The 72089-nt window shown below is 44.5% G+C and overlaps 1 protein-coding gene across 1 annotated transcript; it reads left to right on the top strand.

The window, feature by feature from the left end:
- The first annotated feature begins 12294 nt into the window (after positions 1-12294).
- On the top strand, positions 12295-69058 carry EEPD1 (endonuclease/exonuclease/phosphatase family domain containing 1). The gene is made up of 7 exons (XM_033165487.1): positions 12295-13502; positions 49338-49389; positions 58334-58444; positions 59231-59365; positions 60276-60408; positions 67495-67689; positions 68578-69058. The coding sequence occupies exons 1-7, from the start codon at positions 12652-12654 to the stop codon at positions 68778-68780; spliced, it is 1680 nt and encodes a 559-aa protein (XP_033021378.1). The 5' UTR covers positions 12295-12651; the 3' UTR covers positions 68781-69058.
- The last annotated feature ends 3031 nt before the right edge of the window (positions 69059-72089 follow it).

Raw genomic sequence — 72089 nt, 5'->3', positions numbered from 1 at the left:
AGGCAGTTTCTGCAGGTGCTGTAGAGGGAAGTGAGGGGCAGATGGGGCTTGTCAATCTGGGAAGGGAGCCCATCTAGAAGAAAACTCTGGTCCTAAAAATCTGCTGCCTTGCAAGGCATCTTTGGGAGAAGAAAAAGCTCAGGAGTAAACCCTACACAAATCTGGAGTGGAGTCCCTAAAATGGTTTGGATGCAGAGCCGTAGCTAGGTGATCTTGCGCCCCTGGCAGAACTGTCCAGATTATGCCCCCAGCCACTGACAAATTAGCTCTTCTTTCCGCCTCTCCTGCAACAATTCAATTCACCCTCTTTTTTCTTTTATTCTTTTTTAGCATTTATTATTATTAAAGATTTTCGTGATTTACAAAGGTATGTGCAATGTCTCTCTCGTATTTTTTCCATGTAACATTTTTACAAATCAGTTTATTGAGACATTAGGAAGAAAAGGGGGAAAGGGATGGGCGGGGTGGAGAGATGGGTGGGGTGACAATGTTTCTATTTTACTTAATATATATAGGGTTTGGTGTCAGCATTGAATTCACCCTCTATTTAAAACCTTTTCTTATGAGGCAATCATCAATATTTTTATTTATAGACATCTTTATGGACATATTGTTTTGCCAATTTTGTGCATGCCCCCTCACTTGTGCCCCTGGCGGGAGCCCACCTCACCACCCCTTAGCTGCGGCCCTGGTTGGATGGCACCTTGCACACCTCCTTCTAGCAACTCCTGCAGCCAAGCTGGTGCCAAACATATTGCTCTGTTTTCCTTTGGTCCACATCAGTGAGGCTGAGATGGGGCAGCCCAGGGCCTCCATGCACACTGCTCAGGCTTATGCCCCGAGGAGATTGCTTCACAAAAGACAGATCGGCTGCAAACAAAGTTGTACCTCGGCCCAGTATACCTGAAGGAGCGTCTCCACCCCCAGCCCGGACACTGAGGTCCAGCTCCGATGGCCTTCTGGTGGTTCCCACCCTGCGAGAAGTGGGGTTACAGGGAACCAGGCACAGGGCCTTCTCGGTAGTGGCGCCCTCCCTGTGGAATTCCCTCCCATCAGATGTCAAGGAAATAAACAACTATCTGACTTTTAGAAGACATCTGAAGGCAGCCCTGTTTAGGGAAGTTTTTAATGACTGATGTTTTGATAAAATAAAATAAAAAAATTCCTTCCAGTAGCACCTTAGAGACCAACTTAGTTTGTTCTTGGTTTGAGCTTTCGTGTGCATGCACACTTTATCAGATATTTTATTTTGACTATAGCAGACCAACACGGCTACCTACCTGTAACTGATGTTTTGATGTATTTTTAATCTTTTGTTGGAAGCCGCCCAGAGTGGCTGGGGAAACCCAGCCAGATGGGCAGAGTAGAAATTAATTGTTGTTGTTGTTGTTGTTGTTGTTGTTGTTGTTGTTATGGCATGACCGTGTTTGGCCAACTCCTGCACAATTCTGGTTTTAATTTTTTCACACATGCTCTTTCTCCAAACAGTAGAACGCAGAGACAAAACAAGGTGTGCCATAAAATTAGCAAACAGTTGAATGATGCTTCAAGTACAACATGATGAGACAACTCAGGAAGCCACCGCAGAGATCTATCATGAGTTGTAACAATGCAGTTCATAGGCATAACATGTGCATAAGCAACGAACACAATTAGCCTGCTGTTTGAATGACCGAGCAGGCATAAAGCAATGATTTGTGGTTGTGCTTCCCCTACGATATCATCTGTGCAATTATCAGTACGGTACTACGATAGAATTCTTTTGATACAATCATAAGATTAATCATTGCCTTAATTAAACTTCAGCAATTTTAAGCATTTCCTCACAAACAGCAGGGCTTCTGGTGGAGTGCTTTTCTTCTTTCCCAGCCGGGATTACCTTTGAGCTGCATTTTGAGATCACCTTTTCACAATTAAGCACTTAAAAATGAACCACCGTGAACTCCATCGCAGTTTTACCTGTGGATCAGTAGCACAGCACATGGTGTCTGTAAATGCCCCAACATGCATCTGTAGCACCTCTAGGCACGGCTAGGCAGAATCCATGTCCAAAACTCTGGAGTGCTGCTACCCATGCGCAGACCACTGGCCATCTATGTGTAAGCCACAATAAAAACAAGTGATTTTCAAGTGGTCTTGAAAAAACCGGTGCTGTATACTACTAACAAAGCAGGTCGCTTTCATCTGTGGTTTCGGACAGAAGCTTACTCCCCCAGTGAGAACCAGACCTATGTTAACAAGATGAATCACAGGGAAATACTGCAATCGAGTAATACCTGTTCTCTCAGTCAACTCAGCTGACTGATTTACCTGTTAGAAAGGTTATCCTTTTATCACCCTTCCCAGCATGCTAGGAATGATGAGCCAATCAAAGTCTGTGCAAGAAACATTGCGAAGGCGTGTTGCTCTAGCAGAGAAACAGCAGCTGCCGAAAAGACGTCAACAATCCCTTCTGCTGGGTTCCTCTCCAACTTCTGACAGACAGAATAATATTATTCTGATGATATTATTATTATTATTATTATTATTATTATTATTATTATTCACCACCTCATCTTTTTCCCTGATGGGACTCAAGACAGCTTGCAGATAAAATAAAGGTAAAGGTAAAGGGACCTTTACCGTTGAGGACTTCTTGGATCATTCTTTGTCTAGCTCCTCCCCTTTGACCTTACCGCCTGGGAGTACAAGATTCCCAACGGCTTCGCTCACAAGGGTCATAGAAATGTGCAAGCCCACTCACCACAACAAGGTGATGATCCAGCAAGTGGGTAACACACACACACACACACACACACACACACATCATGGACTGGTTGGACCCAGAGGAATGGTGGGAGGAACCAGCTGGGGAACCACCAAGGGAAGAAAGCTCAGAGCCCAAGGAGTGGTGGTGAGAAGACAATGAGTGGTCATAGGGAGAAGTTTGGGAAGAAGATGTAACAGGGTTTAGTGAGCTGGGAGAGTCTGTGGCAGAGAGAAGTCCAGAATCAGAGGCAGAAGCCAAAAAAGGATAATGGCATGAGGGAGGATAAGACCTGAGTATGGCTGGTGAAGAGTCACAGGTGTCTCCCCCTCCTGCTGCAACCAGCTCCCCCACCCCACCCCAGTCCCTCAGAACCAGTAGAGGCCTAAAAGGAGAGGAGGAAAGATTGGTGATGCACAGACACAGTCTCCGATTGCTTGGAAAATGCCCTGGAGAGGAGGGGTCTTAGGCAGCTGTGGGGAGGTGAGAACCTTCAGTCTCAGCAACTGTTTCATGGGGGAAGACCTACCAGGGAGCTGCTGCTGTGCTCATTAGGCCTGGCACTCTGCCAAGGCTGTGCTGATCAGGTTCTTGCTAATAAAGAGTTAACTGCAATATGCATCGTGCAACCTACTGCTGGCTTGCTCCTCTCACACACAAACGCACAACCACCAATGAAAGCAAGAGGCACTTCTGCAGTTCAAGGACACATTCCAGCCTGGCAAAAGCCCTTGAGAATGTAGAACAGAGACAGTGAGAGGCGTGGCTTACAGGGTGTCCTGGCTCAGGTGTCCTCGGCACTAGACAGAGATGCCTGAGGGCTGCATGTGGCCCCTAGATTCCGTGCTCTTGCCTTAGGGATTTTATCGAATTCATTTTTCAGCACAGCAATATGCAATGATGTGCGGTGCAACTCTACATTTACTGAGGAAGTCCCAAGATGTTTAATGGGGCATATTTCTATGTGTCTGCAGCCTTTGCTGCAGAAGCAGCAGTGAGAAGAAATTCAATTTTGGAGAAGCAATTCCCCCTTCATTCCGGCTCCAAAAGAGCACCTATTATTCAAAGCACTCTCCTTGGGTTTTTATTAATGCTAATGTTACTTACACCCAGAAGCTTCTGCTGCTGAGATCTATGCATTAAAATTGCTCCGGTCTTTACCACAGTTTGGAAATCTAAATGGCTCTGGAAAGTCTTAACCACTTGGATGAGCACCCCTGCTCCGGAATGACAGACTGAGAACTATTACAGCTGTGCAGAGAGCGTTTATGTCTGCAGGATGAGTTCTCTGCATATCTTTGTCAGCTGCCCAAAACTGAGCTCAAAACTGAGGTCATAAGAGGCGCAATGCGGCAAAGAGACAGTGCACGTACTTTTGTAAACCAAGAAAATATTTAATAAAAATTATTTTTTTAAAAAAAATCTGTTGCAAGAGGCTCAAGCTATGGGCTTCATGCATGGACAAAATAAGGGGCCGTATCTCTCACTCTGCCCATTTTTTCCCTCTGGACCCCAAGGCAGTGGCAGAGGAAGGGAGGTGCGGTGGGGGGGGCGGTCCACCCCGGGTGTCATCCCTGAGGGGGGTGACATCGCTGTGCCCCCCCAGGACGTTCGCCGTTCTGCCTCTGCCCCAAGGAGGTTGCCCCCAGGCTCATGCAGCTCTTCAGCTGAAAAAGTTCCCCCACTGCTGCCACAGAAACTCAGTTCTGTTAGCTGAATGTGAATCTCCCACCAGAACCGGTGTGCCTAAAGCAGGCATCCCCAAACTCAGCTGTTTTGGGACTACAACTCCCATCATCCATAGCTAACAGGACCAGTGGTCAGAGGTGATGGGAACTGTAGTCCCAAAACAGCTGGAGGGCCAAGTTTGGGGATGCCTGGCCTAAAGGGCTGTCTCAGTATTCCTACTCCTTTAACTTAGACCAGTGGTTCTCTTTTTTTTTTCTCCAGGCCACACTTTCAGAATAAAAATTTGCTCGCAACACACCAAATGTTTTTTATTGATAAGAAATACACTGGAAAGCAAAAAGGAACAACTTTTGGCAGCAATTAATTTAAGACACAGAAAACAACTACTTTCATAATATGATCAATGGACACCCAGAAAGTATAAAACAGTGCAGCGACACTCCCAAAATATCATCATAAACAAGCTACTTACATATGTACTTTTAGCATCTATACAAGCTCAATGAACGGTGTGAGCTTGCTTTTACCAGGTAATCTCATTTACGTTAGGTCTAATTTGAGAAAAACTCTCATTTCCTCATCAGCACGAAGAAGGCCTTTCTCTTTTCTGATCTTTCATATTTGTCAGAGTTGAAAATCCCTTTTAACAACAATGTGTCATGAAGAACTGTAGAAGAACCCCCAATGCTCTGAAAGAGAGGTGTGGATACAGTTTCTGTTTGTATATCCCCCCAAATTATTTTGAAACTAGACTAGACGGAAATGTTTAAATGTTTTCTTTGATTGTCCTTGAATCTCCCTGCCATTCTCTCCTGCCACGCCAGGGTGGCACATCACACCCTTTGAGAACCATGGCTTAGATACTCCCAAGCTGTTAAGGTCATTTTGAAGTGTGATCCTGTCCTCAGGGGTGGCTAATACCCCAGAGGACAGGATCACACTTCAAAATGACCTTAACAGATTAGACAACTGGGCCAAAGCAAACAAGATGAATTTTAACAGGGAGAAATGCAAAGTAGTACACTTGGGCAAAAAAAATGAAAGGCACAAATACAGGATGGGTGACACCTGGCTTTAGAGCAGTACATGTGAAAAGGATCTAGGAGTCTTGGTAGACCATCAACTTGACATGAGTCAACAGTGTGATGCAGCAGCTAAAAAAGCCAATGCAATTCTGGGCTGCATCAATAGGAGTATAGCATCTAGATCAAGGGAAGTAATAGTACCACTGTATTCCGTTCTGGTCAGACCTCACCTGGAATACTGTGTCCAGTTCTGGGCACCACAGTTCAAGAAGGATACTGACAAGCTGGAACGTGTCCAGAGGAGGGCAACAAAAATGGTCAAAGGCCTGGAAACGATGCCTTATGAGGAACGGCTTAGGGAGCTGGGTATGTTTAGCCTGGAGAAGAGAAGCTTAAGGGGTGATAGGATAGCCATGTTCAAATATATAAAAGGATGTCATATAGAGGAGGGAGAAAGGTTGTTTTCTGCTGCTCCAGAGAAGCGGACACGGGGCAATGGATTCAAACTACAAGAAAGAAGATTCCACCTAAACATTAGGAAGAACTTCCTGATAGTAAGAGCTGTTCGACAGTGGAATTTGCTGCCAAGGAGTGTGGTGGAGTCTCCTTCTTTGGAGGTCTCTAAGCAGAGGCTTGACAGCCATCTCTCAGGAATGCTTTGATGGTGTTTCCTGCTTGGCAGGGGGTTGGACTGGATGGCTCTTGTGGTCTCTTCCAACTCTATGATTCTATGATTCTAAGCTGCCATTGCAATGCAACTCCAGTCATGAGGAGGTCTGAAGAACCTGGTCCTTATGTCAAACTTCAGGGCAACATGGGAACATAAGAAAAGCCTGCTGGATCAGGCCAAAGGCCCATCTAGTCCAGCATCCTGTTCTCACAGTGGCTGACCTGTGGGAAATTCTCAAGAGGACCTGAGCGCAAGAGTCCTCTCCCCACCCCAAAGGTTCCAGCAGCGGCCATTCAGAAGCATTAAACTGCAAAGCCATTGTGCTTAGTAGTCACTGATGAGGAGACAAATATGATTAACCATAATAAATTGAAACAAAATAAAAAAATTCCTTGCAGTAGCATCACCTTAGAGACCAACTAAGTTTGTTATTGGTATGAGCTTTCGTGTGCATGCACATGCCTTCACATATCTGGATATCAGGTATCAGGTATCTGAAGAAGTGTGCCTGCACATGAAAGCTCACACCAATAACAAACTTAGTTGGTCTCTAAGGTGCTACTGGAAGGAATTTTTTTATTTTGTTTCGACTACGGCAGACCAAGACGGCTACCTACCTGTAACCATCATAATTTGGTTAGTCTTTAAGGTGCCACAAGGCTCTTCATTGGTTTTTCAGCCTAACTGTGATCTTCAGATGAAGGGTGGTATAAATAAGTAAAAATAATAATAACTCATCTCTAAACAACTTTTGTTGGTATCTTCACAGTATAGCTGGGAGATAAGCTAACCGCACATAGTACCAAGCATGAAATTCAAGTGTGGATTTGAACCGAATGGGTACGTTGTGGGCACATCATTGTGGAATAATACCTGAAGGCTCCTTTAACTTCCTTTTCTTTTATGTAACATTGTGAACGACTGGGAAAAGACTTAAGTAAGAAATGCATCAGTTTCTGAGAACTGGCTGATCGGCTGATAGGCCAGATCAACAGAAGATACGAACGTTCTTATGGATGTTGCTGCATTTGAGCTGTCTTCTCAAGCGAGTCAGTTACGATGCAATATTTCAGGAGCTTTGCCCAGTAAAGGTGATTTCTCAACTGCCTTGCATCACTGGTTGTGTTAGTGGAGTATTGCATTCACAGAACGTCTGTTTTGCAGAGATGCTTCTGCAACTAAAGCTGGAAGAAGGGGGTGGAGTCTTCCTTTCAGTGTTTATGTTAAGTGATGACTCATCCTGGGAGTCTGCGTCTCTCTCAGAAGCTGCCACTATATTGAACAAGCAACTTGGCTTATCTGAATCTCTTTCTGGGACCAGAGAAAGAATAGTCCTTGGACTATATTAACAAGTAAGGAACTTAACAACAACAACAACAACAACAAAACACTGGACTGCAGCGCTAGCTGTTTAAGAGCAATGTGTTGATTTGTACTGTATATTCTGGCGTATAAGACTACGTTTTAATCCGGGAAAATCTTCTCAAAAGTCGGGGGTCGTCTTATACACCGGGTGGAGAATCTGCGGTCGAGTATATCTCAAACTCTATATTTTAACTGGAAAAGTTGGGGGTCGTCTTATACGCCCAGTCGTCTTATACGCTGGAAAATACGGTACTTACAACTTTTTTGGGTAACAAGTTTAAAGACAGTTTGCAGTAAAACTTTGAACTTTCTGGGTGTGGAGAGCTTATGGGTTTCATACTCTGCACAAGGTCCAGATCAAGGAATTCCGCTCACATAACTAACAACAGGGGAACATTTAAAGTTCTCTTGGTTGAAGGTATCTGTCAAATGTGAAACCAACAATAGTTAAGAATGTAGAGATGTGCCTTATTACTTTGCTATGTTTCGTTATGCTTTGTTATTGCACAATTTTCAGACTTACTGTTAAATTGTTCTAATAGCCCAGGGATGGGCAACCTTGGGAGGCGGGGGGGGGGGGGTCCCCACACGTATTTGGTGGGCAGGAACAGAGGCAGAAGCAAGAAATGTAAATTTTACTTTTTTTACAATAAGTTAGTTTCTACAAAATAATAAAATAAAAAATTCTTTCCAGTAGCACCTTAGAGACCAACCAAGTTTGTTCTTGGTATGAGCTTTCGTGTGCGTGCACACACACTTAGTTTCTACACACACACTCGCCCCCCCCCCCATCCTCTACCCACAGAAGCAAGAAGCGTTATCGCAGTTCAAGAACACATTTTACTCAGGCAAGAAGACTCCAAGAGGGTGCTAGCAGTGGCAGACTTGGGTGCTATGGCATCTTGTACAAGGTCAAAATTTGATGTCTCCCTAGCCCTCACCAGGCTTGGGGAAGGAGGTACAAGGGCTCTGGCAGGGTCCTAGAGTTCACGCCTCCTTCCCAAATATTCCCATGTGTTAAGTCTGGTGATTGTGCTTATATTACAGCCTTGATTCCATACCCAGCCCCAAGCACAATAAGGTGCAGATCCTGCACAGACACATCAAGATATAGGTCATGGGTAGGCAAACTAAGGCCCGGGGGCGGGATCCGGCCCAATCGTCTTCTAAATCTGGCCCTTGGACAGTCCGGGAATCAGAGAGTTTTTACATGAGTAGAATGTGCCCTTTTATTTAAAATGCATCTTTGGGTTATTTGTAGGAATTTGTTCATATTTTTTTTCAAAATATAGTCCGGTCTGAGGGACAGTGGACCGGCCCCTTGCTAAAAAAGTTTGCTGACCCCTGGAGCATTCAAAATTATATTTGTTCTGAGATCGGGAAGCTCCCTTCTCTATCCCAGGTTACCGGAAAACATGTTGATTTCTAAATCATGGTATTAGCTCTCTATCTTCAAATTGCTGATGAATGCCAATAAACCAGTCCAAAGACTGCTATTCAAATGCTGAAACTATATAAAACACAAACCGCCGCCCCCCCCCCCAGTGATTAAGAGCAATTCCCTTGTGGAAGGACTACTAAATTCAATTAGCATAGCTAAAGAATGCTATTAATTAGCTTGCAGCTACTCAATGCTTTGAAAAGGCAGAACATTACATAACAAATGTGAAGTATTATAACTCATTTTCCCACTCACATTTTTCTTTCCTTCTGCACCGCATTTTCTGACGGAATGCCAAGAATATATATATATATATATATATATATATATATATATATATATATATATATATTTTCTTGGCATTCTCTCTCTCTCTCTCTCTCTCAATATATATATATATATATATATATATATATATATATATATATACACACACGACTTGTTGTTGTTGTTGCTTCCGCTTGTCAGGGGACCTGAAAAGGAAATGCATAATGAAAATTATACTCTTCATCTTTGGCCATATAGAGAACAAAGATAAGCACTCCGGAGTCCTACTGCAGTTCTTAACAAACAGGAAACCTCACCAGGAATTTTTTTGTAAGGTGTAACGGGAACCAGAGGGAGTCAGCTGCAACCTCACAACTTCTTTGCAATGTGACACCGTATGCACATGGGTGATCATTCCCATTCCAAAAATTCACCCTGGAATGACTTCACCGCACAGGATGTTAATCTGAATGTGCCTATTGATAATGATTACAAATCACATCTGCACTCTCCTCTTTGTCCAAGGAGCTCAGGGCATCATAGGTGAGGGTATTCCATTTTACCCTTTCGACGAACAGGTGGGGGCAGGTTAGGCTGGTGCAGAACTGCTTCCCCAGAGCTGCTCAGTGATATTCAGATCCGAATCCAGACATGAAGACATTATATCCGTAGAGCATTCTGGGGCTGATTTGGAAACAACCCCTTGTGGCATTGAGTTCCAATGTCTCTCTCTTTTTCGGGGCTTTCCAGCTCTAAAAACAAATAAATGCATAAAATGGTTCAGTTAATTTACACCACAAGCCAGCACAAGGCTGGAGTCTTTGATATCGGTAAGAAACCACACCACTGTCTCCAAAACAGATTTGCATTCTGCCCGTTTCAAAATCCATCATAGGACTTAGAAATAGCTAAGTGTACCTGCCACTGCAGTACCAATTCAGAGTTTGTCGTTAAGTTTTTGGATGGGGGTAAATTTTATTCAGCCAGTGTGGTGTAGTGGTTAAGAGCGGTAGACTCGTAATCTGGTGAACCGGGTTCGCTTCCCCGCTCCTCCACATGCAGCTGCTGGGTGACCTTGGGCTAGTCACACTTCTCTGAAGTCTCTCAGCCCCACTCACCTCACAGAGTGTTTGTTGTGGGGGAGGAAGGGAAATGAGATTGTTAGCCACTTTGAGACTCCTTAGGGTAGTGATAAAGTGGGATATCAAATCCAAACTCTCCTTCTTAACCGTTAACAAACAAATACCCTGTTATTTTATTTGCACTTGTCGCTTCCTTTTTATGCTTGAATAAATACAGTGGTACCCCGTGTTACGTACACGATCCGTTCCGGGTCGCACCACATAACCCGGGCGTACATAACAGGAACGAACAAAAAAAAGAAAAAACCCGGAAGTTTGCGGGGTTTTGCGCTTCTGCACACCCGCGCGCTCCATGGAGGACTTCCGGGTCGCGGAAGTGCATAACTCGAACGTACACAACACGAGGTATGACTGTACTGATTATTTATTTCTTCTATTGTTGTGGTTGTTGATTTAAATTTCTATAATGCCCTTCATCCGAAGATCACAGAGCAGTTTACAATACAAAAACACAAAAATACATACCATAATAATGAAGAAAACCAATACCCCCTCCCGCCCGGTTTTAAAGGCCATAGATTATTTAATTAGCCAAAGGCCTGTGAGAATGGGAATGTTTTTGCGTGGCCCCTAAAGATAGGTAATGAAGGCGCTAGACAAGCCTCCCTGGGAAGAGCATGCCACAAGAAGGGAGCCACCACAGAAAAGGCCCTTTCTTGTGTCGCCACCTTCTGCACTTCTTTGTGGAGGAGGCACACAAAGAAGGGCCTCAGATGATGGTTGCGGGGGTCTGGTTCAGTTCATACTGTATGGGGAGAGGCTGTCCTGGAGGTATTGTGGTCCTGAGCCGTTTAAGGCGTTATAGGTCAAAACCAGCATTTAAACTGAACCTGGAAAGTGCACTTGGGGCAGAATCATCATGTTCTGTCATGTCCCGGTGAGCAACCTGGCTGCTTTATTCAGCACCAACTGAAGTTTCCGAAGCGGCTTCAGAGGCAGCTGCATGTATAACAGACAACAGAAATTAGGCTATCTCTGCCCAGATAGGAGCGCAGCTGGGCCACCAGCCCAAGCACATAGAAGGCACTCATTCTCCTTCTATTTCCTACACGAGTAGCTCTAACCGTGCAGCACAGAGAGAGAGAGAAAAAAAGAGGTGAGTCAAAAGAGACACATCCCGTCTTCTACTTTGGAAGCCGCGGGATTTGCGCCTTTGCCGCGCGCATTCCCAGCGCATGCCTTCGGTGTGATGCGCCGGTCACGCCGTGCGTAAAAACCGGCGAGGTGGCCCGAGGGGAGGATGAGGTGCTCCTTCCTGACTTGTGACGGGGAACAAGTGGAAGGCAAAGGCTGGCTTCTCCCTCCCGCAGCTGGGCGTGAGGCGACTCTCCGCCCCCGAAGGTATCAGCCCCAGCGGCTCCGGCTCCGCCTTGCCGAGAGGGCGGGCCGAGCGCCCGGTCCTTGGCCGCGGCGCTTTGCTGATCCCCGGCTCATAACAAGCCGGGCGCGCCGGCGGAGGGAGCAGAGCGCGGCTGGAGGATAGCAGCGGAGACACGGCACCCCCCAGCCCCACCTCGTAGGAGCCGGAGCGAAATAGGGCCGCCCGGGGGGGAGTGGTTGGCCGAGCGGTACAAGCCCTCCGGAGGACGGCGCTTCCCTTCCGAGCGCCCCATCTCTCCTCCTCCTTCCTGGCTTGGCCAAAAAGCAACGCGGTGGGGGAAATCGGCGGGCAGAGAGGAAGGAAAGGGAGCCGCACGTGAGGAGGGGACGCCGCGCAAGGAAAGGAAGCGCGCACGGCTTGCCGAGCCTCGGCTGCAGCCCGGCGCGATGCTCCGCTAAGCGCAGCTTTTTTCTTTTTTGGCAAAGGGCCGCCGGGATTGCGCGCCCCCTCCGCGCTGCAGCCGCTGATCCGGGGCAGAAACCAGAGCAAGAAGCGCTTTCTCCCAAATTTGCAGCCGGCTGGTTGACCATCAGCTTTTGCGGCTGCCCTTCTCGGTTGCAGGCACGCATGCCTGCCTCCTGCGTCTGTGTGCATTTGGAGTATTTTTAACTTTGCCCTGCGCTTGGAGTGCCGTCCAGCAGCCCGCGAATATCCCAGTCGCTTGCCAAATTTGATTTTGGAGCCCGGTGTTTACAGCCCGCCTCCCTCCCTCCCTCCCAGGAGGAATATTTTGTTGCCAGTTTCTTGAATGAGAGGCTTAAGGTCCTCTGGCTCCTCTGTTGTTGCCTGCCTGCGAAGGAGGGAATCCTGGACGGTGCAGAGTGCCACGCTACTGCTGTGCAGGCCAGCTGTCTCCTTAAGAGCCTCCAAGCGCCTCCAGAGCGACCGTGGATTACTGCACCACTGCTAAAGCAAGCCAGACAGCATGGGGGGCAACCTTGGCTGCCACCGCTCCATCCCCAGAGACCCCTCGGACCTGTGCCACAGCCGCAAATTTAGCGCGGCATGCAACTTCAGCAACATCCTGGTGAACCAGGAGAGGCTGAATATCAACACAGCCACCGAGGAGGAGCTCATGACTCTGCCCGGGGTCACCAGGACGGTTGCACAGAGCATTGTGGAATACCGGGAGTATATAGGGGGCTTCAAGAAGGTCGAGGACTTGGCCCTGGTGAGTGGGGTCGGAGCTGCCAAGCTGGAGCAGGTGAAGTTTGAGATCTGCGTGAGCAGCAAAGGGAACTCGGCCCAGCACTCGCCCAGCTCCTTACGGAAGGACCAGAACCTCGACCACCTTTCAGCTGCGAAGATCAATATCAACACTGCCACCCCTGCCCAGCTCATGAGCATCCGTGGCGTCACGGAAAAAATAGCCAGCGCCATCGTCGAATACCGCCGAGAGCACGGGCCCTTCAAGAACATTGAGGACATGGTCAAGATGGACTGCATCAACTCTTCGTTCTTGGACAAAATCCGGCACCAGGTATTTGCCGAGCGCTCAAGGCCTCCTTCTACGAATACCAATGGCGGCCTCAATTTCATGGTCAAGCCTCACCCGAGCCCCACCTCGCTAAGCCTCCAGAGTGAGGACTTGGATTTCCCTCCTGGAGGACCGACACAGATTATCTCCACGCGGCCCACCGTGGAGATGTTTGGTGGGGTGCGGGATGGGAAGCCTGTGCTGAGGCTGGCCACCTGGAATCTGCAGAGCTGCTCCGTCGAAAAAGCCAACAATCCCGGCGTGCGAGAGGTCGTGTGCATGACGCTGCTGGAGAACAGGTATGGGACTTCTTGTGCAGTACCTGTGGGTAGTTATCCTTCGTCTGTTTGTTTCGTGCTTCCCTTGGCTTTGTGATGACCTCCTGGTTTAAGCCAGGAATAGGGGGACCTTTTGGCCCTCCCGATGTTGCCGGGCTGCAGCTCCAGTCATTCCTGACAGTTAGCCATGCTGGCCAGGCCTGACGGGAGCTGGAGTCCAGCAATATCTGGAGAGCCGCAGGTTCCCCACCGCTGCTTTCGAACAAAATATGATGAGACAAACTGAACTCAACTGTTCCCTCTTTTTCTGTAAGCCCATAGCTAATCCTGTTAACCTTTGCCTATAGGCCCAAAATAATGCCCATTGGACATATTCAGTGATGCTACGTATGCTCCATTCTGATGCCACAGCCTACCATTTGAACCTTTCTGTGTAACTATAATTCTGTTGAGATATATGGTATTTAGTTCGGAAACTGACTCACCTGGGCCAATGTCCCATGAATCGCATCCGAGAACAGTATACATAAGCAGGAATATCTCTACACTCCCCGTTCTGTTACTTACCTCTTAGCAGATGTGTGCATTTAAGCCAGAATCTGCTCCCAATTCCTTAACAATTTTTAAAAAGCAAAAGGTGGGTGGATGGAGCCAAAATCAGAAGGGGTATAATTCTCATTCTCCTGCCCGCAATTTCCTCCTTGCTGTCTTGTCTCCTGATGTCTCTTTTCCCATTACTGAAAGTGAGCTGGGTTGTGCGGCAAAAACACTCAAGGTGTGGAGGGTTTTCTTCCCCTTCACCCAAATCCCCCGTTTACTCTCATCTGGATCCCCTGCTGTCTGTTTTCTGTGTGGTTTGGGTAGATCCAGGATTATACATGCAGATCTGCAGCCAGATTCTCATGAAGTTTAAACCTGAGCTTTTGGAGGTCTTGGGCATATCACATGGACTTGGGAGTCCCAAAATGTGAGAGCTACCATGCAGAGGCCACGGAAAAGCATGCGCTCATGTAGGTGTTCACAAAGTGTGGATAACATCTTGCGTGCTGGCTCATCCATTTGACCTGTTTACATGCCGGCATTTTGCAGCCAGGTAGTGTCCACACTGATTTGTGTTCGTCGTTGTGTGCACAACACAGGTAAATGCCCTCTCAAGACCTTTGCATGGAAGCATTCACATTTAAATCAGTCCTAAGGCTAATGAATGAGGGTGATGGGCCTCCGGACACTGAGCATTTCCTGTCGAATTTAAATTGCCCTGGCAGCCTACCAGTCCATGTGTTTCAATCGAGGCAAGCTCCAGGGCAAGGATTTGCTTGTCTGGTCAGACAGTTTTGAATGGTCATTAGGAACAAGAAGTGAGTACTTTATTGCCGCAACTTCTTGTGCTTAGCAGTTTCTTTAGAAAGAGGCACCGTGCGCATGAATTTGTGTATATATACGTTGCCATGGCAAGCATTGCTTGAAAATAGTGCTGTGTTCATCGGAGGTTCAGTGAGAAGTGACCTCATTATTTTGAAACTGAAGTAATGCTGCATGCCAAACCTCATTTTCTCTTTCTGTTCTTTCGTGGAAAAATAGCCCCCCCCTCTCTCTTCAGAAAAGCTTGATTGGATATTGTTGTCCTGGTTCCTAGATGGAAAAAGTACACATAGAAGACTTAAAGGGGTATTTTTCGTAGGAGTGATTTCAGACCTGTGATTTACTGTATTTTTGCCAAAGAACTCTTCCCCCCCCCCCACAGCCTGCACTGCAACCTGAACTTGAGTAATGGCTATTGTTCCCATGTCCGCAGTGCAGAGATGAAACTCTGCACTTGGTATATACCATATTGCGGTACGTTTTGTTTTCCCACAAGCAGAAGCAATGCTGGAGCGCTGAGAAGCTTCTGTGGGTTGGATCAAAAGGAAGGAATGAGCAATTCGTGTTTACAGCGGTGAAACCTGTGCTGCAATCTTCCTCCCTTGCAACATAGGGCCGTGAGTGATCAAAACGTACACATAGCAGTCCTTGCCTTGAGAACATTCAGGGGAGCAGAAGAAGACAGCCCTGTTCAAAAGTTCCTGGTCTGGGTCACAAGCAGGTTCGGACAGACTGATCCACAGGAAGTTTCAATTACATATCATCACCCAATAACAAAGGGATTGGCAGTTGCAAGAACCTATTTCGTGGCCCTGGGATGGTGTCCCGGGGTCTATAATACCGTATTTTTCGCTCCATAGGACGCTCCGGACCATAGGGCGCACCTCATTTTTAGAGGAGGAAACAAGAAAAAAAAATATTTTTCTGGTTTTCCTCCTCTAAAAGCCCTGTTTTGTTTTGTTTTTTGTTTTGTTTTTGAGGATCAGCTAAAAGTTTTGCAGCTTTTTTTGCAAAGGGAAAAGCCCTGGGGTTTTGGGGTTTTTTTTTGGAGGATCAGCTAAAGGTTTTGCTGCTGTTTTTGCAAAGGCAAAAGGCCTTTTTTGAGAATCAGCTAAAAGTTTTGCAGCTTTTTTTGCAAAGGGAAAAGCCCTAGGGGTTTTTTTTGTTTTTGTTTTTGTTTTGAGGATCAGCTAAAGGTTTTGCAGCTTTTTTTGCAAAGGGGGAAAAGCAAAGCTCCTTTTGCAAAGGGGGAAAAGCAAAGAGGAAAAGCCCCATTTTTATGGGGTTTAACTCACATTTCTGAAAAATCTTAAGGAAAGGGAGCCATTTCTACTGTTTTCAGACAGATAATCTAATCAGCCAGTCACATGTCCTGGGGAAACAAACAACCTCCCTCTGCAGCACATTCAACAAAGGAGGGCGGGGCTGAAAGGGAGCCGGGGACTCTTATCTCTCTCCTGATCTCCTGCTGATCAGCTGCTGAGTGGGGTCCTTTCAACACTCCCTTTTCTCTTTGTAAAATAAAAAGCACAATCTGCTTTTGGCCCCTGGGCAATTCAGCTCCAGGGACCACCATTTGCTCCATAAGACGCACAGGTATTTCCCCTTACTTTTTAGGAGGAAAAAAGTGCGTCTTATGGAGCAAAAAATACGGTATATAGAAACATTAGATGCTACTTTAAAATGAGTTAGACCATCGTTCCATATAGATCAGCATTGTCCAAGTTGACTGCCAACAACTCTCTAGGGCAGGGGTCCCCAAACTAAGGCCCTGGGGCCGGATGCGGCCCAATCGCCTTCTAAATCCGGCCCCCGGACGGTCCAGGAATCAGCGTGTTTTTACATGAGTAGAATGTGTGCTTTTATTTAAAATGCATCTCTGGGTTATTTGTGGGGCATAGGAATTCATTCATATTTTTTTCCCAAAATATAGTCCAGCCCCCCACAAGGTCTGAGGGACAGTGGACCGGCCCCCTGCTGAAAAAGTTTGCTGACCCCTGCTCTAGGGTTTCAAATGGAAGTCTTATCCAGTCCGAGTTGATTCCCAAGTAAATGTGCCTAGGAACAGACGTGTTGATCGTGTTGCTCAACTGTCATGTTGTACAGCCCTTCACATACTGTGCTGTGTCAAATGAAAGGAAACTGCCACACCCCGTGAAGAACATCCAAATCTAGCGTGCCAGGGAACAAGACAAGCCAGAACTGTTCTCCCTGACATGCTAGCTTTCTGTGAGCGGGAAAACATGACATGAGGGAGCATCTGAAATATGCCCTTTCAATTTTAGATGGAAGGGTCTGCACAATGGGGCACCTTGATCCATTTAATTTAATCAACTTTCAGGAGGGGGGAACCTGACCTGTAAGAAATTTCACCCTAGCCTCTGATCATTGTTACTGGCAGAGCCAGCCCACCTATGAGGCAAATTGAAGCAAGTGCCTCAGGACGAAGGCAGACCCCGATGTAGATATTTACTCCCCCCTGGTTCATGAGGTAGGTCTTCCCTCACTCCTTCTTCCCTGGCAAGGAGGGAGGTGCCATTTTGTGGATGGCCTCAGATGCCAAAATGTCTTGGGCTGGCCCTGGTTACTTGGGGCGAAATTGTTCTTCGCTCCAGTCTTGAGCGTTGAGTCTTTTATTCCCCCCCCCCCAATTACTGGACCTGCTCCTTTGCCACCCCCACAGCATCCTGATGTGCAGAAATTTCAGTAGGTGCAGCTTTTCTGGGCATGACGGAACGCAAACACAAGGGATCTTTGACCCCCCTTGGCCCAAACACACTTGCCTTCTTCCTGCAAACCCCAGTGAAAGTAATGGTAATATTTAACCCACGGTTCTGCTTATCGTTTTCTTGCGACAGCTGGCGCTTATTGCTAATGTATATTTGATACAGTTGTTCTTAGGTTCAGGAAGCAAGCTGCCCCTCGAGGCATTCGCTCTGTTTTACAATATGCTACCTTTAGATGAGTTAACTCGAATTCTGCATCTCCCTGGGCTGGTTTGGTGCCTTGCTCCCAAGCAGGGGGGGGGGGAACGGAATCATTCCCTTTTCTCAGCAGTCCGCAGAAGGGTTTGGTTGTCTTCCCGTGATGCAGAGCAGCCTTCGCCAAGCCGGTGCCCTCCAAAGGCCTTGGACTGCAACTCCCATCAGCCAGCACAGCCGCTGCAATCCCAAACATCTGGAGGCGACCGGCTTGACGAAGGCTGATAAATTGCTTAATCCTCTTACGCTCAATGTTCTCCGCCACATCAGTTGTGTTAATCCTTCTCAAAAGCGTCTTCTATCTTATGAATGAATATGCCTGCTTCTCACAGACAGCATGGTCTTCTCCTCCCCCATTTTTTGAAATGAATCATTTCCCTCGGTATTTTAAATGGTGGGTTTCTAACTTTCCTTCCCCTCCACCTTTTCATTTTTTTTTGGTAGCAGCAGTATTTAACACTGAGTTCGTGTTGGGGTTATTGAGGCAGCAGTTGGCAGGGTTGTGACTTGTGCTATTGACCTTCAGTAAACCTTTGAATCCTGAGCTTTCTAATTTTTGAATCCTGAGCTTTCTAATTTTTCCGTTCCAAAGATGAGCGTGGCATTCATTTGACTGTGAACAGCATATTCTTTCTTCTTTATTCAAAAAGATCGTGGTGGATGTCTTTTGCATTTGTGGTTTGTTTGTTTGTTTTTGTTTGTTTTAAAAAAGGATAGCACTTCCACCCTTCCCTTCTACCCCTATTTCTCTCATATTGGATTTGGAACGGAGACTGGCTTGTCGAAAAGTGATGGTGAGCCATTTGACTAGTGGATCAGAAGTGTTTCCATAACTATGCAGTCGAATGTTCTACAAGTGATATTCCTAAGGGCATATTTCAACACATATATAAAACTGCTTGGATGATTTTTGGCTTCTTCTAAAGAACAACAAGGGACGCGGGTGGCACTGTGGGTTAAACCACAGAGCCTAGGGCTTGGCGATCAGAAGGTCGGCGGTTCGAATCCCCGCGACGGGGTGAGCTCCCGTTGCTCGGTCCCTGCTCCTGCCAACCTAGCAGTTCAAAAGCACAAAGTGCAAGTAGATAAATAGGTACCACTCCAGCGGGAAGGTAAACGGCGTTTCTGTGCGCTGCTCTGGTTCGCCAGAAGCGGCTTAGTCATGCTGGCCACATGACCCAGAAGCTGTACACCGTCTCCCTCGGCCAGTAAAGCGAGATGAGCACCGCAACCCCAGAGTCATCCGCAACTGGACCTAATGGTCAGGGGTCCCTTTACCCTTTACCTTTAAAGAACAAGTACTGGCAGTTTTGTGCAAGGACCAAAAAGTCTTTGGCTATAAAGCAGGCTTCCTCAACCTCGGCCCTCCAGCTGTTTTTGGCCTACAACTCCCATGATCCCTAGCTAGCAGGACCAGTGGTCAGGGATGATGGGAATTGTAGTCTCAAAACATCTGGAGGACCGAGGTTGAGGAAGCGTGCTATATACACACGCCTTACATTTAAAGCGCACAACTTCCCCCAAATAACCTTGGGAACTGTAGTTTTTAAAGGGGTGCTGGGAATTGTAGCTCAGTGGTGGGAAGACAACAGTTCCCAGGGTTCTTTGGGGGAGATCATGTGCTGTATATGTATGGTGTGTATGCAGCCAGAGATTCGAGCCTCTTTATAAAACCACACTCCCCAGTCCCATGTTCCAAGCCATGACAACAAGGCAAATTTCAAACTGGTTTTAAAATGTGTATTGTAGGCATTCCCTTAAGCTGTGATAGGAAAAAGCTCCACCCTTTGTCCCTCCTTGGGGGGTTAGTATTGACCCCCTTTCCCTTTTCTAAATGGGCTCCCTCATTTGTGCAAATAAATGTATGTGTGGTTGGTAATGAGACTTTCACTTTTTGCTTTAATTTTATTTTATTTCTGGCGTTCCTTGTGCTGGGCATATTTCTGATGTGTGCTGTCTTCCCCATGCCTTCATTTTTGGGGCTTCAAAAGGGACATGCCCAGTGGGTAGGATCTCACCGCGACACCAGATTGCAATAGATTTCCTGGGGGAGATAAATGGACAAGTTGCTCCGTGCGAGGATTCCTGCCACAAAATGCGCAGGGTGAGCTCTAGGCAGGGTATGTGGGCTGCCTGAGACGAAGGAAAAAAATGGTGAAAATATTTAAAACGCTGTTCCCAGAAAAGCTGAATTATGCAAAGCTTTACGCTTTGTGAGTGGCAGTCATCTTACCCAGAAGGCCTGGGATCGCTAGTTTTATTTGAAGCTAAGAGGAAGCTACGTACATAGTCTGCCCACACACCCCAAACTTCCCTTTGCAAATATGATGCCTAGAAACTTGTCTAGCCTCCAAGTCTTGGGCTAAGGAACGTTCTCAGCCAACGGAGAGCTGCTTTCAGAGCACTGCTTTTCCCCTAGCTCTGCGTGATGGAATGATGTTCATGCATTCGGACTGATACCATTCTGCTGCTAACTCAACAATATACATGTTTGAAAGCACCAACAAAGATTGTGTGCTTCTGTTCGTTTATTTTTGTATGTTCAGCTCTTGTTGGCTTGGCAGAGTGGTAAGGTGTGTCTGTTTTGTTCCTTATCTCTTCCTTTATCTCCTTGTATATTTTCCTGTACCCATTCTAATAATACTCTGGAGTACATCCAAGACAAACTCTGCCGTAATAAAAGAGCAGGAAAAAGCACAGCCCTAATAACATGAGCACACACAGAAATCATTAGCTCCGAAAGCATGCAAAAAAAGAAAAAAGAACCTCTTGTTTTAGCATTTTTCAAGTCTAAGCTCTGGAAATCTAACATAATAATAATGTTATTGTTTGTACCCCCACACTTCTGAGTGGGTTTTCCCAGCCATTCTGGGAGGCTAACTGTGTTAAAAGCAACTTGTAGAGAGGAAATCTGAGGCCTGTATGCACTCAGAAGCTGCGTTGCAGGTGGGAACCCTGATAATCTGGAAATGCAAACACTTCGAATGACCCTTCAGATTATGCTGTGCTCAGTATACATTCTGCAAATGTAAACTTGGAAGAGGAGAAGAACTGCATGCAACCTTAGACTTGCTTTCCACAGTCTTTAAGAATTCAGCTTGTCAAAAGAATCCCAAAACTTTGGACAAGGAGTGTCAGAGGGCAAATAATTGTTGTTTGTAGTGGGAAAGTAGTCAAGGGAGCATAGGAGCTAATTCCTAGGGCTGTGGGGGCTTTAGCCAATGCAATAAAATATTTGAGGGGGGCAGGGCCCCCCAAGTTGATGGGCATTGCCATTCAAATGGTGTGCGTGCACCGTGTCATGTGATCGATTCTGCTGGGCGGGGCTTACCTGGGACCCCACAATATTTCATTCAAGTTGGCAGCCCTGCATGGGAGACTGGGGGGGGGGGCGGGGAAGCTGTGCTGGGAAATATAAAACTTGGGCAACTAACCAGTGGAATCTACCTTGCAATTTGAGAAAAGGTTCTCCAGATTTTCAATTTTTTCTCTTAGCACTAATGACTTGCTGATTTAGCACAGAGTGTCTGAGATTCTTTCTTTTTTTGCCATATCATTTTTATTGATTTTATAAAAAATACATTGATAAAATTCATCACATTGTCTTTTCATCTTAAAATATTTTGGCTTTTTAAGGCCATGACTTCCCTCAAACCCTCCACATGATATTTTAATATCTATCACTTATATCTATACTTCTTAAATCAATCATTGCTCTAAATCATCACATTCATCTTAATCACTAAAATTTCATATTTACAACGATATTTCTTCATTCATCTACAAAGCTTCTTGCAGTCCTATCAACGTATTCAATTGAATATAATTATCCTTCAGATAGTCCGTAAATTTAAACCAGTCTTTGATGAATTTCTGGTCCTGGTGTTCTCGGATTCTTCCCGTCATTTTATCCAGTTCCGCATACTCCAATAATTTCACTGTCCATTCTTCCTTTGTCGGTATTTCTTCTTGTTTCCATTTTTGTGCTATTAAAATTCTCGCCGCAGTCACTGCATATTGGAAAAGTTTAAAGGCTTGCTTTTTAATATCTGTATCAGTAGAGTGTCTGAGATTCTTGGGACCCTATATTGAAGTGGTTCATGCACCTTGGAAAGCTAGAGTATGGCTTACTGTGACTGAGCAAACATGCTGGTCCTCCGAGAAAAGCCTGTAGCTGCTCTGATCCTTCCTCCCTGGGCTTTTTCGCTCAGTGCAGGGCAACTCATGTCTTCTAAACTCAGGCTTGTGTTTAAGATCTCTCTGTTTTAACCACGAATTTGAACCAGGACAAACGATCCTAGGTTTGTCCCTCTACCCCATGGGTAGGCAAACTAAGGCCTGGGGGCCGAATCTGGCCCAATCGCCTTCTCAATCCGGCCCGTGGACGGTCCGGGAATCAGCATGTTTTTACATGAGTAGAATGTGTCCTTTTATTTAAAATGCATCTCTGGGTTATTTGTGGGGCCTGCCTGGTGTTTTGACATGAGCATCTCGTATGCATCTCTGGGGCATAGGAATTCATTCATTCTGTGGGATGTAAACACAGAGCAGCCAAACACAACACTGCTAGAGTGGACATGAAGGTAACTCAGTCCTCCAGGCTTAACTTCCTGTTTACCTGGACTGAGTTACAGGAACCAGAAGTAGGTGTGGTCTTACCTGGGAACAAGATCCCAAAGAAGACTCCCCATTTTGCCTCGTCGTTTGAACTAGCAGGATGCTCTCTCTCAGCTTGCAGCTGAGAGAAGCAGAGGTGAAGCCTGTTCCCCTATGGAATCAGCTTCACCACATGTAAATATATTTATCTAAGCTTATCTGCCTCTTTGAGCCTGTACTGTGACTCTTGGATGTCTGTAAGTAAACTCTTTTATATCTAATAATCAGTACTGTACTGTGTCTTTGCTTTTAAGAGGGAAGAAGGGGAATATACCAGGAATATATATTTCTTATAGAGGCTTTAGCAAGCCTATGCAACCGTTTTCTGCTGTGTTTTAAAAGGGAATGTAACTCTGCTAAGTTTGGAGCTTGCTCACACAAGCTGGGATTGAGATATATAAATAATATATACTCATCCACACTCCTAAACATTCCCACACATTCCCCCCACCCCCAAATATAGTCCGGCCCCCCACAAGGTCTGAGGGACAGTGGACTGGCTCCCTGCTGAAAAAGTTTGCTGACCCCTGCTCTACCCTGTGCAAAAGGGACCAGGGAGGAGCAATACTGCTGCAATCTCCTCTGGAGCCAGCAGGGTTTGTCCTGTCATGGTGGGCAAAGGCAGCCAATTCTGTGCCAGATGCCAGCGCCTAAGCTTGCATAGCAGAGCTTCTGTTCAACGTACTCTTGGGGGGAGGGCTGTGGCTCAGAGGTAGGATACCTGCTTGGCATGCAGAAGGCTCAACCTTTAACCCCTTCCGGTACGACTGGGAAAGACCCCTGTGTCTCAAATCTCTGGAGGGCCACTACCAGTCAGGGTGTAAACAACGCTGATGGATCAATGGTCTGACTTCATTGTAAGGCAACTTCCCATGCTCTTATGGATTATTCAGGATACAGCCCGAAACACCGTGATCTGGCACTAACTTCGGTTTGGCTCAGTTACATAAGAGTGGACATGTGCAGGATTGTGCTTGACGTGTTGTAGAAACTTCCTGCGCTGTCAACCAGCATTACAGGGTTGCTCTCCCTTTTCCTAAGGCTTGTGGTTTGCTTTGCAAAAATTCAAGCCTGCCTTTCTCCCCCCTTTCTCTTCTGCAATGCAGTCTTGGCATCTCCTGTTGATTGGGAGACATTAAGAACAAATCGTCTTGTTGTCAAGCTGGTCTTGCTTTTTGCAAGGCTTTAAAAAGTGCTAGGCTACTTCTCCGTGTTTAGGGGAATAATCTCTTTAGGAACACGGATGACAGGGGGGAATTTAGCTCTGACACTGCGCTCTGGGGAAACGCTTTGCAACATCGACCTATTCCAGAGAATAGTCACCTGACTCAGAACCAGCATGTCTTTAACAAAGGCTGCATGCATACGAACACATCTGTAGCACAAAAATGAAAGAACGTCAAGGAGATAATGGTTTCTGGTCCCTCCTTTTGTTCAGAGTCCTGGGAAGGAGCTCTGGTCCTGAGAGGAAAGGGTGAAAAACCAACAAAATAAAGCAAACCAGTTTGAAGTGAGTTAACCAGTTTCAAAACACTCGTCGTCGTTCTGAACCAATCCTGCTTTCAGGCCCTCAGAAGATCGGGTTGGGCACGGTCTGCTCTGGGAACGGTCTGGCTTCTCAGTGCCAGGGGTTTGGCTGCTGATACAGTGGTACCTCGGGTTACAGACGCTTCAGGTTACAGGCGCTTCAAGTTACATACTCCGCTAACCCAGAAATAACGCTTCAGGTTAAGAACTTTGCTTCAGGATGAGAACAGAAATCGTGTTCTGGCAGCACAGCGGCAGCGGGAGGCCCCATTAGCTAAAGTGTTGCTTCAGGTTAAGAACAGTTTCAGGTTAAGAACGGACCTCCGGAACGAATTAAGTACTTAACCAGAGGTACCACTGTAACCGACTACACTGAAAAGGAGCAAGAGCTGTTCAGGAGCACACATTGCATCCTCTAAGGCAATGGTGTCTGTGGCTGCCAAACGGACAGCTTTATTTCAAGACATATGTAGTGCACGTTAAACCAATTGTCTGCAAAGTGCATTTTTGCAGCTTGTCAAAGGCACAACAATCCAGAGAGAATCTTCCATTGGCGGGAGAACCGCCGATGGAAGGTTTGAATGCATCGTTTATCGCAGTTGGAGATGAAGACTGGGCTCAAAACGTAACCTTTTTTCTGTGAAGGATTTGAGTTCAAGGCATAAGAAATGATGAGGGAGAATGGGTGGAAACACTGGCAAGAGCGGGGCACTTTGGTGTGGCAGACCTACAGCTGGAAACAAAAGCAGAAGACGTAAGGATACAGAGAACTTTAGAAGTAAGGAATACTCCCAAAGTGCAGGTTGTATCCTTTTAACTTCAATTGCTACACAGATCTGATTTCCCCCCTGCCCTTTACTCACTTTCTTTTCTCCGTCCTGCAATGGGTACTCATAGCACGCTTGCAGAATACCATGTAAGGACGTGAGGACAGCTTGAGGAGGGTTTTAACAGAATGGCCGCTGCTGGAAATGAAACACAGTTGTAGTGAAAAAAATAGATTTCTCATGCTTCATGTTTCCCTAATGGCTGTTTCTGTAAAATACAGTGTTTATTTTGTTTTAAAGCAGTCTGCCCTTTTGCAAGTATTCCAATTACTGCAAGAAGATTGTGCATAGAGAGATTTCTTAAAAATACTCTCTCTCCTGGCCCTTGGTTCTCCTTCTGATCTCTTCCCATTTGATTGTAATAAAGCATTAATTTGTGGTTCTCCTTCATTTGCATGAAGTGCAACTCCTCGTGTTGTTTCATATGGCGGCACAAACTTTTTAAAAAAGAAAGAAACTGGGCAATTCTATTTGTAAGGTCACATAGAAGAAGGATCTTCCTTTCCTCTTGCTCTCTGCTCTTCTCTCCTTCAAGATACAGGACGTATTCTTGGTTGCCTTGCGGATAGAATTACCTGCTCTCTTAAGATCCAGTGACTTTAGTGAAGGCAAAGATCTCTGAATAGTTCCTTTGTAAAAGGAGATGCTTGTAGGAAGAACCCTGTTCTCTGTTTACTATTAACAAGACATAGGCATTCAATCCTAAGGTTCATTGTATCACAGCCTGACAGCAGAACTGAGTGCAAGGTTTCTTCAGAAGTCCGTCCCAACTGAAGCTCCCTTCCAGAAACGGGTGCCTAGGATTGCAGTTTGCAGTGTAAAGTCAGTGCAAAAGTCAATTCCGTGGCACCTTATTTGCAGATCAATGTGAATAGGATTGCAGCCTTATACACTTTTTTTTTTAAGAGTGCAAGAAGAATCCTGCTGGATCAGGCCAAAGTTTCATCCAGCCCACCATCCGGCCCTCACAGTAGCTAACCAGATGCCCGCAAGCAAAACCAGAGAATAGCGGCACTGAGTTTTTATCGATAGTATCTCTTAGAGTGCCGAATGGCACTATTTAGCGCAGGGGTCAGAAAACTTTTTCAGCAGGGGGCCGGTCCACTGTCCCTCAGACCTTGTGAGGGGGGCGGACTAGATTTTGAAGGGGGGGGAGAGAGAACGAATTCCTATGCCCCACAAATAACCCAGAGATGTGTTTTAAATAAAAGCACACATTCTACTCATGTAAAAACACCAGGCAGGCCCCACATGATTTAGTGGGAAGAAACTCCAATGAAAATCCCCATTATTACATATTTTACATGGCTGCTTATTTGTATATATTTTATAATTTTATACACACACACACACACACGGGTGTTTTATGGTGGCCTATATTTGTAATGCCTAATAACGGTTTGCTGAAGTAAGTAGCCGAACTCTCAGCATTTACGATTCTCAGCTTCTGGGATACAGAGGCACAGTGCCTCCAACAGTGTGCGGTAGAGCCTAGCTATCATGCCTTAGCTATGCATATTTTATCCTCCTCCAGCATTCTCCCTTTTTCCCTGTGCTAAAAAACCTCAAATGCCGTAACCTTCCCTCATACAGGAGTTGTTCCAGCTGCTTGGTCCTGTTGGTTGCCCCTTTCTGAACATTCTCCAGCTTTTCAGTATCTCTTTTGAGGTGAGGCGACCAGAACTGTACAGTATTCCAAGTGCTGCCTGAGTCTCCCCATTTTGCATAACGGCATTATGATATCGGCAGCTTTATTTTCATTAAAGCTTAGATCACGTTTGCTTTTACTGAGTGCAGCTGATAAATAAAGTAAATGTATCACACACAAAAAGAAAGGTTGTTTCCCCATTGCAGAATAATTCCACGGTGTCTCGTCTGTTGATTCTTGAAAAGAGAATTAAATGGATTGCTTGCGAACAGCCGCTGGCTAAAAATGATGGTTTTGCTACAAAATGGTGTTGCTAGGTGTTTCTGTGAGCTGTACTTTATATGTAAATGGAACTGGAAGCTTATAATGATTCACTCGTTGAAGAAGGAAAAAAACCGAGTCTATTAAATCTGCAGCTGAGTAGATCGCTCTGAAATATTGTCATAGTAAAGCTTCTTTTTTCATCACATGCCTGTGATTGCCAAATACATGCTGGTTGGGTCTGTTCCAGGATTTCCCACAGTCATTCCTGGTCATTGACCTCGGCAGGGGCTGGCTTAGTGTGCTCATTCTGAACTTGAAGAGGCTTGTCATCATACATGCTGCAATTGCTGACGCGGAAAAAAACTTCTATATCACAGGACTTTTTTTTTTTTTTAAGGGAACAAACCCATCCCTGTTGTGATGGTGACTACTTGTTACTTTGCAACAGAGAAATCTGTCCCATCTTTAATGAGAAATAATTGTTGCATTAGGTAGAAGATATTGTTCCCTCTATTGTGCCTTGTTCAGACCACATCTGGAATACTGTGTCCAGTTCTGGGCGCCACAGTTTAAGAAGGTTGTCGACAACCTGGAACGGGTGCAGAGGACGGCAACCCAAGATGACCAAGGGTCTGGAAACCAGGTCCTTATGAGGAATGGTTGAGGGAGTTGGGTACGTTTAGCCTTGCAAAGAAAGTGGGTGAGAGGAGATAGGATTGTTGTTGTTGTTGTTGTTGTTCAGTCGTTCAGTCGTTCAGTCGTGTCCGACTCTTCGTGACCCCATGGACCAGAGCACGCCAGGCACGCCTATCCTTCACTGCCTCCCGCAGTTTGGCCAAACTCATGTTGGAGATAGGATAGCCATCTTCAAATATCTAAAGAGCTGTCACATGCAAGACGGAGCAAGCTTGTTTTCTCCTGCTCTGGAGAGTAGGACTTGAACCAATGGCTTCAAGTTACAAGAAATGAGATTTTGACTAAGCACCAGGAGGAAGCTTCTGTCAGTAATAGCTGTTCGACAGGGGAACGGTCTCCCTCGGGTGTTTGGGGACTCTCTCTCATTGGAGGTTTGTATGCAGAGGTTGGATGGTCTCTGTCATGGATGCTTTAGTTGAGATTCTTGCATTGCAGGGGGTTGGACTAGATGACCCCTGGGCTCACTTCCAACGCTATGAAAATCTGTTGTTTTTTTAAATAAGAATTTATTGGGTTTTAACAATAAAAATACACAAAAAACAAATACAAACACTACATAAACTACACAAAATAGACACAAACAAAACAATTATTTACTTATCCTCATCTTCTTTATAATCCTAAACTTGGGACTTCCTCACATCCTCTCTTTTGCGTTCATTTCTAATCTTCTTTAGTAACTTTGTAACATTGTAAAATCTACTTTCTTACATCTAATCTTAGTTTAACAGTCATAATCAAAATATCTTAAATTTTAAATCTTATTATTATCTAATAAAACATCAAGTTCCACATGTTAACTTCTTATATCCTCTCTTCACTTAACTTTGTTATGCTGTAACCTATATTTTCCTGATTCCAATTTCAGATATATAAAAAACATCACATCTTAACAAATACCTAAATATTTCTTCCATTCTCATAAACCGTTTTCCCTCTGGTGCCGGAGTACCGTAGTCAGCCTTCATAATATCCCCATTAATTCCTACTTTACCCCACCCCCCCTCCTGACCACCCTCAGCCTTCCCATTACCTTCCCCATCTCCCACCGGTCTCCCCTCCAACATTCCACCAGTCCAGTTTCTTCTGATTCTATTTTCCCCTTTATGCCCAATTTTACTTGTTTTTCTTCGGTTAGTTCCTTCAGTTGTATCTTTCATTCTTTTCCAACGCTATGAAAATCTGTTTTGAACATTGGAAGAGCCCTTCAGCTTCAATTAATACTTTAAAAAAATTCTTAGGCTGAAACCCAAAAATTCCACTGCTGTCATTTATCAGTAGTGACTATAACCACAAGCTGGGGGAAATGATCAACCCTTGGCTAGGCAACTGCTTGAATTCTAAACAGGGAAGCGGCAGCGATTGCATTCCACTCGGGCAGTTGTGGTGTCATCAAGCCTGTAATGCAGGTGTGAAAATGCATGCTGGGTACATACAGGAGGAGGACGCAGCGAGAAATGACAAAGCTTTATTTTCATAAGCAGCCTGTGGGTAGCTATGGAATAGAACTGCCAGCCTTAGCAATGAAAAGTAATGTTTAACATACTGTTCAAATGAGTGCACCTAACCTGTTTCTCTAGATTCATGGGCATGCCATTGCGATGATGAAGCCAAGTCTAGCATGCTGTTGTCAACAACTATGTAGGAAAGAAAATAGAAAATTCTTTCCAGTAGCACCTTAGAGACCAACTGAGTTTGTTCTTGGTATGAGCTTTCGTGTGCATGCACACGAAAGCTCATACCAAGAACAAACTCAGTTGGTCTCTAAGGTGCTACTGGAAAGAATTTTCTATTTTGTTTCGACTATGGCAGACCAACACGGCTACCCACCTGTAACTGGAACTATGTAGGAAAGCTTATTTTCCCTCTTTCTTTCTTTCTTTCTCTCTCCCACCCTTGTTGCTTGACTCTAGTCTCTTTATTTTCTGGTTCCAGGGCTGGCATCAACACATGGTGTATTTGGGCAGTGGTCAGGAGCCCAGCGGCCTTGCACGACCCACCGTCAGTGCCTGCCTTGGGGCCTCCTTTAGAAAGACATGGGGCCCTCTGAAATTCTTTCTGGACTCAGCTGTTCCCGCAACTGAAAGAGGAGTACTTGCTCCAGTCCATAGTCAATGTTGTTGTGTAATATAAGGAGAAACGACTGCAGATATGTAGTGACTTAATTGCATAGGATCTGGCGACAGTTAAGGAATGCATGTCATTGTCAAATCTGTCATTGGACGCTGATTCAAACATATTTTGAGTGCTGTACTCATTTATATCCCGCCTTTCTGATCCACAGCAAAGTGTTGAAGGTGGCTAATATAATAAGGTTACCAGGTGTCCCCGTTTCCCGGGGACAGTCCCCGGATTTACAAATCAGCCCCCTGACAAAATCCATCTATTTAGTAGGAAGTTGAAAAGTGTCCCTGAATTCATTGGGCGGGAAAAATCTGGTAACCTTATTATAATATAACCTCCAGAGTGGGGGAAACCAACCAGTACATCATGAAACAATACAGACAATTTGTGGGGTTCCTCCTCTTAAAAAAACCCATTTGACTCCGGGCTCTGATCGTCTCCTGGGTTCAGCTACTGTTTTGATTTCCCATGATGGCCTCGGATGATGCTGTGCAGAGGGCATTGTGGGAAATTAAAATGTTGGCTAGATCCAACCACTCAGAGTTAGTCGTGGAATATGGCAAACTAGTACATTAACCCCGTTAAATTAACGGGCGCTAGAACATATGTGGTCAAACTGTTGCCCTAGCAACGTCGGGGACATGCGCAGAGCATCTCTGCGCTCCAAGTCCCAACGGCTGTCCGTGGGGCACATGCGCAGTAGCACAATCCCACGCACACAGGGACTGGACGCAGAGACACTTGTACTTTATTATAGGTGATGCCCTTGAACTCAGTGGCAGAGCCCATACTCTGTGTCCATATAATTCAACTCCTATAATCTCCAGTTAATCTTGGGTAGCAGGCCTGGGGAGAGCTCTACCTGAAATCTTGGGATGTCCCTGCCAGTCAGAGTAGTTAGCACTAAGCTAGCGTGACCAGTGGTCTTGGTATAAGGCAACTCCACGCACTCACGGGATGAGGGAAGCACAAAGAAGAACGGACTGTGATTTGGCTGGGTTCCTGCTCCGCAGCGTGCTTAGCCTAATGGACACTTCAGCTTTTTAAATCGGTCCATTTTCAGCATTTACAAATCAATTCTATTTTTGAAAGTCGACTCTCCCTCTGCTAAATTGAAATGCCTCCAGTGTGGAATATTTCAGTTTTGGCTGCCAATAACCCGCATAGCACTGAAATATTTACTTAGCAACAAGCTGAAATAGTTCAGAGATTACAGTTTTGAACCTTTGGATCCATCAGCACAATCCTTACTGTGTTTAGAGACTTCTGGGGTTTTTTTTGCACTATAGAAATAAGAGTGTAAATCCTTAAGAAAACACTTGTTCGTATATGGACATTGCAACAGTTAAGCTTTGCTTATTTTCCTTGGAAACCAAGCCATAAGGAGATCCAAAACAGATTCTTGTCTGTTTGCAAATGGATGTTTCTCCCCCAGGTTCCATGAAGAGTACTTTTCTGATTAACCCAAAGCCAGTTTCATGACTTATTACAAGGGCAGCAATTAATATGCATTTGAATCGTAAGAAAACTTGTGGCCTTCTAGATTATGTTATTCAGAACATCACCCAACTAATTAAAAGCAAGCCGATACCTTCAAGTCATGAAACATGGCTCCAGGTAAATGGATAAAGGGAGGTAAGTTCACAGGTGATGTTCATGATTGAGAAGGCTTCTGTCGCTGGTAGCCAGCCACCTTTCTCGAGAAAGTGGATTTACTGATGGATCTCTGGTGTGGATCTTAATAACTGGGGCATTTTGCCAGAGAGATCTTCAGACAACCTAGTCCTAGACTGTTTTAAAACCAAGGATGGGAAATCTATGGTCCTCCAGGTGTTGTTGGGCTGCAGTTCACATCATCCCTGACTATTGGGCATTCTGGCTGGGACTGATAGGATTTGGAGTCCAACAACGTCTGGTGGAGGGGCCACAGTTTCTCCCCCTCGGATTTAGGCCTTCAAGCTTTAAGCCAATGTGAACCCATGGCCTTGTTTCACTGTAGTCTGGCCATTTTCTCTGATGGACACACACAGATCCTTCATCATTGTGGCCTGTCAGTGAGCAAGATACTTTTCTCTCTTTATTTTACTTCTTCAGCTTCAAAAATGGTATCAACACAGAAAGGTTTTTTGAATCAGCAACGTGTGAATGGGAACAAAGCGGAAGCACAAAGATATGCACCATGGAGTGAAATTTGATTGGTATTGACCGATGCTTTTTGAGAGCTGTTAGCATTTTTGTATTTATTTTGAACGTGTTCCCTTGGCCTAGAATAGTGTATAAATAATATCCCGAGCACTCTCCGTGCAAATGAAAACACTTTTATCATTGTGACAATCCTGACAGGTTTCCAGGTTGGAAAATGCCATGTAATTTCTTACTTCCTCCAGGTATACATGCAAATCTCTGTATGCCAACAGAATTGTTCCTTGTCCAGTAATTGCTTTAAGCCTTCTCAATTATTGGACCAATTTGGGGAGACATTGTTTGGGAAATAAGACTTGGCATCTCTTTAGGCCATGTGGTATCTACCTTTAATAACTTACTCAAGATTGTCTCGATGGCAGAGTCTATTCCAAGGTAAATTGATTTTAAGGATTGGCTTTTAAATTGTTTTCAGAACGCTTTTCTTGCTGCGGTTTCCCCCAAAGAATTGTGGGAGCTGTAATACTAAGAGATGTGTTTCTGGTGCTTGAGGTGGGCTGCCCTACAATATTGTTATTTTCCTTAGCAGAGACTCTCTGCCAGTGTGGTGTAGTGGTTAAGAGTGGTAGTCTCATAATCTGGTGAACCAGGTTCTCTTCCCCACTCTTCCACATGCAGCTGCTGGGTGACCTTGGGCTAGTCAGACTTCTCTGAAGTCTCTCAGCCCCACTCACCTCACAGAGTGTTTGTTGCGGGGGATGAAGGGGAAGGAGAATGTTAGCCGCTTTGAGACTCCTTCGGGTAGTGATAAAGCAGGATATCAAATCCAAACTCCTCCTCCTCCTCCTCCTCCTCCTCCTCTTCTCAGCTTGAGCGGTATTTTTGTGGGCAGGGCAGGGAAGTTATTTTCCAGAGAAGCGGTCCCCTAATTCTGTTGCTACCAGCTGTTGGTTCCACCACAGTCTTGATTATTTTCTTCCAACCTGGGGTCTGTTTCACAAGTATCGTCAAGGGACCTCAGTGGAACTTGTACATTGAGGCCTTTTACCAGTTCCGCAAACACAGAAATATTGATCGCTTTCTGAAAGCTTGCTCCAGCTCCATGCTTTTTGTTGAAATCTTCACCCTGAACAGACACCCCCCGCTCTTCTTCTAATAGCCAGTACTTATGCTGATAAAACTTTCATGAACCTTGCTTCTTAAACATTCTCTGAATCTCTTTCTTGGAGCAGTGAATCCTGCCCACCCCCCAAATCCTCATGATATCCTGGAAGAGCAGCAAAAAGAGGCCTGAATTCAGGCACAATGGAATTTCTCCTCTTGATGAGAATGCAGAAGCATTCATGCAAATAATGAAACACAGTAGAGGTCTCCTATTGTAGCTGCTGACTGTCAGTGTATGACTTGGGAGGATAATGATGTTACCAGTGAGAGAGGGGAAAGGGGAGAGAGTGGGGGGGGCAGGAAGAGGACTGCTGCTGCTATTGTTGTTGTTCGGTCAATGATGGAGAATGGTGGGATGTACAGCAGACTTGCAAATAAGTATTCAGATTTGTTACCCCTCAGAAACGCAGGAGTCTGCCTTCTCCGCATCTCACGCTCCCGTTTTGCTCATATGTGGCACATGAATATCCCCTAAGGAAGAAACCTGCCAACTGTTTTCCATTCTGCAAAAAAAATCCTGGCCTGATAAACTGCAACAAATTCTTACTCTCCGCTGCAGTCAATCAATAGATCTTTCCTGCACAGCAAAAAAACAGTTACCTTACAATGCGCTGGGTATTTTTTTAAAAATCCAGATCTGCAGTACTTTATAGTCCGCTAACATCAAAGACACGTTAAAACAGTGAGTAATAATAATAATAATAATAATTTATTATTTATTATTTATACCCTGCCCATCTGGCTGGGTTTCCCCAGCCACTCTGGGCGGCTTCCAACAGAGATTAAAATACATTAAAATATCACACATTAAAAACTTCCCTGAACAGGGCTGCCTTCAGATGTCTTCTGAATGTAAGGTAGTTGTTTATCTCTTTGACATAAGATGGGAGGGCTTTCCACAGGGAGGGCGCCACCACCGAGAAGGCCCTCTGCCTGGTTCCCTGTAGCTTTGCTTCTCGCAGTGAGGGAACCGCCAGAAGGCCCTCGGCGTTGGACCTCAGTGTCCGGGCTGAACGATGGGGGTGGAGACGCTCCTTCAGGTATATATAATAATTGTCATCTCCATACAATAGTCCCTTTCCCTTACAATCAAAGCGAATAAATGTATTGAATCCTGGTTGCAGCCACTGTGAGTGCCTTATTAGGTCCGAGAAAAATGTTGTAAAATAGTGAGCAAGCCTTCCCGTTCTTATTCAGACTGGATGTTCAACAAAATAGTGGGATGAAGGAGAAAGAAGACACTGAACATGATGTTCAAGTTCCTAAGTCTGCAATTCATTCCTGCCTTGCGATGGAGTGCTCATTGGATTGGACTCTGCTAGATGCAAAACAGATTTCAGGGTTGAACTGTGTTGCTTAGGTGAGGAAAAACTACAACTTCTCCATATAAAATCTGGCAGTGAATGATCTCTCAGCTGAACAGCTGGGTCTCTTGTGAGGCAGACAGCAGAAGTAGAAAGAAATGTGACCGTTTTTAATATTGCTGAAGTTGGGGATTAATTTTAGACGGTGCTCTGGGTCAATGGAAGATAAATTGGGTGGTGACCGGAGACTTGTGATCTCGACGGTTGAATCACATCTTTCGAGTGCTAGGAAATAATCTTCCTTCAATTTTTAAGATCCCTGTCCTTTGACAGCTTGAGTTCATTATTCTGCAAAGAAAAAATAAATTGTAGGTAGCCTGGTTTGCACAATTTCCAATAAGGTGGACAGGACATAGCCCTGCTTTCCAGCCATGGCTTGTGAACATGTGCTGGGCTACAGGCTTTTCAGTCAGACTCTGCTTCCCTTGCTTGGGTGTTGAAGCAAGAGGGGTGCATCCGTGACTACAGTCCTTAAAGATTTTGTGGCAGAAGGATTGTTTCTCTTATGAAAGTTGTGCTGTAATTTTATTCTGTGTGAACAGTCCCCCCTGCTCCCAGTACCATTTCCCTAAAATAGGAAATCCTGGTTTAAATGCCACAGGATATTTTAATCATTGTAGAAAAAGCCTTCCCTTTCTTTTGTTCTGTTTAAAAAAACAACAACAATGTTTTTTTTAATTTGCCTTCCCTGTTGCTTGATATCTAAAAACAGCTCTTCCTGTTGAGATTTTAACACCAACAGGCTGTGAGTTCACCCATCACCGCCAAGCCCACACATGTAAACATCTTATGTCTCTTTAGAGGCAAGCGAGGGTTGGGCTGCAACAAGCACCAGTTTTCCTGCCGTATTAAGTATCTGTAACATAAATTTTCTTTGTTTAATACTTTTGAAAGTAGGAAGAGGGGGAATTATTTCTATATCCCATCTCTGTGCGCTGCTCTGGTTTGCCAGAAGCGGCTTAGTCATGCTGGCCACATGAACCGGAAGCTGTCTGCGGACAAACACTGGCTCCCTCGGCCTATAGAGCGAGATGAGCGCCGCAACCCCAGAGTCGTCCGCAACTGGACCTAACGGTCAGGGGTACCTTTACCTTTACCTTTTTAAAGACAATGAATAACTTGCTCTGCTTTTTTTCAAACAATTTGCCTCGGTGCAGTTGAAATTGAAAAAAACGTCTGAGGAAACACGTTTCTCTTGTGTCGTAATTTTGACATGAATTGTGGGGTGGTCTGATTAGTGGCAGGCCTGAGCAGAAAGTGAACCAGTGTTCACACACACACACACACACACACACACAATTCCCTAACTTTGCCAGGCCAATTTGGAAGTGGTTGGGGAGTGTGTATGAGGTTGCCGACTTTTTTGGGCCGAGGGGCATATTTGCAAACCGTAAAAACCATTGTGGGCACACACACACACAACCACCACAACTTAATTCTATTGCTGATTTATTTATTTCCTAACATTTCTAGACCGCTTGATTGTACGAAAGAATCCTCAAAGCGGTTTACAAAATTGGCTGCAGCAATACTTTCGAGCCTAATCCAGTCAGGATGAGGAGACCCTGTGGACATCAAGCGAGGTCTCTGGGTGTGTGTGTACGTGCTGGTGTATGTGGTCTAGCTGGCTGGGGCGTGCATTGTGAGGTCAGCACTGCAAAAGAGCCGTGTGTAACTATGGAAACTCTTGCTTCAGATAAAACAAAACCATTTTGCTGCTGCCCAAGGCTGTTCCCCCACGACATTGAAAGGAGAGTTGCTGGCCTGGTTGCTGAGGTGTTAGGCAGATGTTCTCAAAACACCACCAAGCAGTTGTTGGTCTTTTGCTGAGGTGCTGAACCCTCACGGGGGTAGGAGCATTTGGTGGTCCCCCAGAGCCCACTGTGTGATTGACTTCCAATGGGAATCCTTGTTTGTTTTGCGTAGTTATATGCTGCATATTCCTAGAATAGTCACTTAAGTCAGAGGTAGCCAGTGTGGTGCCCTCCATATGTTGTCTCACCATCTCACTGCCGGCATGGCCGCTGGTTCGGGGATGATGGGAGTTGTAGTCCAACAAGATCTGCACCACACTGGCTTTGCCTGCTGTAAGTGGTTTACACATCAAATAACAAATCTTATACTTGCATCTCTCTTTCTGTACAGAGCAATGAAACTAAATACCATTTTGTGTAATCAAATTCTAGAAAAAACATAGCAAGAGTCAGGGAAGGTTTGTTGGAACAGATGGACTTTCTGTTCCAACATGGGCAAGTCCCTCGGTCTAAGGGCATCCAGTGAATTTTCTAGCCAGTCTTTGAACCTGTATTCCCCACATCCAGACTTAATATGCCGCTTAGATTGATTTTTCTTAAATTCGATTTTTCTTAAGTTCAATTTTTCAACGTCTTCCTTTAAGGGATTTGAGGGTGGTGCTAATAATATCCAACCAGCACACTGGAGTTCTGGATCTGAGCATGTTGGCAGCATAGCAATGAACAGTTATCTTTCTCGGTAGGAAATATCAGTAGGAAATTTGTATCCTAATGAAATGGACTGGCAGACTCTGGGGTTATTGTTGTTCAGTCGTTCAGTCGTGTACGACTCTTCGTGACCCCATGGACCAGAGCACGCCAGGCACGCCTATCCTTCACTGCCTCCCGCAGTTTGGCCAAACTCATGTTGGTAGCTTCGAGAACACTGTCCAACCATCTCATCCTCTGCCGTCCCCTTCACCTTGTGCCCTCCATCTTTCCCAACATCAGGGTCTTTTCCAGGGAGTCTTCTCTGCTCATGAGGTGGCCAAAGTACTGGAGCCTCAACTTCAGGATCTGTCCTTCTAGTGAGCACTCAGGGCTGATTTCTTTAAGAATGGATACCGTATATCGCGGCGTATAAGGCGACTCGGCGTATAAGACGACCCCCCAACTTTTTATGTGAAAAAACAGAGTTTGGGGTATACTCACCCAGCCCGGGATCGATGGCTGCTGAGGCGGCGGCAGCGGCGGGGAGAGCGTCCCCCGCGCCACACAGGAGATTTCCGCGCTTGCCGCCCAAGCGCACAGCGGCCCCCATGGCTGCTGAGGCGGCGGCAGCGACGCCTGGGGCAGCGGGGAGAACCTCCCCGTCGCCGCACAGGAAGCCTCCATGCTTGCCGCCCACGCCCAGCCCGGGCTCCATGGCGGCTGAGGCAGCGGTTGCGGCTGGAGCGCCGGGGAGAGGCTCCATGCAGCCAGTGGCGGGGCGGAACTCCGGGTCACATCGCATGATGTTGCCGGCGTACAAGACGACCCCCGACTTCAGAGAAGATTTTTCGGGCTTAAAAAGTCGTCTTATACGCCGCGATATACGGTAGGTTTGATCTTCTTGCAGTCCATGGGGCTCTCAAGAGTCTCCTCCAGCACCATAATTCAAAACTCTGGGGTTATTTGATGTCAAAAAAGAAGGTTGGCTAAAGAACTTGGGGGAACATCCTGGCTCTATGGAGAAATTACCCCTTGCTCAAGTTATTAAAATAACTGAAGACTCTTGATTTGTTTTTTTAATGAAGACACTGTCTTATGCATGGCACAGACACAAAACTTCTCTTCTCAGAAATTATTTTTCTTTGTAGATTAAAAACAAAACAATCATGTTCCTCTTCTTCCACAAGGAATCCTAGTAACCTCTGAGATGTCTGTCTGGATTTCTGCCCATCTTAGAGTTACTTGAGTTCAACAAACTCACTCTTAGCAAAGTTCATACTGGCCTGAAAAGTCTCCTCAGGCAGTTTTTACAGTTCTGCCTGGTAAAGCAACAGCCGGGCAAAGGCGGAGAGAGAAACCACACAATTGCCACATTGCACAATTTTTTGTTTCCTTCGCAAGAAATTCGTAGTATTTCCTCCGACGTAAAAGGAAACCATTAACAGGAAACCTCAGGTTAAAACTTAGGAATTTATAATGAATTCTCTTTTTGCAATAAACGGGTGGGTCGTGGTTTGAAAGCAGTGTCCTTGTCGTCTCGCTGAAAAATGGTTGATGGGTTAACAAGTAGGTAAAATGATGTGGTGATTTAATTTGACTTATTTGGCTAGCCCTTCTGGCAAAACATCCGTGTCATCAGGCAGTCCAGCTCTCTAAAGTTCCCAGCTGGTTCAAACCTCAAATTAGTGTTGTCACCCAGCTTTGGGACATTTTAAGCAAGTAAATTGTGTTAAAAGGTAAGAGCCCTTGGGGTGCACGGGAACCATTCTAAAAACCTCCAGTTATAGTATTTGTGTGTGCGTGTTTATATATATTGTGGTTCATATATGTTGCATGAACTTTCAATGGAGGCTCTCAAACGCAATGTTCCATCCTAAAATGAGAGAGAAAAGAGAGAGAATTTTGTTTACATTCTGTCTTCTGAGCCTTTGATTACTATATTGCTTTCCAGGACTTGAAATTTAGATCTGCTCTCACTCGCTCAGCAGGAGTTCCCTTGCTGTGTGTACAGATGTTTTAATTTTACATAACCTGTACAACAAGACACAGCCCATGTCAGTCACAGACATACAGGTGAAACTCAAAAAATTTGAATATCGTGGAAAAGTCCATTTAGGTAAGCAATTGTTTTCATTAGCTACTGGAGTTTAATATATGAGATAGACTCGTGACATGCAAAGCGAGATATGTCAAGCCTTTGTTTGTTATAATTGTGATGATTTTGGCGTACAGCTGATGAAAACCCCAAAGTTGAAATTGTTAATTTGGGGTTCTCATCAGCTGTACGCCATAATCATCACAATTATAACAAATAAAGGCTTGACGTATCTTGCTTTGCATGTCACGAGTCTATCTCGTATATTAGTTTCACCTTTTAAGTTGAATTACTGAAAGAAATGATATACCTTTAAGATAAAATACCTTTTCACAATATTCTAATTTTTTGAGTTTCACCTGTAATTTTCCTCTCATCCAAAGTATCTCCACTATTGCTGAAAAGTGCTGCCTCCTTTTTCAGGAATGTCTGGAGACAAACATCTGCCTGGCTGAAAACAGAGGAGCCAGATAACCCCGTAAGGAAAGCCTGAGATTTAGCTGTTGAGATTGAGCGCCATCGTACCATACCATGGGGAAATGAAAAATGATTCCGGGGTTGGGGGCACTGGCTGTTTTGTTTCCCAGAGTTTTAAGGCAGTGAAATTAGGTCACATTCCCCCCAAATTAGTCATGATCAATGACATCGCGAAAGCACCATAAATATACCTGCAGTTGGCTAATTGATTTGAGCCATGCAGGTAGTCATTGCCACATGATTTGTGCGGCACGCTAGTAATAAAAGCATGTGCAGAGAGCAGGAAATCTGTCATATCTGCATCTGGCAAGCAGATGACAGGGATTCCTACCTGCATGAGTAATCACTACACAAGTGCAGCAGTTTGCCATTTACCTGAGGCATGCCATGTGCACAATGAGACACTCCTGACTTCGGCAAAATCGAGTGCTAAGGCCCTCATGTATTCCACACCACTTCTGGCTGCAAATAATGGCGGAGGAGAGCTTTCATATTTGAATGCCCCTTCCCAAAAATAAATAAAATCTTGTAAATAGAAGAATCACACGCTAGACTTGTTGTGTTTGCTATTTCCCTGTGTACAGAGGGGCTGTCTTTCTTGGAGTGTGTGTGTGTGTGTGTGTGGAGGAGAGATTTAAATACACTGTCCCTCTCTGCAACATAATGTGATAAAATCCAGGGGAATATTTCATATTTTGCTGAGAGGCATATAGGGAGAGAAAAGAGGAATACACTTCAGAAACTTGTGGTTTAACATCTTGTGCTAAGCCTGTCATGGGAAACTCCCTAGGTCTCTCAGACCATGTCGGTCCAAAAGTGGTTACTTTGGGTTTCTAGGCTGCTCTGTGACAGTTGTTTAGGGAAACTGCTTACTATCCCTGTAGGAAAACTGAATTTTGCTGAGCTGTGGGAGCAAAAATCTGGCACTTTGGCTTGAAACGCTTTCGCCCTTGCTGAATAAAGTTCCCTTTATAACTTTTTACAGTATAATTGCTGTGTTCGTGTAGTGATACTCCAGCATCGATATGCGTGTCTCATTCCTTTCTCGCTTTGATAGGTTATCAGATTGGGTAGTTTGGAGACTGTCACCACAGGGGACTTGGTCTCTTTATTACAGAGATAAAAATGCAGCAGTTGAACGAAGGGTGAGGTGAATGAATCATGAAAGACAACATGGAGAGCATAGGTCAGTGGACAGTTTTCCCCTAGAAAGGTTTACACTTCAAACTTATATTGGTTTTATATCAGATCAGCTTTCAGAGCTCCCTCCGGAGAATTCTGGGATTTGTAGTTTATTGGCAATGCTAAGGAATTTCTGTGCAAAGGAAGATTCCTATACCCCAATCTGATTTCACTGAATGACTGTTTCCAGTATTCTCTGGAAAGAAAAGGAAAGAAAGAAAGAAAGAAAGAAAGGTACCCTATTTTAGGTCTACAGTGTAGATACATATATCCCACGTGCCCTGCCGTCGAATTTTCCATTTTATCAGGTAGCATTTGTGCAGAAGCAATTTTGAAGATTCCCAATTGCTAGTGGTTGCTCCCAAACTACTTTTGCAGAAGCTCTGGATTCAAGTGTAGCTATATAACAAAAGATGTGTTTATTCTGAATGCGGTTCTCCATGGTGTACCTCAGAGAGAAACTCCCTAGCTTCTTCAGAGTTTTCTTTGCATAGGAGAACTCTGCCGATCACTGTCCTTGCCCTCTTGTTGCAAACCTAAGTTGGAGCCACTGTGTTGTACATTAAAATTGGCAGGGCCTGTTTAGTGTAACTCCACAAATAAAAGGGGCATCATTTTGCTAAGGTCATGTTGATTCAACCTACAGTGGTACCTCGGATTAAGAACTTCATTCGTTCTGGAGGTCCGTTCTTAACCTGAAACTGTTCGTAACCTGAGGTACCACTTTAGCTAATGGGACCTACCGCTGCCGCCGTGCGATTTCTGTTCTCATCCTGAAGCAAAGCTCTTAACCCGAGGTACTATTTCTGGGTTAGCGGAGTCTGTAACCTGAATCGTCTGTAACCTGAGGTACCACTGTACTGTATTTCCTTCCTTGCAGACCTGGGAGAAAATTACATGTTACTGTGGATTAGAATTACAGAGAAAGCCGAGAGACAGTCCTTGATGTATAAATCAGAAGCACTTGACATTTGGTATTTAAAGCTGTGGCAATATTGGCCTGTAGTACACAGAGCAATGTTTGTGTGGGGCTCTGGCTACTAACAGACCTGAAGCTTGAAGTTTCTTATGGCACCATCTAGCTTCTCCTTGTGGGGAGGGGGACATCTGCATCCTAATGGAGAAATCCTATTGTTTATTTTGTAGTTTTTAAAAATTAGAATGGCGCACTAAGTATAGGGCACAAGGTTCATTTTCTCTATTGCGGCTTTTAATAATCATGCGGCTTCCCACATGAAACTTGGAAGATGTTTGCAAAATTAGAAAGTTCTAGCTAAAAGAGTTCATGGTCTCATTAAAAAGAAAAAGGCATGTGCCATTGCAAATTGCTGTTTTGAAAGTGCCTGCAGTTACAAATTACAACGGATTGGCGATTGAGTTAAATACATAATACACTGAAAAGCTGTTACAAACGTATATTTTGGGAAGTTGCCTGTTTGTTCTCTATGCATTTGGACACCTCTCCAGATATTGTAACCAGATTTTGCCTGGTGGTTCCTGAGATCAGGGAACAAGTTTGGGTCCTTGGCTGGATCTATACTGATAAAAAAACACGCTATAGGGAAAAAGACTATAAAAACTTTCAATGCAAAATCCCATTGGTGATAGATCACTGCTCTGCAGCGCCATCTGGTGTCACATGTTTATAAGCTGAGTCCTTGGCCTGGATACAGTTGGGTGCCATTTTGAATCAAGGTTGTAGACCAGGGGTCAGCAAACTTTTTCAGCAGGGGGCCGGTACACTGTCCCTCAGACCATGTGGGGGGCCGGACTATATTTTGAAAAGAAAAAAAAAAACGAATTCCTATGCCCAACAAATAACCCAGAGATGCATTTTAAATAAAAGAACACATTCTACTCATGTAAAAACACGCTGATTCCCGGACCGTCTGTGGGCCGGATTGAGAAGGCGATTGGGCCGGATCCGGGCCCCGAGCCTTAGGTTGCCTCCCCATGTTGTACACTGAGCCTTTCAAAACTACACTGATTTTTTTGTTTTTTAGCATTTCCTAGGTATGAAACTGCTAGTAACCAATAAAGCTGTAGTTTATTTTTATATGCCTGATTGTTATACACGTGAAAATATGTGTGGAAGCACTGATGTTGTGTATGCACAGGGGAAAACGTCACACTTGTCATTGCATGAGATGAGCAGCTGTTTCGTGTTCTGTCCCTTTCAAGGCATGGTCCCCCAGCACTCAAGTCACAGAAAAGAAAATATTGTTGAAAGTCTGTAATGTGCAAGTAGGTCAAAAATATAGCCTAAGGAGCATAAAACTCTTGAAAATTAACAAAAGATGAAAGTTTTCTCACTGAAAGACTGCATAGGATTTAGGATTTAGCTGTGGCGCTCTGTAAAAGCAGGGAATTAGACAACCTTAAATTACATTTGATTGCTTCCAGGGTTTAAAGCTGTTTGGCAAGCACACAAAACTAAGCTCCTCAAATGGTAAATTCCTAAGAAAAACAATCCTGGCTATTCCTGAGTTCCTTGTATAGCCGTTTAATTTTATTTTTAGCTTTGTTTTATATCAAGGAACGATGAGACGTCACTGGCCATTTTTCAACATTTGCACATCCTCTAAAAATAACAAATCACACAATTTAATAACGGGCTCTCCAGGTCTTACATTGGGGCAGTGAGGGAGAATCAGAGGGAGGAAAAGATATTTCAGAAGCATCAAAGTGTAACCTGCAAGGGAAATTCAGAAGAACAAAGCAAAGGAGCCAAACAGAAAAGCTTATTTATTTTGCAAAATAATCATGCTCAGTCTTCTGGAGGTTGAAAGCCAACTATTGTTTTTATGAGCTTCAGATCTTTGTTTTGAATGCTGGCCTTACCTCTTCTGGTAGAGAGGATTTTTATTTTATTTTATTTTAAATGTTAAATGATACATCCAAACCCAGTGTAAATGCCTCTGTAAAAAGACACACAAAGAATGTTATCCCCAATCTGTCTAGCAAAAACGGACAAACCCTGCTTTTAAAAAAACGATAGAGCGGCTATTTCATAATTGCAAGTAGACTATTTTAGACCACAGTAAGATGGGATTAAATACCCCCCCCCCCGGCTGTTAATGTAATAGCAAACAAATACGGGTTATATTAGAAAGGAATTTAGAATTTTGTTTTTATGAAAGGATGCTCTGTTGACAGATCAAGGCCCAGTTCCAGTGTAATGCCGTCTGTCTGGAAACTATGGTTTGCAAATCAGGAGGCAGTCTTAGGAATGCCTTCCACGGATGGCTTCAACTAAACCATAGTTGAAGCCATCCGTGGAAAGGAAGGGCAATTCATGCTGCTGAGCCCAGGACTGAAGGGGTCAAAACATGTCTTTCCAAGGCTCTTCCCTGTTTGACATGTCAGCATTGTATCTTCTCTGGTCTCACGGCTAGAATCCTAAGCTCACTCACGAGCTGGGGAGTAAGCTATGTTGAACTCGGGAAAAGCTGAAAATGGTTATATGTGTTGTTTCAAAAGCAGTGCCTGTATAAAATGGGAGAAATCCCTCAAGTTAGTTGACAGAAAAACACGTCACAACCAGCCCTAGGCAAAATGTGTTGGAAGTAATATTCATTTGCTGCAGACAGTCTTACAAAAAGCCACCCATTTCATTTTAACTTCAGTGTATCCCCCCCAAAACCCCAACAACTTTCTTTTTCTCTTTATAATATTAACTGCTTGAGTCATAGTTAACTCCTTTGCCTGTTTTTGCTATGAAGAAATTTATTAGTACTGGATTAAAAAGTTATACTTTTAGTTCTTTAACTGATGCAATCTGCATTACCGGGTGTGTGTAGGAGACAGTAGGTTTTTTTTTAACCTGCATTTCCATGGAAACAAAGATCCAAGAAAAATAAAAATGACGGGAACTGTGTGACAGGGGGTGTAACTGCTTCTAGACTGTTGCTACTTTTTGAGAGGCTAATTATATCCAGAGAAAATCATGTTGTTCAGTTAAAGATTCTGTGATTCTAAGTGGATTTGCTGCTGTTGCACAACAAACCTGCTTCTAACCCTCACTTTTTGCAGGAAGGAAAGTGATGAGGAAATGCCCTTGAAAGTGTGGGATAAGAATTGTTTGATGTGACATCATATAACCTCAGGCTCAATCGCCGGTTGAACAAGTTACTTAGGGATGGATGTAAAAATAAAAATAAAAAAATCCCACTTCATACATTATCAGGCTTAAGAACCCTCCTAGCATTGTAAAAAATGTGTGAGTAATTTTATGTTGCCAAGTTGAAACATGACACAGACAATATATAATCTTTGTCAGAAAACCTGTGTTTGTTTTCCCAGTAATCAGAAGTGTCAGATGACTGAGTTACTCTGTTGACTACTGTGAATTTCTTAGGCGCCTTGGCTAAACATCCCACCATATTCAAAATATATTTCCAACTGATGGCTTTATTTCTATTCTTCCCTTACCCATTGATGCAAAGCTCAGTGACATAATTTATCTCTTTCTCATCCATCACCCATGCAACATTTTCAGCTATGAATGGCTGCTCTTTCGTTGATGGACAGATACAGTGGCTTGTTGTGAGAAGAGCTTCTGTTCTGGACGATGGTGTGCCATTGGTACCACCAGATACGGGGCTACGAAACCTTACAGGCCTGGTCCCTGAACTCTACGGAAGACAATAGGCTTGTGTTAGCCGATGGCAGTTATCCAGTAAGGAAGCCAGGTTGTTTCTTTTAAGTCTACACCTACTTTTTATGAATGAGTTGAAGGATCTCTTCTGCAATTGGTAATACATTGGCAGGTGGCTATGCCTGTCTCTCCCATTAGCTGATTGATAGTGGATGAAGGCAAATGACCATGTGACAACTGACCATATGAAGTACTTGCAGGTTGTTGTTGTTCAGTCGTTCAATTGTGTCCGACTCTTCGTGACCCCATGGACCAGAGCATGCCAGGCACCCCTATCCTCCACTGCCTCCCACAGTTTGGCCAAACTCATGTTAGTAGCTTCGAGAACACGGTCCAACCATCTCATCCTCTGTCGTCCCCTTCTCCTTGTGCCCTCCATCTTTCCCAACATCAGGGTCTTTTCCAGGGAGTCTTCTCTTCTCATGAGGTGGCCAAAGTACTGGAGCCTCAACTTCAGGATCTGTCCTTCTAGTGAGCACTCAGGGCCAATTTCCTTGAGAATGGATAGGTTTGATCTTCTTGCAGTCCATGGGACTCTCAAGAGTCTCCTCCAGCACCATAATTCAAAAGCATCAATTCTTCGGCGATCAGCCTTCTTGATCAGTACTTGCAGACTGGGAGATAATGTTTACACCTGCCAGATGTGTGAAGGCTGCTTGCCTTCACACATTGGGACAAATGGGGATTCTTATACTTCTCTCCCTTGACTCTTATTGACTCCTTCCCCTTGAATGCATTTGTACCAGGCCAGGACACAAGTATCTTCATTTTGTACACAGAGAGAGCTGCTTTGATTTCCTTAATTCAGGGGTTTTCATTGTGTCAAAGTTTCGGAACTGTCCGTTTGACCAGGATGAAACAAACAAGTATATTGTGCCGAGAATGACTTTGGGTCTCTGTGGATTCTCTGGTACATTCCAGGTACACCCTGTTCCTTGGTGGGACGACGCCAGCTGGCCAAGTGTGAATGAACTTGTCTCTCTGCAACTTGGCAGACTGGGCTTACGGTTGAGTTTAGGAGGTGAGGCCAAGGCAATCTGAGGCAGCAGTGAGAGCTAGTTGCTCTGGTGAGTGAGCAGCGCGGAACAGTCCTGACCCAGAAGGCCTTTATAGGGGCCAAAAGGTTACCCACCTGACCTGTTCTGGCTTACTAGAATAAATATTAGGCTTCCTTGTTGGTGCGGCTGGTCTCCCTGCATTTCTCACCATTTCACCACAGTTGAGTGGTGGCACACAGATAGAATTTCTGCCTGATCCTCCTTAAATTGCTAGTTGGAGACTCACTGTGGATTTGAGTTCTGGACTCTACTACACTGTACCTGTTCTGTGGATGATTATTCATATATATATATATATATATATATATATATATATATATATATATATATGTCAACCTTTGTAGCCCTTGGAGGAGTGTAATCTATTGGACAGCCAACAATAACTGCCTCCTATTTTTAGATCAGTTGCACTGCATGTCCTGTAAAAACCACAGAGGATATCCAATCAGTTCTGCTTTCTACACCAGCCATGGATGCCAGGTTGCCTTGCGCCGTTTAGATAAACGATCTCTCCTTCCCTATGCAGTGCTATAAATCCTCGCTCAGTGCTTATGCTTCTTTACGAGCCTCATGTTTTCATGAGTCAGCACAGGGGTTTGGCTAAAGTCAATGGCGAACTCCTATTTCTGTCTCCCTGCTTCTCTTTCTACATCATTTTGGGGCATGTGGCTCTATCTGCGTGCACCCATTCTAAGAAAAGGTTGCCAGAATCAATTTGGTTTTTATTAGGCAACTTTGTAGATGGGTTTAATTATACTGTACAGAGCAGCCTATTCGAGTAATGACAAATGGATGCAGTAACTGCTGTTGTTGTCATTAATAGTATTTTATAAATTCATGAATCACCTTTCACATGAGCCTTAGGGTGATTTACAAACCTAGCATAAAAACAACTAAAAATGGTTTTCTACAACAGGAGAAAAACAACCAAAGTTGGGTTTACAAATAATACAAAAGGAACGTCTATGGCAGAAACCTTTTCACCCAGCTGCAAAAGCTAATTGAATCAAAAAATGTCTTCCGCTGTTTCTGGAAAGTACAGATTGTGAGCACCTGTCTTATCTCAGCAGAGATGCTGTTCCACGCAACGGGGGGAACCCTTCTCTAAATTACTGTGGAGGGAGCTTTTGTATGTTAAGAGAGCCAGTTTGGTGTAGTAGTTGAGAGCGGTAGACTCGTAATCTGGGGAACCGGGTTCGCTTCCCCACTCTTCCACATGCAGCTGCTGGGTGACCTTGGGCTACTCACACTTCTCTGAAGTCTCTCAGCCCCACTCACCTCACAGAGTGTTTGTTGTGGGGGAAGAAGGGAAAGGAGAATGTTAGCCGCTTTGAGACTCCTTTGGGTAGTGATAAAGCAGGATATCAAATCCAAACTCCTCCTCCTCTTCTTCTTCTTCTTGAAGGAGAAACTCTCCTGCACGTTGTAGCGCCCTTCTGAGTATTTAAGGCATAAGGCAGTCTCTCAAGCAACTCGATTCAGTAGCACCTCATATGCTATCACCATGCAGATCCCACAAACAAGGTGTTATATGCTGGTGCTAGTCTGTCTCCATAAGCAGCCTAGGTGCTGTTCTGCCAGTGCACCTGTAGCCTCTGCACTAACCTCAAGAGTAGCCGCACCAAGAGCCCATTGCAGTAATCCAGTGTTGAGGCTACCAGTGCATGGACACTGGTGGTCAAACTACCAAGATCCAAGAATAGTCTAACTGCCTTACCAGCCAAAGCTGTTAAGAAGTACCCCAGCCACTGAGGGCAACTGTGTCCACGGTGATGGATCTAGAAGCAGCCTCAAACTATGTACCTTCTCCTCCAGGGTGTCCTGAGTCTCTTGCAGATGTCATGGAGGGTGGTCAGAGGAGTGAGAGGCTATCAGGAAGCTGGAAGTGGGCGACCACAGGGAAGGTCACAGTAGGCTGGGGAATGAGAAGATGGGATCCCAAGAAAAATTTCACCCAGAGAAGGGCCCCAGCAGGCTGAGAGGAGGAGGCCCAGATCCCAGAGACATGCCTAGAGGGCTTCCACAAAAGTATTCAGCCCCACAATGCTGAATACCCCAAGCCCAATGCTGAATACCCCATTAGCCAAGAGGGCTCCCCTCCTGGGGAAGCATCTGGGGCAAAGCTGGTCCAACTCCACCCCCACCCCACCCCCGTCTCCAATTGTTCCTGGGTTCGCCACCACTGTGCCAGAGGTGGCCTTCAGCAGCATCCCCAGTCTATCTCTTATGCCCAACACCAGCGCCAGGCCCTCAATACCAAGCCAGGTGAAGACGTTTCCTGGTATGTAAGAGAGGATTTATGGACTCCAGTGGCAGTGCCCTCCTCTCTTGACCGTCATGTCTATGATTTTGTGGACCATATTGTCAGGGATTGCCCAGCTCCTCACGAGGAGAGGGAGAGGGGAGGCCCTACTCGGGAGGAGAGCCGGGGCAAGGGTATTCCTTGGGAGGAGCAAGGAATCCTATTCAGAATAAGGGAATTTCCCTTAAAAAGGGGGGGGGAGTTGACAGCTATGCAGATAGTGGGCTTTTGTGAACCATTATCCCAAGAAGTGGTGGTTAGCAGTAGCTGGAGTGACTCTTCAAAAGACAAGGATCGGGCAAATTTGTAGGGGGTGAATATATTTTGATTAACTGTGACAGCAAAACGGAGCTTCTAGGTTCAAAAGCAGTAGACCTATTAATACCTGACTTTCAGGATAAATCACAGGGGTTGTTTTGCCCTCTGCACGACTTGCTTGTGAGCTTCCCAGAAGCACCTGGTTAGCCAAGGTTGACCCCCCCAAAAAATGCTTCGCCACTTTGCTCCCTTGCGCTGATCTAGCAAGGCAGCTCTTAAAACAAACATACCAGTCCAGGAGCTTCCTTTCAGATGTAAATAAAGCAACTCCCACCTCAGGCTGCTGGTTCTTGCATGCAGCATTTTGGTATGATAGTTGGGTTCTCAGCCAAGAATCTGCTTACGCATGCTGCAACAGAGCGGTCAAGGTCAGCTGTGTCCAGTGAAGTAGCGTAAGCTCTTGCAGATCGTTCTTTTGCAAGATAGATGGGGATTTAATGACTGCGTGGGACTGCACCGTTGTAAACGGACTGGCTAGCGTGCCATATAAGGGTTTTCAAACTTTCAGGAGCTAGTTTGACTTGATTTTAAAATGACTTCTTTTGCTGTTTTTCTCTCTCTCTTCTAGCATCAAGCTTTTGGCTGTGCAAGAGCTGGTTGACAGAGATGCACTGGAAAAGGTATTTTAACCTGTTTGTAGAGCTGCACACATCTTTTCGAGCACAACTCTTCTTTTAGTTATAGGATTCCCTGTTTACTGCGATTCATATAGTATAGATCCCCTTCGCTTCATGCTACATATTGCACCCAGATATAACGCTAGTTGACCATGGTAAGGATGGACTGCAGTGACCTTTGGCCTCGTGTGGCCGCACCCCCTCCCCCTTCTCTTTTGTGCAACTATTTACAGCAACTTGTGATGTTATCTGAACCTGAACAAACTACTACAAAGGAATTTCAGAAATAGACTAGAAAGAGAAGTTGCTGAATTACAACTAATTGCCAAACTTAAAACCACGGAGAGACCTGGTCTGAACAAAGACATTGGATTCTTATCTCATTATACATGACAAAGCTATCTTTAGCCATCTCACCCCTTGCTTTAAGACCAATTGCAGTCGTTAACAGTCGTCAACAGGTTTTCCACACCTATCAGCCAATCACCCATTCCCACCACCCTTCTGAGTAATACCCCTCCCCACTCTCTCACTATATATAAGGTTTTGGTGATATCTGTTTCAGTGTATCTGAAGAAGTGTGCATGCACACAAAAGCTCATACCAAGAACAAACTTCGTTGGTCTCTAAGGTGCTACTGGAAGGAATTTTTTTATTTTTTATTTTCTTTTGACTATGGCAGACCAACACAGCTACCTACCTGTAACTGAACAAACTGGTTAATCTTAACTGTGGTTAGTGGAAACCGGCCAGCTTGAAACTATGGTTTATGAAGCTGGCTTGTTTTTAATGAACCATGGTTAAGATTAGCCACAGTTTAAGTTTCAGAGAACATGTTACAATCATAGAATTGTAGAGTTGGAAGGGACCACGAGGGTCATCTAGTCCAATCCCCTGTAATGCAGGGCTCGAATCCATGACCCTGAGATTAAGAGTCTCAGGCTCTACCAACTGAGCTATCCCAGCTGTTAAACTGTAGTTAATCTAAATTTCTGATCTCCTTCTGATAGCCGTGCCAGATGGGAGGAGACAGTGCACAACCTCAAGGCTTGTTGAGACTTATTATTGTAGTGCTAAACCATGGTTTAGCATGACACCTGAATGCAGCCAGTTGCCAGAGGAAATTTGGTTCCTTCTTATGTGCTCTAAGGCAGCGTGTAAAAGAGTAAGAGTCTTCTGCTCTTTTTTCTCTTAGCATTCTCTAGATTTCAATTATTAACCACATGACTATGTACTGTTTTCAACACGCTCACGGGATCTTTGACAATGCTGCACAGCAAACCACTTTTGAAAGTGAGCTGAGTTTCAGAGCTTGTGATATGACTGTGTTTGTGTGTTTGAGAGAGAGACAGACACAGACAGAGGGAGAAACTCTTTTGTCTTTTCAGATGGGGGGGGCGGGGCTAAAAAATTCTCTACTGGGTGCGTGTAACCCTTTGGGCATGCCTAAAGTAATTCTAAGATCATGGCCACTGGTCCCACCACCTCCTGGCAAATAGAAGGGGAAGAAATGGAGGCAGTGGGAGATTTTACTTTCCTGGGCTTCATGATCACTGCGGATGGTGACAGCAGTCATGAAATTAAAAGACACCTGCTTCTTGGGAGGAAAGCAATGACAAACCTAGACAGCATCTTAAAAAGCAGAGACATCACCTTGCCGACAAAGGTCCGTATAGTTAAAGCTATGGTTTCCCCAGTAGTGATGTATGGAAGTGAGAGCTGGACCATAAAGAAGGCTGATCGCCGAAGAATTGATGCTTTTGAATTATGGTGCTGGAGGAGACTGCAAGAAGATCAAACCTATCCATTCTGAAGGAAATCAGCCCTGAGTGCTCACTGGAAGGACGGATCCTGAAGCTGAGGCTCCAATACTTTGGCCACCTCATGAGAAGAGAAGACTCCCTGGAAAAGACCCTGGTGCTGGAAAACTGGAGGGCACAAGGAGAAGGGGACGACAGAGGACGAGATGGTTGGACAGTGTTCACGAAGCTACCAACATGAGTCTGACCAAACTGCGGGAAGCAGTGGAAGAAAGGAGTGCCTGGCGTGCTCTGGTCCATGGGGTGACGAATAGTTGGACATGACTAAACGACTAAACAACAACAAAAGTATTTCTTTGGATCCCTCTTCACATGCTACAGTACAAAAACTAGCTTTTCTCAAAGCTTCCTGATTTCTGCAGCTTTCCACATTGTTGTGGGAAATGTCACACAATTGCAGACCACTCCCCATTTTCATGTTTTCTTTTAGAACTGTCTATCAACTGATCACCTCAGTCCTCATTAGGCCACGGCTGCTGTTGTTTAGAGTGCAAGGAGGGTGGATTCTCTTGAGTTTACTGTTGACAAAATGTTGTTATTTCTGCAAACATGGTTGTTCCTCTGAGCATACTGCTACCTCACTTTCTCCCTCCCCACCTTTGTGGCCCCTTTTTTGGATGCCTTCCTGTTCACCACCTGAGTTCACTATAAGAAGGAATGGCATGGAGACGTATATTCGTTTATATACGAAGTGGGGAGTGTGTGCGTGTTTTGCAAAGTTTCGAAAAATTAATTTGTATCATTTGGCCGGCTTTCTGTTCTTTGCCTAACAAAATATAGACATGTGAAAACAAGTTTAGGATGGATGGATTTTGCAGCTTCCTCGCTCTGATAGAAAATTTCTTTCTCCCATATCTGGCATGGAACATAACAGGTTCGACAAATGCGCTCTCAGTGGCTTTCTTGTCAGCTTCATACATTTCAGCCAGATCAGTGTTTCATCGTGATTAAACCCATTGTTATCTTTGTTAGTCCTAAATCACTTTCACGGCAAAGCAGACTGTTCATGAGATGACTGTTAAGCGGAAGAGAGAGCTATACCCTGCCCAAATAACGCTCCTCCTTTCTATGGACTCAAAAGTGCCAAAGCCCTGTGAGTTCTGTGAGAGAACATGTAACTTTTCTGCACACGCAGCATGCTTGTGTGTAACGTATGTATGCATATATACTGTATTCATGCACAGATAAATAATATTGGGACAGGAAACTGGTGCATAGCAAGGCTTTATTGCCACAATAATTGATTTTTTGCGGTTTTTCTTTAAAACTTAAATGTAGATATGAGTTAGCATCTCCTCGCCACAGAAGCCTCCTCTACTCAACCTTTTAAGTGCTTCCTCCCATCCCCAAGTGACCACTGTCTTCTCTTTGGTCTTCCACCGACTCCTTTTTCTAAGAGTTCATCAAGGCTAAATGGAAATCAGAGCCAGCTGGAGCTATGGAGTCACATAGCCAAATCTGGACTTGCACTGCATACACACTATACTTTTAAAGCACGCCTGAAGCATACTCTTCCCCTCAAAGAATTCTGGGCACTGTAGTTTTCCCGTCACAGAGTTAGAGTGAACCAGCAACCCTGTGCAAAGTACAGTGCCCGTAATTCGTTAAGGGAAACAACGTGCTTCCAGTGTTATTTAAAGGTATAATGCACACACAGCCTTGGAAATACGTCCTCCCAGTTCATCGTCCCTGAGGTCAGTGGCTGGAACTGACAACGACATTTGCCCAAGCAAACAGGCAGAAGAAGCCAATAGTTGTAACTGCTTTGGAGAGCCATGGACTGCCTGCCGGCCAGTGTCCCGGAAGTACCTTTAACGGGAGCCTGACACATTTTCTCCTTTATTGTGGGTGTTCCCGACCAAGCGGGTTTCACCGAGCGAGGCTGAATCATGTGTCTCAGGCTGAACAAACTGGTGAATGCCAAATGCAAGGAAAGCAAGAAAGATATGAAGCGGAATCACAGTTCGCTGGAGAGCTCAAGTTGACTTGCTGCATTAAGTTTCACTCACCTCACTGTGAGGGAAATTATACTGAAACTTTCATTTGTCGGAAGCAATTCTCTGTGATACTTCCAGTCTAGGTTTTTTCCTTTCTCCGGCCTTATTTTGTGACCATCTTTCACTCAGGAAGAACAAAATGACTGATTGGGCAGCTTCTTGGTCTTCTTCCTATATACCGTATTTTTCGCTCCATAGGGCGCACCTCGTTTTTAGAGGAGGAAACAAGGAAAAAAATTTTTTCCTGGTTCTCCTCTAAAAGCCCTGTTTTTTTGAGGATCAGCTAAAAGTTTTGCAGCTTTTTTTGCAAAGGGAAAAGCCCTGTTTTTCTGAGGATCAGCTAAAAGTTTTGGAGCTTTTTTTGCAAAGGGAAAAGCCCTGGTTTTTTTGAGGATCAGCTAAAAGTTTTGTAGCTTTTTTTGCAAAGGGAAAAGCCCTGTGTTTTTTTAGGATCAGCTAAAAGTTTTGCAGCTTTTTTGCAAAGGGAGAAAAGCAAAGCTCCTTTTGCAAAGGGGGAAAATCAAAGAGGAAAAGCCCCATTTTTTATGGGGTTCAACTCACATTTCTGCAGCTTCTGAAGGAAAGGGAGCCATTTCTACAGTTTCCAGACAGATAATCTAATCAGCCAGTCACATGTCGCTGGGGAAACAAACAACCTCCCTCTGCAGCACATTCACCAAAGGAGGGCGGTGCTGAAAGGGAGCCAGGACTCTTATCTCTCTCCCGATCTCTTGCTGATCAGCTGCTGAGGGGGGTCCTTTCAACACCCCCCTTTCTCTTTGTAAAATAAAAAGCACGATCCTCTTTTGGCCCCTGGGCAATTCAGCTCCAGGGACCACCATTCACTCCATAAGACGCACAGGCATTTCCCCTTAATTTTTAGGAGGGAAAAAGTGTGTCTTATGGAGCGAAAAATATGGTATTTTATATTTATAATGCAGGCAGTGTATGTCGTGAAGAGAGAGCTTAAGGACAAGCCCAGGTTTGGAACATACACTAAGCAAAAGCATGGCTTAGCTTGGTGCAGGTTGACAGTAAAAAGGACCCAGGAAGAGCGAAGAAGCTGCAAGCTCTTCTCTGGGAGCCTATGCACTCTCCTGGTAAACAATGGTTTGGTGTCATGCCAGAGAAGAAGTGCTTTTTCCATGTAATCTTGCAGCGTTGTGTTGCATTGAAAGACCTTTTCTTTCCATCCGCTTTCACCGTACCATGGAAATTTTTTTTGCACTTCTACAATCTCCTGACTTACTCACTGTTTTTCTAAACTAAAAGGCTCCCAGTGTAGTAACTACGCAACATAGCTTGTCCCTAGTTCAACTGAGATCTTAAAGAGTTGAACTCCCAACTTGTTCTTCAGCAGATGACTGGCATTAGCTCTGGAATCCTTCCTCTTGTACACATCCGAGAAAGAGAGTGAGTTTTCCTGCAAAAATTACAGAACAAAATTTAAAAATTGCAGTACATGAGAAAAACTTCAAAGTTTGCAAACATTGCAAATGCTCTCATCGGTCTTGTGTAATTCACTTAGCTTGCATGTTCCGTCTAGCCAAGATTAATTGTTTAGTCATCCAGCCAAAACTAACCGAATGAGTACATATTGTCTTTGATTTCTGCAATTTGCTGGTTTTATCAAAGTTGAAGCGAATCGAAATTAATTAAACCCAGTTGACCCGAGGAAATTGCATCGTTGCAAATGCCTACATAAATCTCCCACTTTTAATTTAAGGCTTGAACCTGAAGACGTGTGCAAGCAAATGAAAGAGTAAAGATGGGTCACGTTGACCTTCACGCCACGGAGCATTACAAATGCGAGGATATTGTAAAAGGAGTGCCATTGTGTGGCATCAAGAGAAAAGATAGCCATCTCTAGGCTCTTGTGTATCTAGCAGTGAAAGATCTTTCTTTAATGACTTTCGATGGTTGATGGCTATAAAATAGCAAAGACGTTTGACCTGCTTGGGTAAGAACTGGCAAAGAACACTTTGGCGTTTGGAATATAGCCAGCCAAGAAAACAAAAGTCTGTGCTTTCCAGTTGACTAAGAAAAAAGCCATATTGGGGTGGAGAAAGGACCGCCAGCTTTTTCTTTTCTGAGAGCTGCTTTAATAGTCTAGATTGGGCTAATCGATATTTTGCTCTCCAGATCCAATGGGCTCCATCTCAGCCTCAGGTAGCCTGGCTAATAATCAGGGAAGGTGAGATTTGTCATCCAACCAGGACACCACATTGGCTGTGTCTGGTCTAAGCGGTCAAAGTATTGTCCATCTAGCCCCTTATTGTTTACCTTGCCTGACAGTGACCTTCCAGGGTCTCGGTCAGAAAGGTGTTTGGAATCAACCCAATCCTTTCAGCTGGAGCTGGCAGGAGTTGAACATGAGGCCTTCGGCATGCCAGCCAACCACACAGCTCAGGTTCCTCTTGTCGCGCTTTCTCTATCCTGCCCTCTGACAATAAGAACATCATATTAAAAATTTCCCTAACAGGGTATTTGAAAAAGACTTTTCTTTGCTGCTAGGAAACAGCTATCAAAGTTTCTTTGATATTGTCTGACATAAATAGATGTTCTTTTCTGGATCCATTGATTCATCTTTCATTCTCCATTCAATGTGAGCAAATCGGTCTCCTTTTTTTTTCTTTCCAAAAGTGCCAACCTGTTGTTCAGACCAATGTCTTTGGATGTGCAGCCCACAGGTGCTCTTCATAGTAGTGACGGATGGCTTGAGAGAGAGAAAAAGCAGTCAAATGTCTCTTGTTTTTTTTATTCTGGGTTGCTCTTTTCAGGCACCTGCACCATAAAGATAAGAACATTCCCTTTTCCCATTTACAACAGAGCTGCCTTATCTCAAATATGTTTCTTTTGTTCTGTGCGCCATAAAATCATTAAATATTAGAGGGGTGACGAGTGTTACCTTGAGTGTGTGGCTGAAGGAGTTTGGGGGGCGACAAAATCAAAGATTTGCTCTTAACTTTTAATCTTCTACCTGGCTGTCAATTCGCCTCCTTGTCTCCTGGCATTCCACACCATTGAGTTCTTAGGGGGCTCATCCTCAGCAAGAATGCTAATTGCAAAAAACTGGGAAAGTAAAACAGTACAAACAAAAAAACAGTGGCAAGAAAGATAATGATTGCTTTGAGCTGGCAAAAATGACGGATGCAATTAGGGGACGGTCCAAACCAAAATTTCAAAAAGAGTGGGGAAAGTGCAGAGATTTTTTTTTTAAAAAAACCCAGTGCCCTCAAATTAAAGCCTGGACTTGCTTCAAATAATTTTTGCAAAACAAATTACAGCTTACAAATACAACATATGGAGAAAGGTAGAAAAGACGAAATGAGAAAGAAACAGTTTATCAAGTTTAAAATCAGACCCGCGTTGCAGAGGATGGAAGTCTATTAGAATAGAATGAGAATTAAAGATTGGATAACATAAGTCCATGTGCAGATACTTGCGGATTTATGGATATATGTTTATCATTTGTTTTGTGTTTTCTTTCGTAGTTTGTTTTGTAAGTGTTGTGTGTGTGTGCGTACTGTAATAATAGGTTGTTAAAAAGCATTTGCAATTTTTTTAAAAAAGAGTTCTTATGGGGCTGTTTTATTCCCTGCTCCCCCCAGCTTCCTTTCCTATGGTTTTTTTTGGGGGGGAGGGGGGCTATTTCTACAAACTTTGAGGTTCCCCTGAATCTGCCAATGCTTCTTGTGCAGGAGGGCTGCAGAGCACAGCGCAAGTCTCTCCTGAAGTTCAGAGATGTGTCAGCGATGCCGATCTAAACTGCTGCTGAGTGTAACTCCCCAGGATGGCTAGCATTGCCTCACAGAGTTCAGGATGTGCCAATATGTGTCCCTGTATCATTTTCCCAGATGTTTTATTTTTATTTTATTTTTGGAGCCATTAACATTAGCACTGCACGTCAATTATAGGCTGGAACAGAACAGACAACGCATCTTTGGGGCAGGAACATGTTTTCCTTTGTTGTGTCGCTGTGTGTAAAGCACACTGTACATTAATGACAATATTACAGTAATCGTCAGCTTGGCTCGGATCCTTACCTTCCTCCCACCAACAAAGCACAGTTCATGAAACTGCGATTTTCACCCTTTCTTTCTCTTCGCTCTGCAGCCTCCTGTGCCTCCTTGAAAATTGGCTTCTGAAAGTTGGGGGACCCTTGGGAATGGGGTAGAATATGCTGTGGGATGGGCTTCAGGTGAAGGCAGGAGTTGGTGGAAATCCCCCCCCCTCCTTTACATGAATAAAGGAGCCATTTAGGATCCAGGTCTATATTTTTTATAAATTGGTAGCTTTTGGTTCAGCGTAAACCCAGTCCTGTTTGTCAGACTTAAGAAGAGGTGACATTGGTTTATGTTGCCGGAAATGGGTGCTAGAAATATACCGGCTAACATTTAACACTGGCTACTCCTGACTTAACTGAGAATCCCATTTTTTGAGCCCAATCGGCAATATGCAATATAGCTCTTTTTTAAAAAAGGGTCAGCTGGGATGTTCAGAGAGCATGAGCCTGGACTGAAACTCTTGGGAGACTAGCCAGCTCCCCTTCCTATGGAGAGGACATTCATTTTTATTTTTATTTTTAATAATAGGCTCTTTATTCTTCGGCTTGTTCTGACTGTGGAGGCCGCCTCACAATCCTCAGTCTGGCATAAAGCAGTGCCACTTCACTGGAAAACTTTATTCTTCTCCCCAGTGTTTTGAATTTTGTTGAATCGTGTTTTATTTTTTTTTAAACACAAACAAAACACCCAACGCTGGTGCTCTTGTTGTGAAGCCTTTCTTCCTTCCCCGCTCCCCTGTAGCTTTTGTTACACCTATTTATTTTCCTTAAACGGTTTTGGCCTCCTGTTAATTTGCAAATTGAATTCAATTAAATTAAAATTTGCGATTTTAAAGGCTACCCGTTTGCTTTTAACGTGAAGGTCTGCAATGCGGAACGTGAGATAGCAATGCTGACAAAATTGCGCACGGAGAAAAGGAAGGGGTGTGAGCCAGCTAAAAAAGGAAGCTTTTGGGAATACTCTTCACCAGGTAGCCTGGGTTAATCCACTCCTCTCTCACAAGAGGGGACTCCTCCATCCCCATATGTAATGGCTGTTATTTGTTTGCTTGGTCCCTTTATAGTTTTGCATGGAGTTGAACCAACCAACTTTGCCCAACATCCGGAAATGGAAGGGCCCTCGAGGATGCTGGAAGGCAGCTGTTTCTGAGAAGTCCTCGGGCCAGCCTCAGAAGGTACTCTAGACCTTTCCACAACGTTGTTGTTGTTGTTTTTGTCCAGCTGAGGACATAGCTACCCCTTGTTTTGAGCAAAAAGCTTCTACGGTTTTTGTTTTTGCCAAGGACAGCATTTCAGTTCTGCTTTGAGCTGACTTCTCATAACTGGACCTTGTTACTGATTTTGGAAATGCTTATTTCTGTCCGACTGCAGCAATTTCTGTGCCAGGAAAGCAAAGAGTTTTTATTGTCAGTGCATTTTAAATATAAAATGTATTTGTGCGTATAATGTCCCTGCTAGCCACAAACCCGCACAGTCTATTTCTTTGTTTATGGGTTTCGAAGCGACTAATCTAGTGGCTCACTGACAATGTGAAAACAACTATTGAAAAGTACCTGCGCATAAGAGGATATCCTGTTGAATTGTAAATATAGCATTATAAATATGTGGCATCCTTCTGGAGATGGTAATAAAAGCATACATTTACCATAAAAAACCCAACACCCTGATCACAGTTGTAAGCACTCTCCTACTCATAGTAGACCCATCGAGGTTAATAGATACAGCTAATGTCAGTCCATGAATTTAAATGGGTCTACTCAGAGTAGATACCACCCACACTCATACAAATTCAGTTTTGCTGTGTTGTACATGGATCCGACTAATCCTTGCTTTGGACCACATGGCTGTCAATTCAGTTGATTTTTGGAAGCTCATTGTTAAGCGGGCTGAGGGGAGGGGATCAGAGGGTGAGTGGATCTATATATTTTTGCATATCAGATTGTCTTCCTTTTGCCTCTCAGTGCGTAGAATATTCTGGCTTCCTGTGGGACACGACGGCAGGGGTAGAGCTGAAGGATGCCATCTCCCATGAGAACCCCCCCACGAATGGCAATGGGAGGCAGGCGTATCCTCACCCTTACGTTGCACATTTCAAGGTAACGGTGCGCAAGAGTTCTTGAGTGAAAGAAATCGAGAGCATGGGCATGTTCTCAGTTGTTGTATTACACCCTCGAGGGAGGAATTCAAGCGGCACGCTATGTCAAAGGTCTGTCAACGCAAGCCAAGGGCGGCACATCCTGTTTCACCGCTTGAGGCAAAACAGGAAGTGCCGTCACTGCCACATCCCTTACCTGGGTTGCGCCATGGCAGCAGGTTCCATTGAGATCTCGCGTGACTTCTGTGAGATCTCACAAGATCTCGCCGGAAATCGGTGCCAATGCTGGAGAACGGAGATCGTTATTAGCATACAGTGGTACCTCGGTTTAAGAACAGTCCTGTTTAAGAAAGATTCGGTTTACAAACTCCGCAAAACCGGAAATAGTATCCTGGTTTGAGAGCTTTACCTCGGTCTAACAACGGAATCCGAACGGTGGAAGGGCACCGGCGGTGGAAGGCCTCAGTAGAGAAAGTGCGCCTCGGGTTAAGAACGGTTTCGGTTTAAGAACGGACTTCTGGAACGGATTAAGTTCATAAACCGAGGTACCACTGTATATCATTTTTCATATATGTACAAACAGAACAACCATTTACTTATCTCTTTGTACATATGGGATGGTCATCTTGGAAGTAATTGCTGACGGGTGAATGTGAATAAGGGAATGTTTTTTAAAAGGTGCCATGCTTGAAGTTTGGCATCAATGTCTGTATGAGGGCGTATTTCTTAAGGGAACAAATCTGGGTTATTCAAACATGTGTGTGCATGTCATTTCTGGCCACAAAAAGCAGTTTTCTTGGAACTTAGTTTTGTGGCTGCCAACACCTTTGCCGTGTTTCCTTCAAGACATTTTATGTAGTAAGCAACAAATAAACGTAATTAATACTAACACTATGCTTGCACCTGTCTAGGTCGGACTGAATGACCTAACACTGGTTAACCTTCATCTGACTCCTTTGCCCTCAGTGGGAGAAAATGCTGTGAAAAACCACGATAGTCATAAATTAGCAGCCTTTGCACAGACGCTGCAGGAAACACTGAAAGGTAAGGCCATGTTTTTCTTCAGCGCCAACCGGTTTGCTTAAAAACAATAAAAACTGGCGGATGGGACTCTTCATCTACTTAAGCTGCAATCTGCACACACTTGCCTGTTAAGTGGGATTTATTTTTGAGTAGATATGCGTAGAATTACACTGTTTATTTTCAAAAGCTGTGTCAATTCTCAGCAGTTTCATATGCCCCAATAGTTTCTTGGCGAGGGGTGCTTCTCTGACGCGAGCCCCTTAGAGGTTGCCCATTTGCAGGCTGGATCCAAACCACCCCTGCAATCAGCCGTTTTACCTTTTCCAGGCTGGGAATACCTAAAGGTAAAGGGACCACTGACAATTAAGTCCAGTCATGAACAACTCTGGGTTTGCGGCGCTCATCTCGCTTTACTGGCCGAGGGAGCTGGCATTTGTCCGCTTCCACAGACAGTTTTTCTGGGTCATGTGGCCAGCATGACTAAGCCGCTTCTGGTGAAACCAGAGCAGCGCACAGAAACGCCGTTTACCTTCCCGCCGGAGCGGTACCTACTATTTATCTGCTTGCATTTTTGGGGGCGTGCTTTCAAACTGCTAGGTTGGCAGGAGCAGGGACCGAGCAATGGGAACTCACCCCGTTGCGGGGATTCGAACTGCCGACCTTCCGATCGGCAAGCCCAAACGGCACAGTGGTTTAACCCACAGCGCCACCCGCGTCCCTGGGAATACCTAGGAGATGACATTTTGGCATCATCAGAAGACCTACCGGTACATCAAGTAGACTGGTATCCGATTTAAAAAGCCAGTCAATGAATCACATACATTTTAGTCAATTCATTGATTAAATGTGCATAAAATTTGAATATGGGAAGGAACAGTTGTTAAAAAAAAAGTTGTATTCCTTTTTAGATGGCATCTAGGAGGCATCATTTTAAAAATAGCACCCCCCCCCTGGTGTTAGGGAAAAGATAGAATGGTATTTCAAAATGGTGCTTGTCAATTACAGTTTTCATAAGCAATTGCATTTAAACTATTCCTCTTTTTTTTACCTTAAATCTGCTAAATTAGATGCAGATAGATTCTGGGAAGCCATCCTGATTTCACCGTAGTTAATGTAGTCCTTGGGCTTCTGTTGGGGAACAGGAGTGGCCAAGCACTTTGTTTACTGTTTAACAAAGGCCAAAAAATGTTGGATGACTTAGCTCAATTTTCCAAGGTCAGCAGCTTAAAATATTCTGGATCAACACCCATCTCCAGTTTCAGAAGAGGTGTGTGAAGAGTACAGCTAACAAATACTCAACTTGTCATTTTTGTTTTGAGTTACGGGGCATCAATTGTGTTTTGCTGGATTTGATTACCCTTTTGTGAGTTTTTTTGGGGGGAAGGGGAATTAAAGAAAGTTCTGCAGATCTGATTTGGACTCAGAAATACTTTGGAAGACTGAAGCTACTGGAGTTGAAGTCAACAATTTAATTAGTGCCTACCTCCATTGGTGTTGTGTTTTGTTTTTGTTTTTAACATTTATTTTAAAGTTAGAAAACCGCTTCCAGAGCTGTTTTTCTCTTCTCCATTAGGCAAGTATTGATTTCTTTCTGGTTCAAATGGAGTTGAAAATAGTAATGTCCTTTCTGTTAAATGGAAGCACTCTCAGCAACATTCTGAGGTCTGTGAGGTTTCCAACGCGGTCCAAAGTATATTTACTCAGAAGGAAGTCGCACTGACTTCAGTGGAGCTCAGTACGATGGTGAAAGTTGCAGTGAAAGTTGCATTTTCAAGTCGTCACCCCCCACCCAAGAGCCGTAGTCAAATTTATTTGTATTCCACAGACCAAAAGCAAAATGTTTGATTCCATACAGTAAAGGCAATTTATAAAAAGTGCCTGGTACAATTTCTAACTCTTCACTATAACACGGACATAACACGTTTCAGATCTGGAATGCGGTTAAATCTTGAAATTAAATAAAATCATTTAAATAGCTGAGGGGAGAACATTGAAATGAGTTAGCGTAAATGCTTTCCTGTTTTCACATTCCCAGGGCAGGGTGGTTGCCCCCGCTTTCGTGGCTACCCCCCACCATGGAGGTAGCCAGGATTTTTTGGAGAGGCAAAGTTGTTCAGCTTTTTTTAGGAAATCAAAGCTGTTGAGCTTTTCTTAGGAAATCACAGGCAAAAAGTACACTGTCAATAGGACATTGCAGGGAGCAGACTTCTGCTGGGGGTGGTGACCCAGAACCTCAGATAATTTAGCACTTTCAATGCCTTTCAATAATATTTGTGGATCGGGGGGGGCAGGTACCCCCTGCACCCCCCTTGGGCCCCACCCCCTGCTATTCTGGCTCATGTCTAAATATTCCACCCATCTGATTGGATCACATAATACAATTATGCACCACAAAGTCACCTCTCCTTCTGTCAGCCAGGTGGAATCAATATGGCCACATTGGCTGTTACTAAGAGCCAGCCCAGCTGCATGGAGATCTGATCAAATATTATGGAGCTGATCCCAATCAGTGACCTGGGAAGAGGAGCCCCATATTTTTTTTCTAATCCTCTGTGTAGAGCCCCTGCTCCAATTGTTGTTGTTCAGTCGTTCAGTCGTGTCCGACTCTTCATGACCCCATGGACCAGAGCACGCCAGGCACGCCTATCCTTCACTGCCTCCCGCAGTTTGGCCAAACTCATGTTAGTCGCTTCGAGAACACTGTCCAACCATCTCATCCTCTGTCGTCCCCTTCTCCTTGTGCCCTCCATCTTTCCCAACATCAGGGTCTTTTCTAGGGAGTCTTCTCTTCTCATGAGGTGGCCAAAGTACTGGAGCCTCAACTTCAGGATCTGTCCTTCTAGTGAGCACTCAGGGCTGATTTCTTTGAGAATGGATAGGTTTGATCTTCTTGCAGTCCATGGGACTCTCAAGAGTCTCCTCCAGCACCATAATTCAAAAGCATCAATTCTTCGGCGATCAGCCTGCTCCAATTAGTCTCGTACAATGTCAAAGAACTCTGTATTTCACCCACTTCCAAGTCCAATGAAGGCAAGCCTTAACCCGAGACCCCATTGTGGGAGAGCATCAAGAACTTTAACGGTCTAATGCAGGCATAGGCAAACTCGGCCCGCCAGATATTTTGCGACTACAGTTCCCATCATCCCTGACCACTGGTCCTGTTAGCTAGGGATGATGGGAGTTGTAGTCCCAAAAATCTGGAGGGCTGAGTTTGGGGGTGCCTGGTCTAATCTGACAGCCCAGAGAGATGAGATCTCTTTTGGGGGGGCCCAAGGATGATGTGGTACCCTGAAAGACAAATACTTTATGTTGCTTGATTTCTTCCACACACATTACAGGCCTCATGTTGGATGTAGAGTTGCTATTGTCAAATGGTGCACATGGTTAGAATTAGGAGAAGTACTTTTTTAGGGGGCATGGGTGGTGCTGTGGTCTAAACCACAGAGCCTAGGACTTGCCGATCAGAAGGTCGACGGTTCGAATCCCCACAACGGGGTGAGCTCCCGTTGCTCGGTCCCAGCTCCTGCCTACCTAGCAGTTCGAAAGCATGTCAAAGTGCAAGTAGATAAATAGGTACCGCTCCGGCAGGAAGGTAAACAGCGTTTCCATGTGCTGCTCTGGTTCGCCAGAAGCGGCTTAGTCATGCTGGCCACATGACCCGGAAGCTGTACGCCGGCTCCCTCGGCCAGTAAAGCGAGATGAGTGCCGCAACCCCAGAGTCGTCCGCGACTGGACCTGATGGTCAGGGGTCCCTACACATGGGTACAAAGTACCAGCAGCTCCCCCCCCCAAAAAAAATGTTTAAAGTGTGGCACATACTGTAGCAAATTAATGCTGAGTCCCAGAACTTTTTCCCCTTTAAAACAATAAGAAAAAAACCGAAGATGAAATGATGGGTGCTCTATAGACTGTGAGGTTTGAATGGACAATGGGTGCATGTCTTTTGAAAACTGCTATGTGCCTGCACTTTTCATTTAACATCTTTGTGATGTTTACAAGACTCTAGTGTTGTGACAATAGGGTATTTACTGGACCATGTGATATTTACAAAACTCTTACCTACTGGTCCTTAGTCAAATACTGATTTCTCTCCCCCCCCCCCCGCTTCCCCCATCGGTCTTACTTTGTTGTAGTTTTGGATGGGTATTTGCTCAGCTTTGACGTTGGAAGATTAGACTAGAGAAGCCCATCCGTACTGGAAAGCACAGTTAAATCCCATGTGGCAATCACATACCTGTCAGAAATAAAATGACCGGCATCGTAATGCCTTTGTAGCAAGTATAGTGTGAGCACACTTGGGATACAGTGGACGGTTCCAGCCACTGTGTCTCTGCAATGATATTTAGAGCTGGAAAAGGTCCAAGAAAGGATAACCAAAATTATCAAAAGAGTTCAGTGTGAGGCCATCCATGGCAAGTAGTTATGACTATGTCCTGCCTGCAGGGACAGAGGCAGGATGGGGAGAGGGGGGTTGTCCTACTGTTTCTGGACTTCTCATAGACCAGGGGTAGGCAACCTAAGGCCCGGGGACCAGATGCGGCCCAATCGCCTTCTCAATCCAGCCTGCGGACGGTCCGGAAATCAGCGTGTTTTTACATGAGTAGAATGTGTCCTTTTATTTAAAATGCATCTCTGGGTTATTTGTGGGGCATAGGAATTCATAAAAAAAAAAATCAAAATATAGTCCAGCCCACCACATGGTCTGAGGGACGGTGGACCGGCCCACGGCTGAAAAGGGTTGCTGACCCCTGTCATAGACATTTCGTTGGCCGCCGTGGGTAGACGGATGCGAGGCTTGGTTTGGATTTGGTTGCGTTCAGCAGGGATTTTTGCACGTTCTTCTTCTTTCACAGTGTGCACCCCATGCACACAGGTGTGTTTTGCCATCTGTAGAGATCTGAATAGGGTTTGCATGCTTCCCCCCCCCCCTGCACAGAAATGCAATCGGTGTAGGAAGTTTTTGCATCTGAAGCAGCTCTGCTAGGTTGCAATAAGGCTGTGCTCTTTGAGCACTAGATAGTGCTGTTGGCTAGGAGCACCCTCTGCTGGCTGATGGCCTGCATAGCAGCTGAAACATAGGAAGCTGCCTTGTACCGATTTGGCCCAGCTAGCTAGCTCAGTACTGGCTTCTCTGATTGGCAGCAGCTGGCTGCAGAAACAGGCTGGCAGCAGTCTTTTTATTATTATTATTGGTTTCAGTTTAACCCTGATGTTTCATTCTTTTGGTGGGCTACTTAAAAATGAGACTGCAGTCTAAATTAAATTTTAAATTGTATTTTAATCTGCATTTTAATTAATTGTTTTATGTTTTTGTTGTGATTTTTATTGGTGTTAGCTGCCCTGAGCCCGGTTTGGCAGGGAAGGGCAGGGTATAAATTATTATTATTATTATTATTATTATTATTATTATTATTATTATTATTATTATTATTAATTTCCCCTGCCCTATGGGGAGATGCTAGAGCTTGAACCAGGCGTCTTCTGTGTCCAAAGCAGGTGTTCTCAGCGCTGAGCTACAGCCCTTCATCACAACTGTATCCTTATGAATCAACAGGAGATATTCTAAAAATATATTCTACTCCGAACAGGCACCTAATAGTCTTTGGAATATTTGCCACCTGGTTTCATGCAAGCAGAAGCCAGCATTTGCAATGTGTGGGTGCATTTCTCAATGTACAGTATTATGGATTCTTAGCATGTTAATTACGGACGTTCATCGGATTTTGAGGCTCTGGTTTTTGTCAGCACGGCATCCTTATTGAGCCTGTCCTTTGGAGTTATCTGGGAGCTAAGCATGAGGCTCCATCTTGCCAGGCAGAAGGCCAGCACTGTCAAATGATGAAACTCGGAGGGGGAAAAGAGGGTTGGCAACAGATTATACGGAAAGATCAAGTTTAAACAAAGCAGGCTCACTTAGAATTCAGCCGCAGTGTTGCAGTTGGAGGAACGGTGTTATACACAGAAATTTAGCAAAGTTATATAGTGTCAGCAAAATTTTTCAGCAGGGGGCCAGTCCATTGTCCCTCAGACCTTGTGGGGGGCCAGGCTATATTTTGAAAAATAATAATGAATGAATGAATTCCTATTCCCAACAAATAACCCAGACATGCATTTTAAATAAAAGCACATCTTTTCTACTCATGTGAAAACACCAGGCAGGGCCCACAAATAACCCAGAGATGAATTTTAAATAAAAGCACACATTCTACTCATGTAAAAACACGCTGATTCCCGGACCATCCGTGGGCCGGATTTAGAAGGCGATTGGGCCGGATCCGGCCCCTGGGCCTTAGTTTGCCTCCCCATGATATATACTGTCAAAATCTAAAGACAAAATAAGTACATCCCAAAGAATCCAGGGAACTATAATGCTGTGGATTGTAGCCCCATAAGGCAAACTGCAGTTCCCAGGCTTTGGGGGTGGTGGTCATGTATGGTGTGTTTGCGGGCTGTGTAACTTGGAAGAAGAATGGAAGTCCCGCAGCTTTTCAGTTCTTAGAGGTTTACAAAGCACACTTTAGAGATGAGACTTGTCAAACCAATCTAAAAGTTGGGAAAGGGAAGTTTATTGTTCTTTTATAGCATTGTAGATGGTTAAAGGTCTACATAAAATTGGTTCTTGATGAAGTCTTGGAGCAACCACATACCTTCCCAACATTTTTCCAATGAAAATAAGGGTGTCCTATTCGATAAAAACAACAACAACAACAACAACAACAACAACAACAACAACAACAACAACTTTACTATTTATACCCCACCCAACTGACTAATAATAATAATAATTTATTTGTACCCCGCCCATCTGGCTGGGTCTCCATCTGGCATGGGAAATCTTTTGGACTCCAGCAGAACCAACCAGCATTGCCCACTGGTCAGGGTTGGTGGAAGTTGCAGTGCAGAAGGATCCAGAAGGCTACAACCTCTCCACTCCTGTTGTAGGCCTCGTCCAACCTGCTTCTTGAGGAACCCAGAGATTGAGCAACCCTTAACAGAGTCTGAGGAATAAAGGTCCTGGACCAAGGATACAGCCGCTTTCTTGACATGCTCCAGAATCCCTATCACTTAACTCTTCATGTATTTATTTTTTACTCTCCGCACTCTTAGGAGAAAAAGACATGATCATTTTAGGCGACTTCAGTCAAGCCCCCGACAGTAGCGACCACGACCTCTTGAGGAAGGAGAAGTTCCATCCTTTGGTCCCCGCCAGCACATTTACAAACATCAGCACAAAGAACCCTCAGGGCTCCAAGTCCGTGGATAACATCTGGATCAGCCGTAGCTTGAAAAAGGTTTTCACTGGTAAGGGTTCGTTTCGGGAGGAAATTTTTAAATATCAAGCTTTGATTATTATTTTTTAATATCTTATTGTTTATGACAAAGGTTGTATGTGGCTTGTTAAGTGGCAAATTTCATGTCAACTTCTCCTAGCCTATTTTACACTTTACAAGCGACATACACAACGTTCAAGTTTATTATGGGTGTATGTTCACAGAGTTTGATCTGTGTTTGTTGGAGTAAACATATGAAGCAGAGATGTGTCTCTTTATAAAAATAGGGCACACACAGCTGGGATCTGCAACTCATCCCAGCTCCTCTGGGTCTGCCGCTACATATTTCCCCATGTTTGCAGATCCACATCTCTCCTTCTTAGTTTACACGTTTACCTTTGTCAAGATTTCCTTCAGGGCCACGAAGATTAGAAATGTAGCTTTTAAGAGTGCCTAGAAATGTACTATTTCCTCTTGATTTTTAAAGAAATGCATTAGTTGCCGTTAGGATATGCCTTTATAGGCAGAAGAAACAGTGACACATTCACTTTTTGGGGTTGGTTTTTTATTTACTATCACTTTATGACCATCTTCTGAATGCATGAGCAGTTTTCCTGAGTCTCCTCGTGGTCCTCCAAGGAACTAGTTAGGTGCAAAGCCATTAGATCAGCCTTTCTCAACCTTGGGTCCCCAGATGTTGTTGGCTACAACTCCCATCATCCCTGACCGCTAGTCTTGCAAACTAGGGTTGATGGGAGTTGCAGTCCAACAACATCTGGGGACCCAAGGTTGAGAACCACTGCATTAGATGCATTAGATTCACTCAAAGGTCAACATTCATATTTTGCGTTGTGCCATTGGCGGTTTCCCCCAAGTATTCACGCCCATCTTTCTCCTCTGTAAACTTTTCTTTACCCAGGTCATTGGGCAGTTGTGAGAGAAGGTCTTACGAACCCCTGGATCCCTGATAACTGGTCGTGGGGTGGAGTTGCATCGAGCCACTGCCCCGTGTTAGCTGAATTTTACACCGAGAGGGACTGGAACAGAAAGGAGATAACACGGAACGGAAATGGCGTGATAGTGGAATGCAGCAGCGACTCAAATGCTAAACACGAGCGATGATGAAAGAAAATGCAAACCATGCCCTTTTCTAGACGGGATGGTCAGAAGAACCCTTTGCTCAAGGCCTGACAGTGAACCGGAACTGCCTTTTTTCTCATTTAAAAAGAATCAGCTTCTGCTTTTAACATCTCCCTTTTCCATTCCCACCTCTGTGTCCCTTAATGGATGTTTAGGGTATCCCATCTTTTGTGTTTTGTGACTTTTTACGGGGACTTGGTGGACACGGATGTGCTTGGATACCTGACAACTCCAAATAAAATGCACTTTTTAATACTGTACAGTCATGATCTCCCTCTCTGATTTCTAATGAAATGTCACACAGTAACAGATAAAGAGAAGCCCATGAAAGGGCAGATTAATTTACTGTTATATATGTATAGCATATGTAGGATATTTCAGTGATAAACAGACTAGTGAATGCTGTCTGTTTGCTATCCTATCACTTACAGTAGGAATTGTGGCAGCATACTGAAACACCCAAGTCTGCAGCTTGGCTTAAGGAGTTGCTCTAAAAACTTGTTCCATCTACAGGCAAAACTGAAACCTGAATAACTATTATCTATCCAGTCAAGCCCTTCAGAGCAGGCACCCCCAAAGATCGGCCCTCCAGCTGTTTTGGGACTACAACTCCCATAATCCCTGACCACTGGTCCTGTTAGGGAAGATGGGAGTTGTAGTCCCAAAACATCTGGAGGGCCGATGTTTGGGGGTGCCTGCTCCAGACCGTGTATGGCATTGTAAGGAAAAGGATAAACTTTCACCAATGAACTTACGCTTTCATGAGAGCTACTGTATTTTTTGCTCCAAAGGGTGCACCGGACTATAGGGCACACCTCATTTTTAGAGGAGGAAACAAGAAAAAAAAAATATTTTTCTGGTTTTCCTCCTCTAAAAGCCCTGTTTTTTTTGAGGATCAGCTAAAAGTTTTGCAGCTTTTTTGCAAAGGGAAAAGCCCTGTTTTTTGAGGATCAGCTAAAAGTTTAGCAACTTTTTGCAAAGGGAAAAGCCCTGTTTTTTTAGGATCAGCTAAAAGTTTTGCAGCTTTTTTGCAAAGGGGGAAAAGCAAAGCTCCTTTTGCATTGTAAGGAAAAGGATAAACTTTCACCAATGAACTTACGCTTTCATGAGAGCTACTGTATTTTTTGCTCCAAAGGGCGCACCAGACCATAGGGCACACCTCATTTTTAGAGGAGGAAACAAGAAAAAAATATATTTTTCTGGTTTTCCTCCTCTAAAAGCCCTGTTTTTTTTTGAGGATCAGCTAAAAGTTTTGCAGCTTTTTTGCAAAGGGAAAAGCTCTGTTTTTTTGAGGATCAGCTAAAAGTTTAGCAACTTTTTGCAAAGGGAAAAGCCCTGTTTTTTTAGGATCAGCTAAAAGTTTTGCAGCTTTTTGCAAAGGGGGAAAAGCAAAGCTCCTTTTGCAAAGGGGGGAAAGCAAAAAGGAAAAGCCCCGTTTTTATGGGGTTCAACTCACCTTTCTGAAAAATCTTAAGGAAAGGGAGCTGTTTCTAACTGTTTCCAGACAGATAATCTAATCAGCCAGTGACATGTCGCTGGGGAAACAAACAACCTCCCTCTGCAGCACATTCAACAATGGAGGGTGGGGCTGAAAGGGAGCCGGGACTCTTATCTCTCTCCCGATCTCTTGCTGACCAGCTGCTGAGCGGGGTCCTTTCAACACCCCCTTTTCTCTTTGTAAAATAAAAAACACGATCTGCTTTTGGCCCCTGGGCAATTCGGCTCCAGGGACCACCATTCGCTCCATAAGACGCACAGATATTTCCCCTTACTTTTTAGGAGGGAAAAAGTGTGTCTTATGGAGTGAAAAATACGGTACTTCATATATTCCAATTCTCACCTGCAAGCTGTATTTTATATAGCTGAAACGATAACATTTGAAAAATACCTGCATTTTTCAAAAGTATTGATCTCTGCATAAATATACTAGTCCATAATTATTCCTGTAGTCTTCTTTGGCGATCACTCATAGCCGAGTAAGATTGTCTTCCATAAACACAAGATTAAAATGGTCTAATAGAAAGGGCCCATTTGGGGGAAGCTTCACTTATTTGAACTCCAGAGTTTTCCCAAGTTTCACAGTGGAAACTTTGGTCTTTGGTTCTACAGCATGTTTTACTGATGGGGAAAAATAGTCCTGAGTGTTCTCTAGCATGATCCCAGACCTCTGAAGTTTCTTTCCTTATCAAGCTCACCAGAGCCGTTCCTGATCTGTTTATTATAGGAAGCAAGTGAAGACTTGTTTGAAAATAAGTATTTAAACTATGGTTTTTACTGTGTGTTACTGAAATGTTCTTCTGACTTTATATTTCACTTCACAGAATATCACTGTTCTTCTAGAAACACAGCTGATAAATTTTAAAAGCAAAATAACTAAATCTATTTTGGATACGGATGCACTTCAGATGTCCATCAGTGGCAGGTATGCAAAAATGATATGTAAGGAGTAGCTGTTAAAACTGTAATTTGAAAAAGTTAAACCCATGAGCCTGCTGAGCAGAATACAGCCTTGTGTTTAGATCTGCAGACTAATAACTCCCTGTTAAACCCATACACCAAGGTAAGATTTTTCTGTTTTGGTAAAACGGAAGCTTTTCTAGCAAAGTAACTTGGGGACATATGAGAGACTTTCCTTCCTAAATTACTAAGGTAAAGGTAAAGGACCCCTGGACGGCTAAGTCACTTTTCAGGCCGAGGGAGCCAGCGTTTGTCCACAGACAGCTTTCCGGGACATGTGGCCAGCAATGACTAAACTGCTTCTAGCACAACAGAACACCATGATGGAAACCAGAGCGCAATGGAAACGCCATTTACCTACCCGCCAGAGCGGTACCTATTTATCTACTTGCACTGCGTGCTCTCAAACTGCTAGGATGGCAGAAGATGGGACAGAGCAATGGGAGCTCACCCCGTCGTGGGGATTCGAACCGCTGACCTTCCGATCAGCAAGCCCAAGAGGCTCAGTGGTTTAGACCGCAGCTCACAATATCCTTCTGGCATCTTTTCACTGATGAATTCTGCATGTAACTCCTGTGATAGTTTGTCGACCCTTCAGATGTTTTGGGACTACGACTCCCATCATCCCTAGCTAACAGGACCAGTGGTCAGAGATGATGGGAACTGTAGTCTCAAACACCTGGAGGGCCGGGTTTGCCTATGCCTAAGGTAGATCAATGGGTGAGATACAGGCTTGATGCTGAAGGTGCCCTGCTGTAGTTTTGTGTTTTACTTAGGCAATTGTCCTAAAGAAAAAATCCAAAGAAAAAGTGCCTTGCCTCACGGGGGTAGGCT

The sequence above is a fragment of the Lacerta agilis genome, chromosome 12, assembly GCF_009819535.1.
Source record: "Lacerta agilis isolate rLacAgi1 chromosome 12, rLacAgi1.pri, whole genome shotgun sequence".
In the NCBI taxonomy this organism is placed as follows: Eukaryota; Metazoa; Chordata; class Lepidosauria; order Squamata; family Lacertidae; genus Lacerta; species Lacerta agilis.
Note: the sequence above shows the minus strand (reverse complement) of the source record. Positions and strands in the feature narration are given on the sequence as shown.

What these genes read in the sequence shown, in the direction of transcription:
- EEPD1 (XM_033165487.1), top strand. Translation starts at nt 12,652, where the DNA reads ATGGGGGGCAACCTTGGCTGCCACCGCTCCATCCCCAGAGACCCCTCG. An exon ending in ATGACGCTGCTGGAGAACAG is followed by an intron (nt 13,503 to 49,337) that starts GTATGGGACTTC and finishes TCTCTCTTCTAG; the next exon opens with CATCAAGCTTTTGGCTGTGC. An exon ending in CCTCGGGCCAGCCTCAGAAG is followed by an intron (nt 58,445 to 59,230) that starts GTACTCTAGACC and finishes TTTGCCTCTCAG; the next exon opens with TGCGTAGAATATTCTGGCTT.